Here is a 60,948-nt window from a genome sequence, read left to right on the forward strand (position 1 = left end):
TCTTTTCAGAATAAACCTGTGTGGAAGCGTACAGTTTCCCCTCTTTAGATGGGACAAAACTACTAAGTTACATTACATTACAGTCATTTAGCAGACGCTTTTATCCAAAGCGACTTACAATAAGCGTATTCAACATCGGTATTCAAGAGAACTACCAGTCACCAGAAGTCATAAGTATATCTCCTTTCCCAAACAAGCATCTAAGAGCATAAACCAGAGCCAAAGTACAGTGCAGAAACAACTGAAAGCAAGTGCAACAAACTAGTATGAATACAATAAGTGCTAAGTGGAAGGCTCAGGGTAGCACTTCTTGAAGAGGTGAGTTTTCAACCTGCACCGAAAGATGTGCAGCGACTCTGCTTCGTAAAATATGTTTGTTACTTAACTTTCCACGTGTTAGCGTTGGTTAAGTACATTACAAGCAACACGACTAAAGTAAAACAAGTCAACAATGACTTAAATTCAATTCAAACACCCAGTGTGACCTCCTTCCTAAGCAGACTTTAACAAAGTAAAAAAAAAATGTTTTACTTTGTTAAAGTCTGCTAAGGATAATATTAATCATACATATAATAAAAACTGCAGTACACTACTTGACTAACAACTGAACACAGCCTTCCTTAACTGTGACACAACACATGAAAAGACAGAAACAGAATGAAAATATATCATCATTTATTGAAATTGAAAAAGATTTGTTGTCTCAAAGTCTCTTAGTTCAGACACTACAAAATGATATACCATCTATCTTCAGCTCAAGATGGAGCATCATGCTGCGTCACTAGTGGCTAGTTAGGACATTCCAATGGAAAATGCAATCAAACTGAGTTTATTGCTGACGCTCACTCTCGTCACATTCAGTTAGGAAAACAGTGACACAGTATTCTTATTGAAACAAGCAGCCTCATTTTCATGACAAGACATGGCCAAAGGGGGCCACCTACAGGGGATATTTGGTGACCACAAAGGAACATGTGGCCACGGGCCATGGTTAATGTCAAACCCTGCAATGTGATTTTAAATGCCACTTATACGTAAGGGCCTGGAAGATCTGATTTCCCTCTCTATGGCACTCTCTGTTGTGATAAAAATGTATTCTGCTTTTGCTGATGATATTGTGCTACTAACTACTCATTGAGACTCAACTTTTCTGCCACTTAAATTCAATACGTGGCTATATGGCAAGGGACATCAGGGCCTTTGGAGATACTAAAACAACTCTGTGTTCAGTATAGCTTTGGTAGTATCGAAGACAATCATACCTATCACATATCAAAACATCTTCTTGGTATTTTGATTGTGCACTTAGCCAGATTAAATCCTGTCAGAGTTGCTACCTTGGCTTTGTGTTCTCTCATGCAGCCAAGTGCTTGGCCTTACATCCCTTTGTGCTGCCAAATTGCACGGCTGCATGTTTAGAAAAAGCACAAGAAAAAGGACAAACCAAAAGTGATGATGAAACCAAACCATCAAGATCAAATAGTCTGTAGGAGAGGAATTTGACTCATTTTCAAGCACTTCTTTCCCGATATAGTACAGGTTAGAGCTGCCACAATTAATTGTATGTGAACACAGTTGGTGCTACATAGATGTGAGTGTGATGATGACGAGACCAGATAACTGAGGGAAAGCGCTGTGGATTTGGCTATTGTCTCATGCTTAAACAGACAATGTGTAGGCGTGTTAAAGTAGCTGTTATTTGCCTCATGAACATGATACACACTCTGCAGAGAGCTCCACATTACTAGAACAGCACCACCTGGTAGAGAAGACCTCCACTCCCATATTTCTGCTGCGGAGTTGAGAACAGCATGACTTATCAAGAGCCCGATGAGCGTGTTTGGGAGAATGTCTAGGTAGGGCAGGTAGGACAGCTGCCAGGGAAAACCTGTGCTCAAACATCATTGCTCACGGCATAATCGCTGTTAATAGGTTGTTGACATACACAGTCGGCTGTGTGCAAACATCTCATTTGGCCAATTATCCCCTTCGCCGAGGTGGTGCAGTCTCGATGAGGATTGTTAGTGAGGATTCGGCAGAGACGGAGGGAGTTACTCTCTCCTGTGCGGTGTTAATGGAGCTACCAGATGTGTTTTAAAGGAAAAGGAGCAGGAGCACCATGAGCACTGGGTGGCCTACCACATGTCCAACCTGGGAGTGTGTGTGTGTGTGTGTGTGTGTGTGTGTGTGTGTGTGTGTGTGTGTGTGTGTGTGTGTGTGTGCGTGCGTTTCAGTGTGTATGAGCGTGTGTAAGCATACCTTTGTCCATGAGCATGTCTATGTGTGTGCAGGTGTACAGGCAGGCTCTAATGTTTATTGGACCACCCCAGGGCGCTACTTGCCGCAACCAACCCCCTTAGCCACCCCGCTATACTAACACCTACATACACTGGCAGAGCGGAGCGACAGCTTCCATCGCACTTGATTGATGATGCTTGGAAAAAACTGGTGACTCACTGCAAACATCGTCGTTATCAGCGTTTGCATTTCCATCTGTTTCCAGTACTGGTAATTGAATAAAAGTGGAATGATGTGAGTGCTGTGCACCAGAGAAGACAGAAGTCCACAGCAGGCCATAATGGATATGTGTATGAGATCTGAGTGCTTTCTTTGATTGTCTGATTGTGTGTGTGATTCCCCAGTAGTGATGGATAGCTGGGGAAAAGCCCACCCCCCACCCTATGGCCACAGGCCCCTCCTGCTCTAATCAATGACATGTTAAGCTGGCAGGCTTTTGAAGTGAGGGGTTCCAGAGGGGTGCTGAGGGGGTGAAGGGTAGTGGTGTGTGTCTGTGTGTGCGTGGGAGGGAGGGGTATGTGACAGAGGAGTTGAGGGGTATTGATGATGTGCGGCAGTGGGACACAAGGGAGAAAAAAAAGCGAGCGAGGGATGAAGGGAGTCCAGAGGCAGGCTTTAGGTGGGGGGAAGGTTGAAAAGGAGTAAAAGCCAGTCTGGAACTCATCACAACAACTGGAGTGACTGGACGGGTAGCTGATGGCTCACCCTGATGGGTCCCAACAGGTCACGCTCAAACCCGTCCCCAAACAGAAATCCCAGCATGTCTCTTTTTCTAGCTCTCCGAGCCAGTAAAGTATCTAGCATACACAAACAAGATATTGGAGGAAATCTTACTGGTTCGGTTATCGTGTGTTGGCAGTTCTTTTTCCTATATAGGAAGTGCTACATTCTTGTACGACACAGAAACTATAGCATTTGGTCTAGGTGGATAGGGTCAGGCCTATGATCCTCAGCATCATCCTTGGCCATTCTATACATTTTTGAGATATCTTGCTAACAACATCAGAGAAAAGACAGATGATATGGCAAATACTCATTGCCTTTCCTGGACTTGGGATTGGTCATGGATTTATCATAGTAGAAAATGAAATATTGCTTCCAGGAAGGTCTGGCGATGTCATTCTGTATAATGATTAGCCATGTAGCCGTATTTATGGAGAAATGGATCTTCGGAAGAATGGGCGTTTGTTTTTGGGATAACAGGCTGTTGGACAAATGGATTTGGATTAATGGCACATTTTTTGGACTATTGGGTTTTGGTATAATGGGCCGTATGACCTATTGCATGACACCGGTGGAGGTAGTGATCTGAGGAAACACAGGACTGTAAGAACATAGGACTAAGGAAGGGCTGAGGGAACGTAGACACGATCCTGTTTGGATAAAGGACGTACAAAGTGGGGCACTTTGTCATCAGAGATGTTGACATGCGGAGTACTGTCATAAACTTTTCATTGTTATGCAGATGATACCCAATTATATCAATCGATCAAGCCAGACGAAACTAGCTTGTTTGCTAAACCTCAAACATGCCTTCAGGATATAAAAACCTGGAAAATCTGCAACTTCCTGATGTAAACTCAGACAACACTGAAGTTATTCTACTAGGCCCAGAACACCTACAAAATCAATTATCTAATGATATAGTTTCTCTAGATGGCATTGTGCTGGCATCCAGCAGCACTGTAGAGAGTCTCTGAGTTACCTTTGATCAGGATTTGTCTTTTAACTCCCGAATAAAACAAATTTCAAGGACTGCCTTTTTTCACCTGCGTTACTTTGCAAAAATCAGGGACATCCTGTCTCAAAGCGATGCAGAAAAATTTGTTCATACATTTGTTACCTCTAGACTAAATTACTGCAATTACTCATTATCAGGCTGCTCTAATAAGTCTCTGAACTAAATCTCTCCAGTTGATTCAGAATGCTGCAGCTCGTGTACTAGCAAAAACTAAGAAAAGAGATCATATTACTCCTGTATTAGCTTCTCTACACTGACTGCCTGTAAAATCTAGAATTGAATATAAAATCCTTCTCACCTACAAAGCCCTAACTGGTCAAGCACCATCATATCTTAAAGAGATTATAGTACCATATTACCCCACTGGAGAGCTGCGCTCCCTAAATTCAGGGTTACTTGTGGTTCCTAGAGTCTCAAAAAGTAAGATGGGAGCCAGAGCCTTCAGTTATCAAGCTCCTCTTCTGTGGAACCATCTTCCAGTTTCAGTCCGGGGGGCAGCAACACTCACCACATTTAAGAGTAGGCTTAAGACTTTCCTCTTTAATAACGCTTATGGTTAGGGCTGGAACAGGTTTATAGTTAGGGCTGGCTCAGGTTTAGAGTTGGGGCTGGCTCAGGTTTATAGTTAGGGCTGGCTCAGGTTTATAGTTAGGGCTGGCTCAGGTTTGCCTTGGACCAGCCCTATATATGCTGCTATAGGCCTAGACTGCTGGGGGACTTCCTAGGATACACTGAGCTCCTCTCTCCTCTTCTCTATCTCCTTCTGTATGGATTGATGTCCCATTAATGCACATTACTGACTTTCTTCTTCCCCGGAGTCTCTTCTCTCCTCACAGGTTTCCATGGATCAGGGTTATACTTTCATCGTGGTCCTGCCTCCTGCCATGGTCCTGCTGACACCCACTGCTGATATCATTATTATTATTAGTCACATTACTATTACTGATACCATTACTGCTTTTATTATCAATATTATTCTACTATATCCACTGCTGCTGTTTTTATTAGGAGTCGTAATTTCTCCATCATTATTTTGTTAATCTCATTATATGAATAATTTACATCATATGCATTAAAGGGTTTTTCCTGTTCCGATGTGTGGGTCCTGGGACAGAGGATGTCGAATGTGTACAGATTGTAAAGCCATCTGAGGCAAATTTGTGATTTGTGATTTTGGGCGATATAAAATGAATTGAATTGGAATTGAATTGGAATTACCTCGACAATTTGCTGCGGAGATGAGATGAATTACAAACAAAAGAAATCCATTTTACTGGTGAAAATGTGCTCTTCTTCCCTCCCCATTTCTGCACCTCTCAGTACTCACTGAGGAACACGTTTTAGGATATTATGTGTGCTTTTTGTAACTCAGCAAAGCTTTAGTTTGTGAGTGTGAGTCTGTACATTTGTAACTTTGTGCATGTTATGTTGTGTTTGTCTATTTGCGGATCATACTGTATATGTGTTTTTTGTGCAAATGTTTATGACTATGGATGTGTGTGTTATATTGTGTATGTGTAAATGCCATGTGACTGTGCGCACCTCTATATGAATATGTACTTTTTGCACTTGTGTGTGCGAGTGTGTGTGTTTGTACGCGCGCTGCGGAGCCCTGAGAACTTGGCAGCATGTCAGCGGTGTGCTCCAGCAGTGAGGGGGAGCTGCTGTGTTTCTCTGCCCTGCGCTGGATCCCCTTTCAGCCTGACACAATCCCACAATCCCACAGCTCTGGGCGCTCAGCTGCAGCCTCCACAGCACCAGTGTGAACTCACCGCGCTCTCATACCTACCCAGATCACTGTTTCAACACACCAGGATCTGGTCGCTGTCAGCGTCTGCAGTGGTGCTCCAGCACACTAAGCTGCACTGTACTTTGGTGGAGAGAAGCCTACATATGTCTGTTTCTACAGAAACACCTTATCGAAAGATCCTGGCGAGTTATTTTATGTATGAAACATACTTATTTTAACCCAAACCATGATCTGTTCCTAAGCCTAACCAAGTAGTTTTGGTGCTAAAGTAAATTTAGTGAATAAGTAAACCCATGTTGGAAGTTTATTTTGAAAAGACACTATGCATGTGGCATTCATGGATAGAAAGGTAACTAGAGTGTTGAATCGTAGGGCCACCAACGGAGTGGCAGTATTTGGCGTGTTGAAAGTGAGAACGTGTAAATGCATTCAAATAGAATTAGTTTTGTTTGTCCAGGTTTTAAGATATCTGTTGTTTTCTGCTTCCCCGTAATATAATAAAGTCAGTATAGAGAATATAAGGTGCTTGAAGCACTGAAATAATTACATTAATAAAAATGTCCATGCATGCGTCTCTTAAAACCTCTTGCTACCGAGAGCCCCCTTCAAAGGGTGTTCGGGGGGGGGCGACAGAGTGTACACATGTAGTACAAATCCATTCTGAGAACGAATGAAATGATATTTTATGATATATCAAAAACCTACGTAACAGACAAATTCTGATAAAATGGACCATGTAAGCTATTTTAATCACTCAAAAACATATAAATACACAAAGTACTACAACATACTACAAGTACTACCACAACGGCTGAAAATGCTGCTTCCAAAATCAGAATTGACGTCAGCTGACCTCGGCTGACCTGTACAAAAACATCGATATCTCTGGCCTGCTTCACTTTATTAAAGCCAATTTTTTTTTTAAAAGGACTGCTGACAGTTTAGGCCTTCGTCTGCATCATTTCAAAACAATAGCATCAATAAAAGTGCTTTTTTCTTTTCAGGCAAACCTGAACATTTTCAATTTGAGCTGTGTGTTATATTCATTCAGCATTTCCCAGTGACATATACACTGATTTGTACACATATGAACAAACTATCACAAGTGTTAGTGTTATTATTCCATTGAAATTATTCAAATAGACCTTATAGTTAGAGAGATAAGCCCCTTTAAGTATGGGTCAAAATAGGCTTAGGGGTTAAAAGGTTAACAATTTGCTATAGATGATTTACAAACTTTACTGTGATCAGCTTTTATTGGAACTACATTTCAAGGGACCTTCTACAATTGGCCCGACAGACCGACCACTCAGCATGACCATCTTCAGCCCCACCAACTGCACAAAATATCACTGTGTCTGAGTTCCAAGATAATAAACATTATTCAACACTGAACTTCTGTGTGGAATTCCTGATCACCTGCTGCAACCAGAGAGATCTGTTGGAGGACTGCGTGCGTGTGCAAAGTATCCAATGCAGTATCCCTTGGAATCACATTCGTTTTAGATGAACATGATGTGTACAAATAACATCCAATGTTCAGTGCTTTGTGTGGGGAAGCAGAATGTAAGGTATGATTAGGGAAAGATGTTATATGATGTTATGGTTCATTTAAAAAGGCGAACATCAAAAGCAGTTCTGTGACATGAAAGTTGGACCTGCTACACGTCCATCCACCACCCTGACTTCGACACTGCCACAGCAATCTTTGTATTACATAGTTTTAGATGTGACACACAAACACACACAAAAGACAGCAAAGACATACGAACAGAAAAGGATGCATATCTTATCACTGTGAAAATTGGTGGTGAATGTGTCAAACAAACCCAGGAAACCGCTGTTGGTGTCCTATATGGAACCCAAAATAGATAGATAGATAGATAGATAGATAGATAGATAGATAGATAGATAGATAGATAGATAGATAGATAGATAGATAGATAGATAGATAGATACTTTATTCATCCCCAGGGGGAAACTTTTTCAATAGTTGTGACTTCATGGTTGTCACGCTTGTTACGAACAAAGGTCCACTAAGTGCGGTTGTTCTTTATCTACAAAGTCATTATAATTATTACGTTATGTTGTGGTGTTATTATTTCAACCCAAACCATAACCTTTTTCTCACCTTAACCAAGAATTTTGTTATCTGAACACAACATTAGGTTCACAACCACATCGCATGGTGCGTTTCTACAAGCATATGTAGCTTAGATGAAACATGTTCATGAAATGTATTTTTGGTTGAGAGAAGTCAACATTTAACAAATCCATTATTGGTAGAAAGGTACAATTCCCCAAAAAATTCTGGGACATTTTTGGTAAACTTCATCCTTTTTTGTTTCTAATCATATTTTAGTTGACTCTGGACATTTCAGTTTCGTCTTTGTTGTCAGTAAACTGGCTGACAAACACTTTAGTCCAGTTTTAGTCAATAATGAGCATTTAAGAATGAGTAAAATGCTTCCAGGTAAAATCCAGCTGAAGTTGTACAGCTAGCTTCAGGCTCCAGCACTGTTGTCTCTGCACTGTAGGTGTACCACTTTACCTTAAATAAGACCCAGGTATGCAGGAGGAGAAGTCGTGAATTAATGTGATTGTTAATGTGAAAAAAAAGTTAAAGAACAAATCAGCTTTATTGACACAACTTGTGATATATATATACATATATATATATATGTACATTTCTACATATATACATGTAGTATTGACACGAACTATGAATTTGCCATGATTTTGTTGAAATGTCGTTTCTAGCTCTCATTCTGCTGCTTATTGCTTGATTAGTTCATTGTGACACCATAAGGTGGGCCCAGTGAGCTCTCCCATCAGTTTCAGTGTGCATCATCAGCATCATCAGCAGCATCAGCAGCAGCAGCAGCAGCTCTCCCAGATGGACCTTCACAAGATTGGTATTGATTGATTCCTCTCAGAGTGGTGGTGATAGTATGACAAACAGCAGTCATTTCCCACTGACCCTGATCACTTTGGCCCTCTAGCAAAGCCTTTATCACAAGAGTGTCCGAGGTTTCCTGGAAGTGCTCTTCCGGCACTGGGGACCCGTCAGACCAATGAGCCAGCGGATCAAATGACACTGCGGCAATTGCCTAATGACTCTGTGTCGTGGCTCCAGGATGTGACGATGACAAATCTTGTTTGGTAACAGCAGGCTCATCCACAGAAATGGCTGGGCCCCTGAAAAAGTGCGGTACATGGGCTCTCTTAAAATCTGCTTTACTCATATCAACGAGAGGCTGCATACAGACCCTGACATGTAAAACAATTTGCCATTGCCACACCGTCGCACCTGACTCCCCAGTGCTCCCACTACAATCTTCCCTTCTTTAAAACAGTTCAGTCTCGAGCTCCATCTGTTTGTCTAAGAATAAGTAGACCTATAGAGCCTGTAGTGTATTATCTTTCAGTTTCACAGAAAGTTAAAATTGATGATCTGTAAGATTAAAAAAAAATTCAGTCATAAACTACCTGCACAAACCGCGTATCACTCGCACTTCAATCTTGCTTTGCGTGCGTAGCCGTGACCCAAATCTTATTTTCAAGATTCAGTCTTCTATTTCCTTCTGTTTGACAAGCTTCTGTTATTGTGTGTTGGGCCCTGAATGCAACCAAAACCACCCTCAATACTGAGTCTGAACCCATCCACATCCGCTTTAGGTGTCCAGTTTAGGATCTGTCAGGGCGTGTCAGTTTCCACTCATTACATGCATACTGTCTTTTCAGAATAAACTTTTATGTTCACAGGAAATGTACAGTTTCTGAATGTTACCTGTATACAGTCGAAAATAAAATTCTAATGTAGGTTTACTTAGTTTTTAGGTTTACTTGGTTAGGCTTTGATGTGGCTGAGGTTACAATAATGTTTGTTAAGTAAAATAACTACGCTTGTTACATAATTGAGGACGGAAAGTACAGAGGTTATATGTATCAAAACTATATGGTAAAACCTCAACATTCACTTGGTCTCATGTGGGACATGAACAGCAGTCTCCTGGGTGAAAGTTACATCCATTCAGCCTCCAGTCCCACCTACCCTACAGGATTAGCTCAGTCTTTAAACGACGTCACACGATCTGCCTCTGCTGCTGAACTGCATGTGTGTCAGTATGTGTGGTTTGTGTGTCTCATCCGATCTTTGGTGCCCTGTTTCTGCACTTCATTTCTCAGAGATCACCTGTTCATGAGTGTGGCATTTCCATCCTCTTATTGGATGTTATGGAAGTGTAAGATTGTGTAAGAAAGTGCTCTTTTCTTTGTTCAGAACGGTGGTTATTGTTTCACATAGGACCCTAAGTAATGATCATTTCCATGATGCATTTATTGTTGAGTATTTCAATGTGAGAAAAAAAAGAAAAATGATAACCACAGTTTCCAAGAAGCCAATATGAATGTCTTGTTTTGTCTGGCAAACAGTTCAAAATCCCAAACTGTTTCATTTATAGTGAAATAAAACGGAGCAAAATAGAAAATCGGGACATTCGAGAAGCTGGAACCTGTTAGTTTTTAACTTAATTTCTGCTTTATCAGTCACTTAAATGATCAATCGTTTAGTATATAGTATCTTGTATGAAGTGAACACTGTTCTGTCGATCAATTACTGCATTACTCAGTCCTTATAGCACTATAGTTTCATTTAAAGTCCTACCCACCCACTTCTATTATCGTCATTTCCTTTGTATTAGGAGATACAGTTGGAAGGTGGAAGTTGCAAGACTGACATTTAGTTACAATCAAATACTGAAAGCTGGAAAGATTTCTACAAATCAAACTGTCCTGTTTGAGCCTGTTCTGGTGTCCTTTGTGAACGTATTCAAACAGTCTACAAGTCACAGCAAATGAAGCACTTTGAAATATGTCAAACCATCAGAACCTATCAAAGCTCATTGAATATAATAGTGCTCAAGGAGCCACCCTGCTGCAGACGCAGACAGTGCCACATCAGCACTGTGTGTGTGTGTGTGTGTGTGTGTGTCTCTGCATGTGAGCGCATGTGTCTCTCATCTGTGTGTGTGTGTGTGTCTATGTGCTCTAAATGCTGACTGATGTAACTCAGGCTTTGTCAGCCCTTTGGCATAGGTGGAACAGGTGTGACTCTGCCACAGAGCGTGGCTCAGACAAGCCATATCACGGCACAATGAGGTCATTGTGCAACACACACATTCCTGCACAGGGCCCTCGGACTTTTACAGGCGGGGAGAAAGCCATCTGTGTGCGCGCAAATGTGTGTGTGTTGCTCCAGGTGAGGGGGGATTTGGATGAGATCTGCTGTATGAAAGAGATGTGTGCTCACCAGCTGCGTGTCCCTACACACTCTCAGAAACACCTCCAAGGCTCAGACACACACACACACACACACAAAGACACACAAAGACACACAGACGGGCCAAGTGACGATTCTCCTGTGTTGCAAAATCAGTGTCTTGTGAATGTGTTTGAGAGTGGGCGTCAGGTTAAGTGGGGCTGGCTGGGTTTTTTCCGACCGTGTCACTCTTGTCTCTGATACTGTCCCGGCTGCGTGGATCCCGGGGTCCATTAGCACAATGTGGATGTTACAACGGGGATGAAATCATCCGGTCTGACTCAGGCGGCTCATTCAGTGGCATCTGTGTTTGTTTGGTTTCCTGGCTGACACTTCAGCCTCTGTGTCCTAACGCTGAGACACAGCACATGTAATATTATTACACCCCCCCCCCTCTCTCTCGGCCTGTCTGCGTTTTCACTGCTTCCATCCTGGACAAGGGCTGCCATGTTTTGTGAGGTGGACCATGTTCAGTGTGTGTGTTTGTCGGAGTGATGTGTGGTGATATCCCCAGGGTTGGTTGTCTGGACTGGGTCCCTTCTAGCTGCTTTACAGTTTAACCAGCCTTGACTTGCTGTGTGGTGACATGTCTGTACTACACTGGCTGGATGACTGGGAGGATCTGCTCTCTGTGTGTGTGTGTGTGTGTGTGTGTGTTTGTGTGTATGGATCAGAGTGGGTGTAAGGCTGGAGGCTGACTGCTGGGCTATGCTTGAAAGACTTCTGGCATGTGCTGGTGCCTGCATTTTTCACCCTTGACTGGAAGCATATGCTGTAGCACAATCGAGACAGTGTTAGACGGGCTTGGCGTGAGGGACCCAGGCGGCTTCCTCCACATCTGGCAGTGCTTGGCCCTCCTTCCAGGTGAGTCACATCCCCCGGGACGGTGGCTCTGCTGCGGCCCTCGGCCCCTCAGTGCCCGGGCATCTGGAAGTGTCTGGATTCATCTTGCAGTCACATCTATCTCCACATGCTTTTCCAATTTCATCACCCAGCCACCTCCGCAGCCCCCACCCACTCACTGACCCCTGCTGTGCGCCAATTAGCCCCACCTCCACGCTCATGGTGACATGGTTTAGAAAGTTAGACGACCAAAATGGAAAACACCACTGATAAATTGTACAGACAAGAAGGCCACAGGGTCACTTTTGCATGGATTTTTCATTCATTTTATATTGGAAAAAATCAGGGATATTTCTGGTTTATTAAAACTTGGCTTTTTACCATTATATCACTAGAAATGTATTTGACATTGCAAGAAACACACACACATGATTGCAAACAAACAGTTTGCAGTTTAGTCCATTTTATTTGGTGGAGAAAACTAAGATGAAGAAGTTATTACTTCCTGTTGCAAATATCCATCATAGTTCACAGACTTCCTGGTGTGATTACTTTTGGTTTCGATAATCAGCCTTTAATATTTCTGAGAAATTGTTGATAAATATTCCCTGAGAACAGAAGATGGCGATTTTCACTTACATTTTTTGGTCCCAACATTCACATATTATCACCTTATAAAGTTGCTATCATGTTAGGAAACAGTTACGCATTACATCCAGCAGACACAGAGACATTAGCATTCATTCTGCAGTCGTGTTTGTGTCCCCCTTATGAGCATTCGCTCTCCTTTTCGCCCTGTTTTGGTCTCTACCAACTCCTGAGCGGAAGTATCTGTCTTAGTAGCTCCTAAATAACATCAATTTAATCGGCAAAGGTTGATATTGATTTATTTTGTCATTTGTTTTTTTGTTAAGTTAAACTTAACAAAGCTAAAGATAAGAGGGAAATAAGACAGAAGGGGTTTGCCAAAACTGCTTAAAAAAAGAGAACATTATTTCAATTGTCACATAGCTGAACTTTGACCTTTGCATTTAACCCATTTCAAGCATATTGAGGGGCTGCCAACTGCCAACCTTGTGGTCAAAAGACAATCTGCTCTACCTATAAGCTGTATAGTATGTGATGGAGAATGATACAGTTTGTTTGGAGGAACATTTTTTAGTAAAAAGGTTCTTAAAACCTACTTCTGACTGCCTGACTGCTCGTGTGTCTTGCCCCGTCTCACTCAATAACTTACTCAATAAGTACAATGTTATCATAACTAAAGAAAATGATTGTACAAAAACTCAAGCTGCAATATCTTTCGATTTCTAGAGCAGGGAGGATCTTGTGCAAGTATCATTTATAACTTTTCTTTAACAAGTCTTGCTACTTTTTAATTGCATTCAATGCAATATTACAGAGATAATCTGTAAGGTGTGCTGGAATGTTACCATTGTTCATGAACAATTTTTCTATAAAAGTAAATAACCCAGCCATGCATGAAGACGTGTGTGTGTGTGTGTGTGTGATGGTGTGTATGTGTGTGTGTGTGCATGCAAAGAGAAGGTAAGAAGAGGTGGAGGGGCTTTCCCCCCATGACCCTCAAACAGGAATGTCCCAAGCAGCATGGGTAATTATGTCCCTTAGCCTGATGGCTGTTGGGGAGGCCCAGCTGTGTGTGTGTGTGTGTGTGTGTGTGTGTGTGTGTGTGTGTGTGTGTGTGGATCTGGGGAGAGAGGGGGGCGCAGGGGTCGACTGATGGGACTTGCATGTGTCAGAGCGGATTGATCATGACACAAACAGATGTATGTTGGAGGAAAACATATCGGTGTCCGTGTGGAGCGGGTCTATCCTGATCATTAAAGAGATGAAAATAAACATCTTGCTCTGATTAACGGCGGCAGTCCCGATGGACTTGTCAGCTGCGCCGCTGCCACGCCACGCCGAGGCTGTACATATGGGCGTACAGATCTTGCTTTTACATAAATGTGTTCCTGTTTAGAAACTGGTGAGCCATGCTGCAGCTGTAATCTGCGAGCTTGTGTCAGCCTCGAGGTCAAGCAAGTGGGCCGCCCATTTTCTTTTTCTTCGCATGTCTAAATAGAGATCTAGAATGAATAATAAGAAAAACATGTTGGCTTTTATTTTTCCTAAAAGATTTCTTCTCTCATTGCTGCCATATTCTCCCTAAACAACATCTCTCTCTTCATCTATAGCACTCTCTCTTTCTGACACACACACACACACACACTCATAGCCCCTCTCTCTCAGAGGCTATTTAGAAAGGAATGCTGCCAGAGTCTCACATTTCACTAAAGAAGCAGAAAAAAGGGAGAGAGTGAGTGACATCGAAACTTAAGGGGAAAAAAGAAAGAAAAGATCAAGTGGGAGCTAATATGGTTCTGTGGTGATATCGCATGCATGTGTGTACATGTGTCATTTTAGCATTGCATTACAAATATTACTGTATGTGCTGCTGAATGCCATTAGACAAGCATCTGGAGGACTAATGAAGTCAACACACAGGGGTGAGACTTGATTGGCAGGGGATATGCCACATTGTGTGTGTGTGTGTGTGTGTGTGTGTGTGTGTGTGTGTGTGTGTGTGTGTGTGTGTGTGCGCGTGCGGGCGAGAAAGACAGCCTTTCTTCTTCATTGTCTCGGCCGTCTTGGAGGCGACCCGGTTTCTGGGCCCTGTGAGAGTGCGTCAGTGTCAAATAGAGAGACTGGCCGTGTAGTAAACAATCCAACACTCACTCCAGGGATTACCACGGTCTCTTTGTCTGCGCATGTGGAGAGCCTGAAACACATTTGCCCCAACTTGTAGTGGGAAAAACAAAGTCGAAATTGGCTGCGTTGAGTCCTGCGAACGCTCCCTGAAATGGGTCTTGTGTGCTGATAAGTTTATCTGAAGTCTTCAGTTCTGCAACGCCAGCCTTCCTAATGAGGCACCTCTCCTCTCTTATGTTGAAATGATAGCCTCAGAGAAGATTTTCTGTGCGCGCGCCATGTGAGCATCGATCAGCCCAGACTTGTAAAGCAGCTTTCACAATTTCCAATTTTCTCCTTTGCTGTATTCATTTCAAATTGCCTCACTGATGCCATCTTGGGTCAAGCTTGGTTGGAAAGAAAAGCAAGCACCTGTGAATCAAAGCAGTACACTTACTCAATCAAACATTCTGTACCTTGTTCATTGTTTGTCTATTCAACCACCATGGCTCTCACTGCTTATACAAACAAAAGGTAAAAAGAATATATCACTTTATATGCAACTGAATTTTTACTGGCAAGCTAGAAACCCAAGAGACTGTCCTCTGAAGATACTCCAAATAAATAGGGGTCATCATTTCATCTCTACTACTTGATCCATACAATATCAATTTACAGGCATCAGTTATAAACAAACATCTAAAAAGCCAACTACTAACTAACAGCAGGGCATGCAGTGGCTTCTGGAGACGGTACCAAGTCAACGGCATCAGTTAGCGTTCTCATTTCACCAGATATCGCTGCTCCACAATTCATAAATATACATTCTTTTGATAATGTTGAGTTCATTTTTTAACTGTTGAGCTAAAATTCTGGCCAGATCTTACACATTGCATCTTAAACAGACAAGTGACCACTAGTTTCCATTTTGAATAATATCTGTTGATGGATGGGTTAAAGAAATGGAGGTTATTTTGTTTCAAGAGACTGGTGTTTGTTTCTCATTTCCTGGCAACCTTCATTTTTGGTTTCTTTTAATAACCATGAGCTTTCCAGTAATCTCCCTGTTCACCCAGGCCGCTGTGGCTATAAGTCATGTAAACAAACCTACAACGTAGAGAAGCGGAATTGTAAAATAATATTTCTCGGGGCAAGCCTTGTACAGCTTGAGAGAGACACTTTTATCTGAATCCGACCAAAAGTATACAGACATTAGCCTCTAGGATTAGCTGTTGTAGCTAACTACATACAAATCTAATTCTGGGGCAACCAGCCGGCTAACCAAGCTACCTATCTTTAGCTAAAACAACCTGTTTAAGGCTAGGGAACACTGTAGTTGATTGTGGTTCGGGTTGAAACAATTAGGATACCTTTGTCGACGAAGTTGAAAGCAGACCTACTCGGTTAATTAAAGGAAAATATTTCAACCTCACAATTGGGACCATACTCAGCAACCAAAACCCAACCCAACCATCACCATAGCTTTGGCAGATTTGGTAAGAACTTACAAATGATGTCCTGCTGATAGAAACATACAAAAAAATAGTTTGGTGCTTCTGGCTTTATTTGCCATGGTTTTGATATATCTGTCTAGATGTCTTGATCCAACCTCAATACTATAAATGTGAATGCATTTTACTCACAGGAACTAAATAATACAGAAATCCAAAGACCTCACTGTCAACAGGTTTCATTGGAATTGTCTTCTTCAGAGATTCATTCACTGTGAAAACTGTTTTCATTCTGTGAGCTCTACAACAAAACTCCACACAACCCCATTGCATCAGGGTGGAGGTAAAAGTGGATATGTCAATGGCTAAACACATTACAAATTCAGTTTTTTGGTTCTTCTTACTCATTCTTAATTCCTAAACGTATACCCTTGTACAAATCAATCTTTTACCAGCCCCAAGAGGGCAACCAAAGCGAAAAATGCAGCTGTCGTCCCTCTGCGCTGGCTCTTACACAGGCCACCATAGCATGCTTGGGACCCTTTGGGTGCTGCCGGGCTCAGTGTCAAGACTCAGCTGATACAAGTCCCGACACAGCCCTGACACAGCCCTGACACAGCCATGCCACAACACAAGCCCTAAAGTGATCTGTCTCTCTGTCTCTGTGCACTGCTTCCTCGGAACACAGACTTCTAAAGCTTTAACCTGAATCATCGCCCCCCCCCCCCCCCCCCCCGGCAGCAAGGCATACAAGAGATGGATTATGGATAAGGGGAAATAAAATGTTCTTAAAGTGCAAATTCAGCAAACTCTCACTCCCATTTATTTGATCAAAAGTATCTTAAACCAACTCTAAAGTTATTGTATGATGTTTGATTTAAGAAAATATTGTGTGTTTAATCTAATTTATCCCACTCTGTCTATCCCTCCAAACCACAAACTGTTTTCAATGGCAGGCTCTCATATTCACAGGTTCCCTTTCGTTGTTGGCTCAAAGCTTCACATTGGCGGACATTTCATTTACATACTGGCAGCAGCTCTTTGTAAGACTAAGGCATACTTATGGCAAATGTGGAGACTAAAGACTATTCCAGACGGCTTAAATAAACATCCCACCAATGCTGTGGTGGCATATTACTTATAAACCGACACAATAACACTCCACGATGTACAGTCAGGGACTTGGATGCTTTTTCACAGTATTGGTCAAGAAATATGCCCAGGAGATCCTGTGGGTACAGCTGCATGTTGAAAATAATACTAAACCACACCTTGGTCTTTGCTGTTATCAGCTACTCAAGGAGTCGTGCTAAATTTGGAAAAAATAAGGGTGCTTTCACACCTGTAGTTGGGTTCATTTGGTTCGTACCCATGGAGAAGCATTTTTTTTGACTTTTTACAAATAAACATTAAGGAAATAACATGAATTATACAGACTGACATGTGACTCGATGATTGGAGAGTTTTGGTGTTTGGCGTCCTGAATCATCAGTGGATCATGGAGCGCACAAGGGAAAATCTAATTCCAGTACTGAGAGAGGTTAATGCAGCATTTGAATGCTTCTGATTTGTTCGTTGGTATCTTAAAGAGCTCACGAAGACATAACTGATTAAACACATCATTAGTAATATTAGAGTGCAAATCGACCAAACGTTATGAATAATGACTAACAGGTTGAGACAGGACTGTACAGAAGCTTGTTTATGCATTCCCAGACTGCTGCAAATGTTGGGGAGCCGATGGACACGCGCATGAAGCAACTTGTACTGCAATGTTTCCGTGCTTTTTACTGTGGGATCGTTGTCACACACTTTTTAATGGACTTAATGAACTGACAAAATATACAAGCTCAGCAGTTTCAACAACATTTTTATACAAATCAACACATGTACGTCAGCGTGGGTATTTTCAATGATTAATGGGTCAAAAGCTATGGTCTTATACAGATCAAGCCTGCTTGACAGCAAGACCCACCTTTTCCAGGGTCTCGGTTCAGTTATTTAGTCACCACCAGGGTTTGATTGACAGCTGTCACAGCAGCCCAAATAAACTAAGCAAACAGACTTGAGTTAGTCTTAACTAAACCAGACCGGTTAGGTGTGAAAGCCCCCTTAGAGTCATGCTAGCAGCTCTTTAAGGTCGTACATAGGCACAGCTGTGAATGGAGTTAAATGCTTATGTCAGCATATCAACATGCTCGCGATGACATTAACCTTTGTAATCTTTTACAGGTATAATGTTTAACATCTTCCTCTTCTTAGTTTATTATTTAGTTAGAAAGCTAACATTTACTTAGTAGCACTAAACTCAAAGTACAGCTGAGCTGATGGGAATGTCAGTAGTTTTGTAGGTATTTGGTCATGAACCAAAGCATTGGATACAGGAAGATATTGATCTGAAGATGTCCCTGGCTGAAAAGGTAGGATCACCACAAATATAGCTATTCATCCTAAAGGGAACATGAATGTGTATTTCATGTTAAACCCATCCAATAGTTGTTGAGATATTTTACTCTAAAATGAAACTAAAATGTCAGTCTCATGGTGGTGCTGGATGAACAACTAGGGGATCACCCTCTGGGAACAATGAATGTCTCTACAACATTTCATGATAGTCCATCCAATAGTTGTTGAGATATTCAACAACTGTTGGACTGATCAACTTTGTATTTAATATACATAATTTAACATTTAATATTTTGGGCTGCAGTTGTGTTTCCTTCAATTTGTATTGTAAAGCAAATGGTATATAATCTACTTTTTTAGGATAAGGGCAGTCTTTGAGATGTAGTAACCTTGGTCAGGCATCCAAAATAAGAGAATTGTTGATTGTTTATTGTTAATTAATGCCAACAAAGCCCAAAGTGTATGTAAACAAAGATATCGGCATAAACCAACTCTTGAATATGTAATTATTATTATTTTTGCTTGCTCTGCATCTTAAAAAACTGAATGTAATGGTACAAGGGAATGTGTTTCCTGGCTAGCGTCTGCTCAAGGCTAAAAGGGAGCGAAGTTCTCTGTTGTAAGTCAGAGCAAGAGGCAGCAGATCAAAGATAGAATAGGCAGGGTGAGGGGGATCAGATGTAGTGGTGTGTTTGTTTGGAGCAGAGTTTGAGGAAAAGTGGAAAGTCCAGCGGTGGTTAATTGGTGTGTTTAGGTCTGAGGTCATGAGGGTGGCAACAGGAACACACCGCTCAGCCCTGAGCGGCAGATGGATATACAGCCACCACAGAGATGCTGCCCAATCTAATCACAACTAAACACTAGTAAGACACGGACAGGCCCTGTTTTCTTCTTTTCCTCAGCTCTCCTCCCCCCTCCCCAAGCTCTCGCTGTGCCCAAAGCCCAGGGGAGGTCACAATGTGTCCCGCTCCCAGCAGCTAAGGCCTCCGGATGAACCTGTTGGTAAGCCCCCCCACCCCCACCTCTCAGCACCACCTCCTACTTCTGAAAATACCCCGGAGGCTTGCATGGCCGGAGGGGGTTCGAGATCAAGCGGGAGCAGAGATGATCATGAAATGAGGATTCGTTTTTTTGCTCTCAATCTTTCTTTCTTTTTTTTTTTAAACTTTAAGATTATCTTTATTAGGGCTGCCACGATATCCAATTTTCACTCCACGACTATTGTGATCAAAATAATTCACGATAACGGCAGTATCACTAACTAGGGTTGTCCTGCTGAAAAGGTTTGCCAAAATGTTTCATTTGTAACATAAAAATCGCATCTGCAGTCCGGTCTGCGGCCTCCACCTTTGTAAGCATAGATACAATGTTATTTGTGTTTCCTGTACTACAGAGTGTGGGAGGGCCATAGGCCATATTCACACAGGATAAGGATTGTGGGACTCAAGACAGTGACTCCTAACTGGGCTGTTTAGACAAAATAGATATTATATTGGGCATCTAGCAGCTTCCTAACAACAGAATTTTAATAAATACGCTGTGAATTCATTGTACACAAAAACATTGTTCTAGCAACTTTATTTTTCTCAGTAACTGTGAAGACAGAAGAGGGTTTATGCATGTGCTTCTGTGGAGGTATGATTCAGAAATAAACATTCACAATGTATTTTCTTTGTGTTTTTATGTGAAATCCATGTGAGAAAGACTTGATGCCAAAACTATTGCTGGAGGACCGTGAGCCTAAAACCTTGTGTCTAGGTTTTCTTGTTCCAGCCTTGTTTTTCAGCCTTCTACACCAGCCTGGTTACTCCTGCTTTACTTGCCTTTTAAGTGCAAAAGGTGAGTGTTGTGCGCACGTTCCAGGCTAGGTGGCCAATCACAACCAAGTTAGTTAAACTTACATCATAAGATACAGTCGCTACTGAAGTGGCTGTAAAATGGTAGATTAATTGTTTTGATCATCACAAGCCAACCCAATCAGAATTTGATGAATTTGGTCCGATCACTTTTGGAAATTCTAGAAGAGCCGCACAATTTCTTTGTTTTATCCCCATTCAAATCAGCATAGGGCAAACCATTTTGCAAAAGTAGTGGACATCATTGAGATGGCAAACAAGAATAATGGACAAGAAAACGTAATGGAGGAGCCGAAGACATTTGAGAAAAAATAGAAAGTAGGCAAAATCCTCAAGTCTCGTGCATTAACGCTATTTTTCGAAGGAGCAGGCTTTAGCGTAAGATTGGCCTTAAATTGTTCATCATTATCTCTTGTCTGTATGTTTATGAAGCAAATTCATAAAGCCTTGGGATATGCCCAAACTTTTTACTCAGGTTAAAATGTCGTCAATTCGTACGGATGCGTCTTCCCGTTAACTTGTGCCACTCGTTGCATCTAATCACGTCTTTGCAATGCCACCGCTAAAACTCACATGATTTATAACCAACTATCTGGAATTTGATGAAATAACTAGTTGCCCAACCCACGCTCTTATCATCTGTAATAGGCTGTGGACCCATCACAAGACCCATCACAAGATAAGCTTGCATATATAATGAATTGGTGGATAAGTTCTGCAAAAAGTATATAATAAAACAGCATCATATCAGAGGTAATAGATGACCCACCTTCCATGAAGGTCTTGTCTTTGTCTGCATGTGGCTAAAGTCACTCTACCTCTGTCCACTCTGTTGACACCCAAGCCCCAGTTTGATGCAACAACACTAGGGGAAAGCTTATGAAAGGTGCTGCTCTGTGTTTAAATTATTCTCTTTGTGAGTTGCTTTGTGACAGGCTCACTAGCCTGCTCCCTGCTGAAGTGTGTGTGAGAGTGTGTGTGTCTGCTAATTTAGTTTTCACTAAGATCACATGGCTGTCAGAAGTAGGGACCAAAATGAACATAACGTTTCGCCATCAAAACCCCGATATCCTCTTTGAAAGGCAGCGCCACTTGTCGATGCTGATCTGCCCCAGTGGTAAGGGCTGGATGAGCCATATGTAGTTTTGATAGCACCACTAACCATGACAAACAAAGGGGACAGCAAACATACTTCATATATGTCGAATGAGTCCAAGCTGAGGTCTTCTTCAATACTACATGGGCATCCACTGTAATTTGTCACGGTCATTCTATATTATGTCTCAGGGTTTCATAAAATGTTATGACAAAAAGCTAATATGTGACAGCTTTTTCTATCTTGGACCTTACATGTTATAAAAGTGGACCTATTCACCATGACCTCACCCATTGGTTTGTGGTTTGGTTTTAAACCTAGAAATCAACATTCTATTTCATGTCATAGCTATGATATGAAATAGGATGTTGATTTTAACAAAATGAGACAAACGGAAAAAAAAGATAACAGCCGACTCCTTAAAGCGTCTATTCGTACAACTGAACGCTGAACAATGCTGTGGCAGTGCCTTTTCACTCAAAGCTCAAAGCTACGCACTTAATTATGCATAACTATTATACTATGCATAATAATACAATAAAAATCACTCCCCATACAGTTGTCATGAACGGGAGTATTAGCTCTAGAGACCCAAACACTTTTTTGTAAATGGTAAATGGGCTTGTACTTGGATAGTTGTTTTCTAGTCTTCTGACCACTCATGTCATTCACCCATACACTGATGGCAGGAGCTCCCATACAAGGTGCCACCTGCCCATCTGGACTATTTAACATTCATACAACATTCACACACCGTAGGCACAGCTACGGGAGTAACTTGGTGTTAAGTGTCATGCCCAAGGACACATGGACATGGATTAGTGGAGCCGGGGATAGAACCGCCGATCCTCTGATTGAAGGATGACCCTGCTCTCCCACTGAGCCACATTCACCCACAACCAGGTACTAACCATGTTAACTTTGTCTGTAAAGTTGGGCATTTTAACATGGGGGTCTATTGGGATTGGCTCACTTTTGGAGTCTCACTTTTAGAGCCTCAAATGGCCATTCAAGGAACTGCATTGTTTTTGAGCCTCTGCATTTTTCAGACCCGGAGGTTGACGCTTGGTCAGCACTGGTTAATGACTTACATTTTATTTGTGAGTCCAGTATAGAGAAGAAACTACTGAACACTTAAGATTTGTTTGCAGGAAAAAAAAAACTAAATGTTTTCTGAATCAAAACTAATAAAGATAGATTTTTGTGCGCGATGGTTTTTGAAACTTTTCCTTTTGTGGTTAAAGTGATAAGGTGATATAGTTGATATAAAATCACGAAATCCACTAAATCTTGCTTCGTTTTTTTTTTAAATGGAGCATAAATGCCTTCATTCCTCTCCTGCCTGGATATGGGGAAGGACAAGGCAGCAGATGTCCTGATACGAGTCATTGTGCCCATGAGTTGCTATGAGCTTTCTCAGGAAGTATTTTGCTAATGCGGATGGGAATATGAGTGTGTTTGTCTGGGTGCGTAACAAAGCTGGAAGGGAGTTCACAGGTCAAGCAGGGTTGAAGCTTGTAGTCTCAGCATTCACACACTCCCATGGTCTCAGTCTGACTTACATTGTATCTGGTTAGCTTCTGTCGTCTATCTGCACAACCAGCTGATGTTGAAAGGAAAGAGCATTACCACGGGACTGAATAGTCTGTACCTGTAAAACTGCTCAAAGGCTGGTGATGTGAGAGAGGTCAGAGGTCAGGGTCAGGCTAAGCTACACAGCCTTGAGCTGATTGTGTTTTTACTCTGGGACACTTAAGTAAGGAAGCAACCCACATACTCAGCTCTGCTGCTCATCCCACAAATGCATGTTCCTTACAAATGTGGCACCATTTAAAAGGGAAATAAACAGGCTTTCCAACGGTATAAGATGTATTGCCAAGAAGCATTGTTACAACAAAGAAATAATCTACCAAAAACAAATTTCCGTACTTTTTGTGCTATGTTTATTTCTCTGAGGCACATTTCCTCCAACATTTCATAAACCACAACAGCCAAAGAGAAAACACAACGACGTTGTGGGGCACTCGGTTCACACCAATGGATTCTTTTTTAACCAGTTACACAATGCTGTTTTCAATCTAAAACACTTTTAATATTTCTACCTTTCTGATGATATCTTCTGGGTATGGTTTTTCAGTGATATTGTGAAAGTGAAGTGCTTGAATATATTTAGCAAACACAACACACAAGAGTGTGTTGCGCTGCACATCGATATTTCTCCCCAAAGTGTAAAATCAGCCAAAACATCAATTGCATGGAGCATTTTTTCTCCATAGCTAATACATATTTTTGAAAACAGGCCTCTTGCTGCTATGTTGGCTCCCATTGTTGTTGTAAACAGGTACTCACCTGTGGTCTTTTTTTATAGTGCTTCCATCCAGATTGATGAGTTGACAATCAAGAAATTAGACATTTGGCCAGGTGGCCATTGGATTGGCATTTTAAAATGGTAGTGTTTTGAAATGTTAAACAAGTGACTTTATGTCAGATTCATGTGTCTAATGTAGTGAACTGTGTGCAGTGTGTTTCAAAAAAGTTCCATGTTGAATTTCAGAATAGGTGCAAAGCACTGTTTAGAATTTTAGAGGCTGCACGAACAAGGTCTGTGGATTATCTTGAGTCATGATTTCTGGAAAGAGACACAGCTGTTGTTTTTTATGGCTCTTCCACAAATCAAGTACCATCTAGTCTCATTATATTCTAGAGAAGGCAAATATCTCTACAGCAGACATTTCCAATACTTGGCAACTCACACCAAAACAATCTTGCTTGATAAATAGAGCTACAGGAAGAGGAAACATTTGTCTTTTTGATCTTTGGGTGAACTGTCCCTTTAACGTGTCCCTATAACTGCCTCTATGTCCACACTTCAAGCGATGTGGGCGGGGCTAATGCTGTAAAAGTATAAATAAATGTGTTCAGATAGCTTACAAAGACCCGACTTGATACAAACATTAATGCTTATACTGTAGCAGAGATGGTGGACACCTGGGACGAGTCCAGCACAGCTTCCAGTTGTGCCTCATCATCGTCCCCCTCAGGCCCCCCCCTCACATGCCCGCCATTCCTTACACATGAAATATTGTCATTACACATTCCTGAGTTACAACTGACTTCCTACTACTACTAGAAGCTTAGTCTTACAGTTGCAGTTGAAACCCACTTCCTTTCTTTTTTTTTCATCTGAGGTGATTTAACTCTTAACGCATTTTCTTTGGGCCAGTCTGATATCTGTGAAGGGCCACTGTCAAACCTGATAATAATGGTCTGTGATGAAAATAATATCCAAAAAATAGTATTAAGGAGAATGCTGGACTGAGAGGGAGAGCCACAGGTTGGGTCTTGCAGAGTGGCCTTGAGACCTTGTATTGCACTATCCTTTTATCCGTGGCTCCTGGGCCGCTGAATGTGTCTCTGTGTCCCCCCGTCCCCCTGCTGAGAGATTCCAGAGGCTCCTCTCTTGGCCTCTCAGGGCTCCTGGGTCACTCGTTTGTCATCACGACCTTCGACCCCAGTAGGCCAGTGTGCCTGGGAGGAATGTGGGAGATGTTTACCTTTGCTGAGACTGATGGCGTCCAGGTGGCTCTTTCTCTCTCTCTTTTTTTTTCTTTCTTTCAATTTTGTGTTTTTTCTACCCTGAGCCAGGCATCTTGAGAGCCCCACCACTCTGCTGCATCAAGCTAGCCTGGTGAATAATGCAGAGGTAGAGCGTGGGTATAGCCCATCATGCTGTTGGTGTGCTCGTACTATTACAGTTAGTACCAGTGTCTACCAACACACGTGTACTCCCTGGATCTGTTTGTGGACAAACTCTTTACATGTGTGTCTAAAGGCATCTGGATTGTTTTCACTGGGAAAAAAGAGAGAGAGAGAGAGAGAGAGAGAGAGAGAGAGAGAGATATTGATTGGCCCTCTGTCTGGGTTTGGTCAGAGAACACACTCATCCAAAGCTCCACTTCCCAGAGTTTGTCTGTCCATCAGACAGTGAGTCGAGTGGCGTGGCTAGACAGAGAGGGCATTCAGTAATAAGTAATGGACCCCCATTTCCAGCTCCCTCCTCCCTCCACTTCAACATGGTGCCATCTATCACTCTCGCACCGGACCTTCCCAGTGGCTCCTTGCTGGGTCCTCATCTACTGGAAACTCTTGGAAAGTTTCCTGCCCTCCCCTGCCCCCAGCCCCCTCAGCCCCTCTAAAGAGCCCATTACAATAGTGTTGTAATGCAAACAGTGAGTCCAAAGAGAGTGAGGGCCAGGTGTCGGGTGCGGAGGGGATGAGCGTCTAATGCAGCCATTACGAGTGGCGGGGATGGTGGGTGGATTATCATAAAAGCATCTCCCCTCCCTCTAATGTGGACATGTCTGATCAATACCAGACTCCTGGGAGGGGATGGAGGGATGGAAGGATGAAGGATGAGAGGAAAGGGAGGTGCTATATTAATCTATCTACCCAGTGAGCGCTGTGTCGCCGCACCATGGGATGACAGCGACGAGCAGAGAGGGGACAAAATGAGAGGGGAGTTGGAAATTACTTCTTTTTCCTGTTATCTGAAGTGATATCTGACTCATGTGACAACTCACATTTTAATATTTCACCAACATGACCGCTCAACTGCCAACCAAAGCATGCTCTTGTGAAACATCCACAAGTGCACTGTATAAGGTGACAAATGCTAAATAGCGCCTAGTTTTAATTGTATATATGTCTTGTTTGTACACACAAACAGTTCCCATGTTCCCCTCTTTGATAAATCCAGTTTTCATTCCCAAACTCAACTTACTGAACTCCGTCTATCTTGCGTCTACATATCAGGTAAATCAGCTTCTGTTTGTGGGCAGTGGAGGATTACGTTTTAGCAATGATGGGCCGTCAGGGCCTGCAAAGCCTTCTCTGCTGGCCTAAACAGAATCACAAAGTTATAGCTATTTAATAATTTAATAATGTTTCATAAATACACTACATGTATTATAATTATTTTTCCCATTAGCTTATTTTGTCATTGCACAGCTACTGTCTCCCTCAGTTGCTTTGCTTCCAGTGCAGCTTGTTTTAAGTAGAGCTTTTATCCAATCAGATTTCACCTCTGTGTCTCTAGGTAAGAAGAGAGGCCCGAGGCCCTCAAAGTAGACTTTGCAGATTAAAGTAAATGGAGACGATATTGTTGATTGTCATAGTGTTCAACCAATCAGATCTTTAGTTTGACATGTAGGGCGTATTCTTTGACGTGCCAGAGCTTTCTTGGTGGCCTACAAGTACGTCAGCATTAACGTGCAGCGTGATTGGTCAGTGGGCTAGCGTGACTGTTGTGAAGCTGAAGCTAGCTAGCAGCTAGCTAGTCGTAGTAACAGTTCAAGTTGAAAGATATGTAAGAAGCTATGACATTGACATGATATTTTTAGCGGAAAAATGTGCTGCGGTCATTTTCGGAGATCTGAGAGCCGCTACAGGTTGCCTTGAAACTGGCCGGCCGTGGCTTGTGCATACTTCAGTGAACCCATGGTGTGAACAGTCTGCTGGTAAAGTTATACCTATTATCATTTAATACGCAGTATGCGGTTCATACTGACTGAGTGTGTAGTATGCAGTACGCCTATTTACGCAATTTAGAACAGGTGCAGACAGCCGGGCCTGGTTAGAGCTATTTTGATGTTATTTACAACGTTATTGAGTATAAAGGAGTATGGCATAAACATACACAATTTGAGTTGCAATGGCAGAGTGGCGCTTTTAATTTTTTTTCCTATTGGTTGGATAAAACAAGCAATTGTGGAATTAATTTAAATTGTATTCAACAGATTATTAAATAGTGGAAAAGAGAACTGCATTTTGTATCACTTCTTCGTTGGTTCCCACATTAAGTATTCATCTTCATTAACATGAGTGTTTATGATCTCCAAAGCCTCATGAGCACCATTTGAAATTAAGTATTACCTGTTATTACTCTCCACTGTAGGAGATACATTTCTTGAGAGGAATGCTGCTTATCTCATCAATTTATAGCACCATTAATGTGCTGTGTGTGTGTGTGTGTGTGTGTGTGTGTGTAGAGGAGCAGAGCTAGAGCTGCTGAGCTGTTTTTGTTCCTGCTAATGCCTTTACCTGCAGGTGTGTCCAACACGTGTCCTTAGGAGGGATGCCTTCACACCATTTCAGTGGCAGTTGAACAGGCAGCTGGTTCCCATCAGTTTCCCTCATATGGGCCGGACGTCTTTCCAGAACCCCCCCTCCCCCCTCGACAGCTCTGCTCTAGACTCAACTGAGATGAGACATGTAGTAAAACGTCCTCATCACAGAGGACCCTACATGTGATTCTCACCACCGGGTGGAAAGTAACATTTAATGGTGACTCATATGTTTAATGGCCGCATAGAAAGCACATTTGACAGATAGATGGCAGTGGCAGTTGAAGTGGGAATGCTTTATGGTCTGTGGTTTCCAACACTGTCAGTAGTTGTACAACATTAGATTAGAAGTATTTCCTATTGAGTTTCCCACAGATGATCAATCCCAGACCGTGTTAAAAGGAGGCCTGTCTGCACCGCTGTGCTCATTCTCATTACTGTAACTGTGTTGTGTTTATCTCAACCTGGTGTCACAGAAATACATGAAATGACCCCAACCTCTTAAGAGCTCATTACGTGGTTGCGGCACGTAATGTGTAAAAAGTATGCGTCGGCACCACGGACACACAGTCAAAGGAAAGTCAATTAGGATCCTTTTTCGTGGTGGACACAAGTTAAAGGCATCCATGTGTCTATAGATGTAACGGTCAGAGCTAGTGACGTAGTATAAACGGAAAGAAAGACTACTTGGGGCGGGCAGGAGAGGAGGTGGATGGGTTAAATAACACAGAACTTTCAACCATGAGATGGGAGTTTGAGACTGGAGTTTGTGTCCCAAAGTGTTGCTGAGTTATCGTGAAGTTACGTACGTGCTGCCTAACGTAGTGGTTTTGGTGCCTATAGGTCTTGGTCCTTCTAAATATTTCTGCGTTTTATAGAGGACTGAGCAGCTACAAACTGCGATCCAGCTAGTTGGCTTACTCACGATTTAGGTTTCACACCTGCTTGCCCCCTACCTTGGATGAACCTTGGATGAACCTTGGATGAACCTTGGATGTATAGAGAGCCGTAATTAAAATAAAATGCTGAAGAATATCCAGGATCTGTGTTCCAGAAGTAAGGAACACAAATCCACATTACAGTGCCATTTGTAATGACACACAGTACTAGAAAATCCAGCCTTGGGGCATGACCTCATCAGTATGTTGTGTGGTTCACTCCACAATTCTACTTCATTTTAAATAATAATCCAATATCGTTCATTTCATATGTCTACTCTTGAACAAATACCATCCCCACTAAGCCCAAGACCATCTCAGGTGAAAGATTAGCAGCTAGTTGAGACATGGATGTGTGTAATAATAGCAGGAGAGCAAGAGACAAACAGTTCACATTTATAAAAGCTTTTACAGTTTCTGTTCCTCTGGTGTACATGGAGCTGTATGTAATGCACCCCGTGTCTTTGACATAAGTAGAAGAAGAACGAGGTATGGTATGATAGCAACCATGGCTGAACTGGTGCTGGAAAAAAGGGGGACAACAAGAATGTTTTCATCCCCCCCACTTTCAGGTGTTGTGGTAGTCTAATAAAGGAGTAAGATTTAAGCCAGGTTTTAGGGCTTATAGAATGTTGGCTGTCTAAGTCTATGGCGTCCAACGTGTTTGACCTTTATCCAATCATTATCAACAATTGTATGATTCAAAGTGATCTGACAGACTCAATTTGGGTGAAACCTGCGTCAACATCGCAGTCGACAAGTGGTAGTAAAAGTACAGCATACGTTTCAGTTTGTCTTTGCCGCTCCTCCAGACCGCAGTATAGCCTCCTTTAAGCCTCTTTTAAGTCCAACGATGGTGTTTTCCTCAACCTAACCAAGTGGTGAAGAGTGAACCACACAACATACTGCTGAATGATGCCCCAAGGCTGGATTTATAGTACTGTGTGTCATTATAAATGTCAGTATAATGTGGGTTTGGATTTCGTACTTCAGGAACACAGATCCTAGAATTTCTTCTACTCTTGTTAATCACTGCTCTCTATACATCCATAATTCTGACAAGGTAGCAAGGAGGCAGGCATGAAGCCTTAATTGTGTAAGCCAACTAGCTGGATAGCATATTTTAGAACCGACGCGATCTCACAGAAATACGTGAACTTCTTACTGGCACATCAAGTGATAGTGGCACATAATGTCTGTATGAATTGAACTGTAGTAAAAATATTTGTGCATATGTTTGTATGTGCGTGCATGTGTACAGTTTACGGCGGCTGGATCCTTGTGAGATCAGGTGAGAATCAAGAGATGGCACGAAAATCCATCTGGTCAGAGAATGCATTCGTATCAGAAGCACAGTGTAACTGACCAATCAGCCGCCTGCGAGGAGCTGCTACGGGCGTGGTTTAGGTGTGTGTGACCAACTGCCCACCTCCAGTGGTGAGAAATGAAGCCAACTTGGAAGTGCCACAAACTGCAGTTCTTTGAATGGCCAATTGAGGCTCAATCCTTTGAGACCCCATGTTAAAATGTTAAAACTGTACTGGGGATGAATATATTAAACTCACTGCCGATCCACCTCTTTGCCTAATTTTAGAGTAGCCTTCACCATCTAAGCTGCCATGTAGAGCCGGCCCTTTTTCATTTTCCAATGACCTCTTCTCAAATGGTTCTCTGTCACAAGCCATGTTGTGCGTCAGGTTAGTGTACAGTACCCTCCCACCCCCACCCCTGAAATTAGGGCTCCCCCGAAAGCCACAGTGTAATTCAAACACTGGCGAGCAAAGATAGAGACAAACAAGGATCTTGCATTTCAAGTGTAACCAGTCATTTCTTTAAAGCTGATATCCACCAACCTTGCTCTGCATTTCTTTGTGTACCATTTGCCACATGTGCACTGAGCTCGGTACCATCAGAATCGCTCCCATTTACTTCTATGTCCTAAACACCTTACCCAGCAACTAAAGAGAGAAGAATATATTCATAGTAAGCACTAATATCCCATGCTCTTCTTTTAACATGTGAAGTGCACTCAGTGGCCAGCTCTGCTTTCACTAATGCTGTTTTATATAAAACCAAATTTGTATGAAAGCCCTGCACCTCCCACACACAAGCAGTCCTGACCTCCTCTCATGCTGCATGGTGAGAGCGCTCTCCTCACTTTTTCTTGTTCCATCGTTTCCATCTCCTTCACACATAATCATGCACATACTGTTGCATGGCTGCATCGCACACATGGGCAGCGGAAAAAACAAATGAATCCTATAATGTTGTAATACACAATTGTGATTTCCAGGCTGCCAAAAGCCCTGTCACATGTCAAGATCTTTCACCAGCTTAGATTCCTCTCCTCACAATTTAAAGCAGTCTTTCTGCTCTCTGTGTGATTTCCAGTGACCCAGTGAGAGTGTCTGTAATGAATAATGGCGTGGAATGACAGGCAAACCTGGGGCCATTTGGCGTGGTGGCTGGAGCCTGGTACGGACAGTTTGCAGGGCGCAGGGAGGTAATAGCTCCTCGTTTGGCCTTTTTTAAGGTCAACTAAAGTGAGGAAAGGCAGGCCGACACTTAGACAACACGTGGCATGTACACAGACACGCACACACACACACACAGAAAACACAGCTTCTCTTGTAGTGTGGCTGCGTTTGTGCAGGTTCTGCATGATAAGATAGTCAGCGACGAGAGAGTTAACAGTACACTTTAAAACAAAGCCAACCAAAGCTACAAGGGATTATTTTTATATCAATAAGAAGTACTTGTATGTAAATACAAGCAGTAGCATATGGTCTTCATAGAGTAACTAGTGGCAGGTTTTTTTGCAATAGCTTTGATTGTAATTATTAATTTCACAGGTTGGTATTTAAATTCATGTGTCATCAATAAACCTTCTGGCCAAATAGAAACATGACTTACGTCAGTCTGGGTGTTTAACGAGTCACTGATTTTTGTATTAAAAAGGAGATATTAAATAAACAATTTGACTTTTAAATGATTTGTTGATTGAGGAAGAATTAATGAGCAATGCTTTTTGTTATTTTGATAAATGTTGAAAATGTCTGTGGTTCCAGATCCACCAATGAAAGGGTTGGCTGCTTGTCCTTGCTTAAAAGTATCGACAGTATAACATATTTCTTTATTTCTGGACAAAACAACACATTTGAAGATGTCATCTCTGGCTCAGAGTTGTTGTGCTGATGGCAATGTTTCACTTATCTGACATATCTTTAATAAATTCATCAATCAACCAATAATTGTTAATTATGAACAACAATGAAATCAAAATGAAAAAAACTCCCATAATTGTACTCAACTCATGCTCACTCCCAACTCGTAAATACCGAGGCTTGGTCAGTGGCCCTGCACTTCAAACTATGTCGCTCTAGGTGTTTCTGCTCATTGCATGTGTCGACTCTTTTCAACATAAACGTACATGTTCACAGAAAACATACAGTTTCTACTTGTTGCATGCATACAGTGTCTTTTCAAAATAAACTTACAAAGTAGGTTTATGTAGTTTTTAGGTTTACTTGGTTATGTTTAAAATAATATTGTTGTTTGGGATAAGAGCAGTACAATTGTTTATAAAAAAAATAAAATTAAAAAAGCATGGTTGTCATGTAATTTACGTTGTTATGTACATAAATGATGTACAAAAGTTAGTTCAAATTAGTGAATGTTGACTTGGTTTCACAACAGCTGTCTCCTGGGAGAAAGTCCTGTGTTTGTTTGACGCATCCGAAACAGACTTTCTCATTCTTTATACTACGCCAGTTGCTCTGACCATAGAATAATGATGCGGATGGGTTTTCATTGGAGTTAGTTAAAAGCCTGGTGCTTGCCATTTAGACGCTAAATGGTGCCTTGGTGCGTCGGTATCAGATGCAGAGGGCCACTCATCAAGCATTGATATTTGAACAGCGGGGGCTGAGGGCGTTTTATTCACATTAAAGTTGTAACAGCATTTCAATCATGAAATGAAAGCCATGAAATAAATTCAGGTATCTCCTTAAATCGTTACATGTAGGTGACACATCTGATACATAAAGGCCCAATCAGCCAAATGTATCATTGAACCAACAATGGCAGAGTGTAAGTGTCCGCACGAGCAGTATTTTGCTTGGCTTCATCAAATAAAGGAAGTGTAAAATAGTTTGTAATGCTCTCCCAGAGCTGCTCATCTGCTGAAGTACTCAAGCCCGTTTTGCTCTTCCCTGCAGGAAGGCTAATGACAGACATGTAAGTAGGCAGCGTGACCTGTTCTGCACATGGAGTTTATTTGCTGTGGTTTTAGCTGCAGCTTCTACGCTCAACCCCTGGGGTGCAAATACGTCTGCCGTGCTCCAGCCAAGGGAGCAGCAATCTGACAAGCAGTGCAGACCTAATCCAGGCCAGGTCTGGGGCTGTATTTGGTATGCATCCCTTAGGTATGGAATAAATACAAGGCCGGTAAGCAGATCTGCTTGCCTGGACGACCGCAGGGGAGTGGAGGGCTTTCCAGCCTTGCGTTACATGCCTTGACGGGTTGTCTCTCATCCATATATGTAACCTCATAACATTTTGGGCTTTTCACAAATAAGAAGAGCTTTGATCTCCTGTGGAAAGTAATGCAGTTTTAATGTTCAACTTCAAGGGCCATTAGTTGCATTTTTGTCAGTTAGCGAAGCTGCTTGGCGAATTTCTGAATGTCAAGGCAGGGTATGTTGCTAGCCCAGAGGTAAGAGAAGCGGGTTTGTGATTGGAGGGTTGTCAGGCTGAGATCCTCACTGGGAGAATGTGGGTGGGTAAAGTGGATGAGTAATACTCCTCCCACTTCAGTTGAGTTACCTTTTAGCAAGGCACTGAACCCCGTTTCAGTGGGTAAAAGTAGTACATTTGATTCTACAAGAAGCTTCTAAATCATGTGTATGTGATGCAGTGAATTGCTGAAGTGCTCCTTTGCAAAGTAAAAGCAACTGTTCGTATGATATCTTACAAAATGTGTTTTGTTATTTATTATTTTTCGTGCAAGTGACTGTCCAGCAATAGCGGTCAGAGCGCGTGCACAAGCCCCTGCAGAGCAGGAGAAGATCATGTTGGGCTAAATTAAGTACGTTTGTTACGTAACTTACGGAGGCGGCGCTAGCTAAGTACACGAGTTACGTAACAATGGTGACTCATTGTTGAATTATCGCATCACACGGGGCACGAACAGTGTTCTCGTGGGTATGAGTATGGGTATCCACGTCATTTTCAACAAACATGTACAAAGACCGCTAAATCACACAGAGGGCGGTAAGGGAGGTAGATGGGTCCAACAAACAGCGATCTTTTAGCCAAGAGACCACTGTTCAGGTCAATGTTGATGTTTTTCTCACGTAACTTGTGTACTTCAGTGACGGCACTTCCATAGTTTTAAACCGAACCAAGTAGTTTTGTTTCCTAAACCTAACTAAGTATTTCACAATCTTTTCCTACACTTAACTGAGTTTCCTGTGAAGACAGAAGTTTATTTTGAAAAGACCGTATATGCATGTAAAAAGCGGAAATTGACACGTGTTGCAGGCTTTCGTAGAGGAAAACGCACAAACTATTAGGAGTATCTTTTCACAGAATACCAAACGAATCGTTCTATAAGGATACTTTGCCTGACTTCCTCTGCTGCAGCCCTGCACGTCCTGAAATAAGAACAGCCTGCCCATTGATACTCTCTGGGTTGATTAAGGTTTAAAAAACAAGAAGGAAAGTCTGTTTTGCACTTCTGTATCTCTACTGAACCTTTAAAGTGTGTCTCTACCTGGCATCCCCCCACTCCCAACCTCCCTTCCTCTCTAAAGCTGCCACAGGTGGAGCACACCAGGTGTACCTGTTTCAACTTGCTGTGTAATTTGTGGATTAGCAGATGCCTCTAATGGCTAAAATCATCAGAGCTTTCACTCTACCACAGAGGGGGAAGAGGGAGGAAGAAATGGAAAGAAAAGAGACAGAAAAGTAAAGGACAAGAGTTGAGAACCATGACGATAACGCTTTTTTGATTCAACTTGAACTCATCTATCGTAAATAACAATCACCATACACATATCATTTGTAAAAAAACATTGAGTGGCAGTCCTTTTTCACTGTCAACATTTCAGTCGTGTCAACACTCTGATAGCTCTTCTGTAATGTGTTTGTGTCATTTCACACCCAACAGTTTTGAACTTGTTCATCCACGTCAACATTCGACTTGTGGTTATGAATGGTAAACTTAGATGTCGAACTGAAATCATTAGTTAATGGATTGACAGAATTATTGGGGATTAATAATAATCAATGAATTGTTAGTCAAATTATTTTTTGCTGCAAAGGTGCCGAACACCCTACAAAGGTAAATGAGCTCTAAACGTCCCTCCAAACACACTTCTCATTTGTTACTGCAGCTTCTACCTTGTACCACAATACGTATTTAGCTTTTACACAAGGGATGGACATTTGTACTTTTTTAGTTAGTGCCAATCAGTACCTGAGCATACCGATATTTGCAGTATATATATTTTTTTAAATCTTAATTTAGGAAAATACAGGATAACCACCGCGCCACCTGGTTTAATCTTAACTAAGGTGCTGGAAGTACCAAAGAGTTCAAACTGATATCCGAAGAAGAGATAGAAAGAGACTTTTAGATCTTGGCAGAGTACACGTTATTAACCTTAATTTAGGAAATAGTTCCCTTCAAAATCTAAAGAAGCTGAAGTTCTCAAATGTTGATGTCCAAAAACGTACCTGTAATAAATGAGTCTAAAATTGACAAGGCTTTGATTTAAATCTCAAACTATCGAATGAGAGAAGTGAACACGCCGCCTTTCCATACTTTAAACTTCGATACTCTGGACACATTTAAGTCAGAACCAAAACGCGCTGAGCTTTGATACCCAGCCGTACAGCGGGTACACGTATTCCTAAAGATTACACCGATTAGTTTTTTGTCATGTGTGAAGTCCCCCTCCTCCCGAGAAACACTCGACACAGACACTGACACATTCCTGACGGCACAAGGCATAACTTGTTATGGAGGCTGTTCACAGAGCAGTGTTAAGGTGAATCCAGACACACACACTGGGCTGTGTGCACCAAGAGGGGCAACGTTGATTTAGGGCATTACTCAGACAGAGAGAGAGAGAGAGAGGGGGATAGAGGGAGAGTCTCCCCTGACTGCATTAGGAGAGCCTCCAGCCTTTGTGATTCCTTTTGATCAAATCTCTGTGAAAGATGAGTGTCATGCCCTCTTCCAGCCAGCTGTGAGGGGACTGCCCTGTGACTCTGAGGGGGTAGACGTGTACGTGTGTGTGTGTGTGTGTGTGTGTGTCTGCGCGCATGAAAGACCGTGCACACCTCCATGTGTGCACGCGAGCATGTGTGTGCAGGCTAGGGAGGGAGCAGGCAGCTCCTGAGGTGAGAATGCCGAGTGGGAGGATCTCATTCCAATCCCCTGTGCCCAGTTTCAACACACACACACACACACACACACACACTGAACATCTTGAGTAGTTTAGAGCCAGTCCACGGCAACATTAGAGGAGAGAAAGCAGAGGAGGCGCGTGTGTGTGTGTGTGTGTGTGCATCTGTGCAAGGAGAGTAAAAGCACAGTGACTACTACTTCTTTTTTTTTCGTTGAGTGTTGGTGGCTCAGTGTGTGTGTGTGTGTGTGTGTGTGTGTGTGTGTGTGTGTGTGTGTGTGTGTGAAGACGGAGAAGACTGAGTACATGTGTGTCTGTGCTGTTGAAGGAGATGCTGCTGGGTGTGATGGCTCTTTTGCGTTAGTATCCGTGCGGACAGGAGAGTTGGAGGCAGTTGTTTTGTGGGACTCGCGGGGAATGGCAAACTCCACGGTATCCTTGGAAACATCCGACTAAATGACAATGGCCGAGGTAAGGGAGCTGCTTTTCTCTGTCTGCTCACTCACACGGATATGTTTAACCACGACAAACTGGAAGGAGTTTAGGTGGATCAGAGTGACAGGCGGAAGGAGTGCAGACTTTTAGGAGAAATGTTAATGTTTGGTGTTTAGGATTACATCCATTCTCTCTTCTTTGACAAGAAACAGATGTAGAGTCTACTTCTGCTGCGTTTCCAGATTTATCTTGTATTTCTTTGTATCTTTAGGATGTGTTGTTATAAGTTGTCACATGGTGATCTATGGAGCTGGGTAGCGTTAGACATTTTGGGATATTAGTGCCAAAGCCTCAGTATTATACCAAAGCAATACTTTTTCCCTAAATACTTTGCTTTTGAGAAATATCTTTTTTCCTCAGAGATGAATTCTACCAAAAACTTCTCTAAATAAAATGCAATAGAATTTACATTTTTTTAATTTAAGTTAGGAACTATGTGATCAAGGAATAAGTGAACATGATGACAGGATTAATGTTGCCCACTTTTGGTAACTGTCAATTTTTGAAACTGACACATTTTTTTTAAAGTTTTCATGACTCACCTGAAAAGCTGACATTTTCCTCAATTCTTTGCTCACAATTGAGTCTAAATGAGAGCGTTTTGTTGACCTGTTCAGCGAGGACCAAGATTGTCCTCACATGCCTTCCAAGAATCCAGAAACAACTCCCAAAAAACAATAACAGAGTCAACGTCAGGCTTCCCTCTCTGTGGTGAATGGTTCTATATTTCTCTCTTTTGTCCTCTTTTCTTAAATCAGGTTCAGTATTCTTATTTTTATTCAGGACTTTTAATATCATTTAGTTATTCAGTTTCATTTTATTGTAATGTGTCCAGTTATAGTCTATCCTGAATACCACTTCCACCCTGTCCTGAAGACAGAGACGCAGCCTTCAGTCCTCACCTGGGCCTGTCCTCCATCCACCGTCTGTAGTTCTGGACACAGAGCAGCCCGGCCTCCTGTAGCCTGCTAGCTACTGGCCATTTAAGAGCAGCCTAATGTTTCATCGCAGCCATAATGTAACAATTAGCTGAGCTGTGTGTTTGGTGGTGGTGTCGGCAGCAGCAACACACTCTCCATGTGTGTGTGTGTGTGTGTCCTAAACAGTTGGAGGAGAAACAATTGTGCTTTATTTTGAGTGTTAGAGAGACGAGCACAACATCCAGACAGACTGGAGGCTTCAACAACAATATGAGATGAGCACACAATTAATGGATGAAGCAAATGTAGAGCAGATTCTGTGTGATCATCTGAATAAAAATAAATTGAAAAAGACCATTTTGATTAATTACTTACTTATTTATTACTTAATTGTGTTATCACATTTTTTTTTATTAATACAAAACTGAGAGACGGTAACTTTTTATACCATTTATCATTTTATCTATTTTGATTCTCACAATAACCAGAATGTTAACTGAATAAAGAAGGTATGTCAAATAGATAAATGGACACTAGTGTTGAACATAAAATATTTTAAAATGAACCTTAAATATTGCAAAGCAGAGTGAATTCAGTTTGGTATTAAATCAGCCCATATCTAACAAATATGATTTAAAAAATAAATAACAATAATAATAATGATACTAATAATATTATAACAGATAAATACAATCATTAAAAATGCCTTTATTTAATTATGATCAAGCACTGCCGTCATTTTAGTTGTGAGGTGTTTCTTTCTTCCTTGCACATTTCATGCTCCTCTAACAGGTTGCCTTTTTATTGTGTGAGAGGCCATTACTCCAACAATCCACCAAAGTGATTTGGATTTATTTTGTGTGTGTGTGTGTGTGTGTGTGTGTGTGTGTGTGTGTGTGTGTGTGTGTGTGTGTGTGTGTGTGTGTGTGTGTGTGTGCATGTGAGACAGAAATGTGAGTGGAGTGGCCCTCTGCGGCTTTAACAAACTAATGTCCTATGTCTTTACTTCTCTTGTCTTCCTCTTTCTGTCGTTTGTTTCCTTCTGTCTACCTCCGACTCTTTCTGTGGGCGTCTCTCTGTTCTCCTTTAGTGCTGCAGGGCCCGGGGCACACACACACACACACACACACACACAGAGAGAAAACGACGCACAGGGCCCCTGCTCGTTGCACGTCGCTGTGTGTGTGTGATGGTGTGTGTGCGTGTGTGTGTGTGTGATTATGTGTGTGTGTTAGCAGTGGTGACTGTAGCCTGCCAGCCTCGTCAGCTTCATTAGGTTCATGATGGTCCATCCGTGAGAGGATGAGGGGGGGTCAGAGTGTTTGTATCTGATCCAGCCTTTTACCCCCTTCAGCGTCTCCTCGAGCTGTGAACCGCCCCTCCTGGCCCAAATTGCCCCCCCTTAACACCCCCAAACTCCACACACACACCCACAGCAGCCACCCCTTGCGTCTGCTCTGCGCTGCCACCAAAAGGCTTGTGAGGATTTGTCAGCCAGATGTGACAAGATTGTCAAGAGGCAGGCGGGGAGAGAGAGGGGAGATCTGATATTAATCAGAGCGTAGCTGGGAGCCAAACTCTCTCAGACTCAGTGTACTAACATGTTCCCCTCATTTACTCCCTCTCTGAGCCAAACACTCCCTTTCTAACGGGGAGACACACACACCAGGAAGCCAACCAAACTCTCCCCCCCCCCCCCCCCCACCCTCCACAAGCTCATTGTCTTTTACGATTTTTTGCTTTTGCTAGCCCTTTTGTCATGGATATTCAGGTAAAGATTTGCTACCTTTTTCATCTGCATTAGTGTTGGAACATGTAGTGTGTGTGTGCTGTCTTGTGAGTGACTGCCGGATGAGTATGAAATGAGTTGTTCACGCTGTCTTTGGGCTGTATGGACTCTTAATAGGCTCAAACACAGCCTGTCACTACTTGCACTCACAGGCTTCTTGCTGGGTTTGTCTTCTCCTTTTCAAGTTCAACGCAGTGTGTTACAGGAACATTTTATTTTTTGTGTATTTTAAAATATACTACTGACATGAAGTAAATGTAGTGCAGGCTGGATGGCTTTGCAGCTGAGGGTTTGTGTGTAATAAGTATAATATAATGTTGTTTTTTTTTTTGATCTGGGACTGTGTGTTGAAAGTGCTTCCTCTTTCTTAGCGGAGTGACATTAAATCAGGAGCCGGGGCCGGATCACGTCGCCCGCTGAGCAGCTCATGTATCGTAACCTCGCTTTAACTAACACTTGTCATCAATTAACATTTTACTACCTCGCTGTCACATACACAACTCGGGCAAGACGTGATTTATTCATGACACACCACACACACACACGCACACACACACACACACACACACACACACACACACACACACACACACACAAAGCCTGTGGGACCAGGTGTAGTTTTGGTGCTGAGCTGGTTTTATTGGTGGAAGTCGGCGTTATTAGCAGGATATCTGAGTGTTACCAGGAACACCGTCCTCCCACTAAATTCCAGAGTGTTTTCTGTGTGTTCTGGCTGGGATGAGATATTTATTTCCTCTGTGTGTGTGTGTGTGTGTGTGTGTGTGTGTGTGTGTGCTCAGCTTTTCTTGACTGCTGTGCAGCAGTTTGTTTGCTTTTCAGTGGTCATTTAATGTTGCCCTTTAATTTCATGTGCTAAATTGTTCAGTTGTTTTTTAGTTACATTCCAAAATCAATGTCACTTTGGCTCTCAGTTTTCAGTGTGAACTGCTATCATGTGTTATTTCCTTTATAAATGCAAAGTTGAAGAGATAAAAAGTTACTTTATTAAATATTGCCTGCAAATTTAAAATTGAAATTGTTTTCAGAGTGAATCAATCATTTGAAAAGCCAGAAAATAGAGCAAGTTCCCACACAAGTTCCTGCTTCTTTTAGTTTGAACAATTCAAAATCTGAAGGAATGAACAGAATATAATAAGCAAATTCTCACTTTTCTTTTTTCCCCGTTGCTTCTGTTAGAGTTATACAACTCGGTTGATCAACTGACCGGAGTAACTTTCTAACAAAGCAACCTTTATAGTAGGTTTGTAAATTGTAACTAATTGCTTTATTCATGGTCAATAAATCATAAACTAATGTTTTATCAGCTGCCAAGTTGGGAGGGGAATAGACACCACCCAAAAGATGTTGTAACCTCGAAATCCTAAATTTTTGTAAATGTAACTAAAAATCCATTAGTTACAATCTCTGAACCCTTCATATACGGTGCCTAAGAGAAAGTCATCTCCACTAATGTTATGAATGCATACATTTGGGAAAGTGACTGTGGAAGTTTTCAATAAAACGTGTTTAATTCGTATAAAAAGTGAACCAGAAATGCGCCACATTTATATTTCCCATCAAGGAAACTCTCACTTCCTTTATTCCCCTTGTGCCATCATTTTCTTGTAAAGTGATTAATGGCTGCTAGTAAAATGTGATCTGCTCTGCTCTCACTTGGCCGCCGTCAGTCTCCCTCTTCCTCGGAGCCGCTGATCACCCGGTTGTTTTTCACTCTTTGGCACCAGCACCGCTTGTTTCCCCATCGAGTGTCAGTTCGTGCCGGGCGGCTGCTAATTGATTAGTTTTCCAGCGCATTAAGCCAACAAGTCCCCGTCCGTCCCGGGACCATCTCTGTCCAAGCAGCTGTTTGCTTCTGCTGAGTCTCTAAAGCACCGTGGCCCTTCAGGACATATATAGGATTTTATTTGAAGAGCGTTCCTTTTTTTCTCTTTTGTGTGTGTGTGAAGAATGTCATGGCTGTAGCGGTAGAATGAAGATGATGTTCCACTTCGACGAGACATAACATAGCTCTTCCTGTCTTAGAATGTACACTGTAGTTTTTTCTATATTATATCCATACAATCTATTTCTAAAGGTCACCACATGGATCAGGGGTCAGCAACCTTTTTGACATGTCATTTTGAAGTGTCATTTTAAAATTGTATCAATCATATCAACATTAAGGTTATGGAATTTTATTCCATCCATACAGGCAACGTGCAACGCAACATTTTGAAAAAAACTTTTTCTCGCATAGTCAGGACAATGTGATTATATATGAGAAGGCTGTCATCCATGAAAAACATCCGCATCTGAGTTGAGATCAATAACCCTACCAACCTTCAACCAGTCTTTTTCGAACCAACCAATCAGAGGCCGAGTAGGATGGGTCTTAGAGGAACGCGGGTGAGGAAAAAGTAAATCAATCAAACTGCTGTAAATAACAGGCCGAACTACTGCCAATGGCTGTGAAAGAAGTCATTTGACATGCGGACGAGAGGGCACTTCAACACAAAACAATCATGCACAGTTGTGGATAAAATGACATTTCTTATTTAAAATTAACACTTGAATTGGTGAAGGCACCCGCACATGAAAAGGTAGTACAAAATGTAAACCGTACATAAGATTTCATTCAACTTATTGCTGTATTTCCCTGAGATGAACCATAACACAGACAATGAAGAAGATTTTGGGCAGATCATCGTGAGAATAAATATGAAACTAAATAAATAAATCTCACCTTCTAAATGAAATCTGTTTTGAATTGAAATCAAACACTATTACTCATCTTGTTTCCAATGTATTTAGTAAATGCTAATGTTAAGCTACCGCGTGCCATTGGTCGCCCATTGTTAGGAAATAGTGACCTGGGAAATTTCATGAAATCCAGGAATTGAAATATTAATTCTAATGAATTCTAATGTGTCAGTCAAATTAAATCCTGTACAAACATCGTAGGCGTGTCGAGGTGTTTTTATGTATAAATACACACATGGACACACACACTCAGGATCCGATCCGCATGGTGTGCACACTGCATTTTAATATCGTCTCGGCTTTCTTCATCTCTTTTCTTAACCTCGCCTTCTCTTTCTTTAACCTCCCGTCATGACCTCCATCTCTCTGTCCTACACAGCCTGACCTCTGAGTGTACAGTACGCCTTTAACTTTAACAAGACAGACGCTGAGGGGCCGGCGTCCACAATCAAGACATACACAAGGAGAATGAATATGCTTTCACTTGAAAAAAAGAAGGTTTGCATAAGTAGTGAAAACCTTTTTTGCTCAAAAAATTCATACACACAGAGAAACAACATATATATGAATATATTTACATATATATATATATGTAAAACCAGTTGCTCATTCAAGCGCATCTCACAGTCGTCATTAGCAAATGGGGTAATTAAGTTAAGTTAAGAGGCTTTTTTCTTGGATCACTATTTCTAAGGTCAAGAATGAACACAAACAGTGAAGCTCTGAGTTAATAAAAACAGGAATACACTCATCTGGATGCCTTCGATTATTACTGGTAGTTCACAGGAATACACCTTACAAGTATGTGAGGAGCGTTCAGGCTTAATTCAAGCTGCACTAACTCTCTTGGAGTATGCATTGTGCTCCCACTGGAGAAGTGACTATATTTGTTAAAGTAAAAAGATTCAACAACACGTACTATGTAATGCAATGCTAATTAGAGGGATGTGTGATACATTGGAGGTGTGTGTAGAGGTGGCGGGGTCGATGTGTGGCTACACTGTTAAACAGCACTGATATAAAGAATAAGCGACACCGCGTTAGCTTGGGCTTCAGTGACCCAGCAGCATCATTTTGTGCAATTAGTCCTCTTGTCATCGACTTCAGTGATGCGTGCGAACAGCCGTGGCTTTGTTGTGACAACAGAAAAGAGAAAGAGATGGTGGGGAGGCTTCTTCTTCTTCTTCTTCTTCTTCTTCTTCTTCTTCTTCTTCTTCTTCTTCTTCTTCTTCTTCTTCTTCTCAGGAACTCATAAAATGAATGGCTAATTAAGATAAACGACCTGGAGCACACTGTGCATTGGAATGTGTGTGTGTGTGTGTGTGTGTGTTACAGGCTGGTGAGCAATCAGGGGGCACCTGATTGAGATGTATATTAGGGGGAGCAGCAGGAGGAGCTGTGTGTGCACCCACAGTGGGGTGGGATTAGCCTAATTGGGCCATGTTGGTTCTTGGTGCTCCGTAATGATGGGATTATGTCGCTGAGAGATGAGCAAAAGGGCTTTTTTTCTTACACCTCATCACTGTCCGGAGCAGGCTGAGCTAGCCAGCCGGAGATGAAACTGACAGAGAGGGCGATAGAGAGAAAAGCAAACGGATGTCACGGGACTGAAGGCTGGAGCTGCCACACTGCGTTTCAAGGCCACGTAGCTGCTGCCGCCTTCATCTCGGGTCAGTTTATCCGTCCTAATGATGAGAGGTTATTGTAAGGTGAAATAATGCGATCCCAGATCTCAAGGACGAGCCCGGCCTCGAGCACGGAGCCAAGCGGCTGACTAAATGAGGAGGAGGAGGTCCCATACCCACCCACCCACACTTCTCTCCCCTCCGCGCTCGTGGAGAGGGAGTGAGCTCCAGCGAGGAGCTAAGCATGCCGCTCATGTATACTAAAACCCCACTGGTCATACATTATAGATGCAGAGGGAGAGAGGTGGCGTAGCACAGCCACTCTGAGGTTTTCAGTATGTAGCACTAACAACACCGGCTTTGATCATAAATCTGATGATGCTATCCACTCAGTTCCTGGTGCGTAAAGGATTTTATTTTGTTCAAGGCAGAGAGAGAAGCAGAGACATTTTTAGTGTATCAGTGCAATGGAGTCCTCTCCGCTGCCAAGTCAGCAGCTACCCAGAAAACTTCACTCATTACTGCCATTCACTCCTCACTTAGAGTCTCAGTGTGTCTGTCCACTTGTTCTGTTCTCTGCATGTTTATTCTGAAAAGCCATTAGCAGATGAGCTAATGGACAGAGTCCTTTGACCTGTGCGTGTGTGTGTGTGTGTGTGTGTGTGTGTGTGTGTGTGTGTGTGTGTGTGTGTGTGTGTGTGTGTCTGCCTTAGGCATTGATTGATTGTGCAGGTTTTGGTGGTCCAGGTGTGTCCGAGACCTTTCGTTAGGCCTACTGTAGATAGGAGCTGCCCTGCACCACTACAGACACATATACACACACACACGCACCTACACAAAGACACACACACATACCTGTGCTAATGCTGCCATCACAGGGGAAACCAGGCAATGAGTGATTCACAAAAGGAGACCAAAATTACTTGAGGCAACAAAGCTCTTTCTTTCAGTTTCTCCAGGCAACATTTTTCATAGAGCTGTGTAGGATAAGCAGAGCTGCAGCCGTGCACACACTCCGGCTCTTTCTCGCCTGCACAGTCACAGAATTAGCAGATGACAGGGCACACTTTCTATTATTGCTATTATGCTGCATTCCTGGGATACGTACAAATGTGGCCACTTGGAAATATTATTTCTTTGGAATGATAAAACACTTTTTTTTAAAGGTATAACATCAGAAATGTCATGTCTTTAATGTTAAGAATTTAGAAATAGAACTTTTTGAATACATTTGCAGCTCCACTCGCACCTCAGATTCTACTCAAGGTTTACAACAATATATCTGGCTGAAATTTTAAAAAAATCATTCATATCATCTTATTTTAATTCTGTGAAATGCTGTAGCCAAAAAAGAAATGTGTGTCTTTGGTTTGAATAATTCAGAAAACAGAAGCATCGAACAAGAAAACAAAGTTAGCGGGCTGTGTGATCAAGTTCTGACAGAGGTCAGCAAATCCAAATTCAAGATGGAGGGTGGCACTCTGTTGTAAAAACAGGAATAATTTTTTTGTGTGTGCTCATTAAAAGAAGAGAAAAAAAAGAGTTTTTCTTTGTGTTGACAGGCTATCTGCTGCACTTTGGTGAACTGTAACTGTGACAGCTTCAAGCCTGGGAAGCTGAAGAGGAGGCAGTGTGAAAACTGCAAGCATGGCTGGGTAGCACACGGTAAGAGCTCACTGTTTCTATTGGTAATGCAAAGACATTCACTTGAGGCTATTTACATTAATATTATGTGTGTTTCAGATAAAATACATATTTTTTTAATGCACCACTGATATTTGAAGAGGTTTAGTTTCATTGGTTCCACAGTGTTTCTGAGATTTTTGCCTTCTAAAAAACGTCAACATATCTTGAGAAAAGAATGTAGTTCCCAGTAATCAGGATAACATACTGTCAACAGTTTACCTAGAGGTTGTTTTGTCAGTAGAACCATCAAATGAAAACTGTCCACAAGTTTTCCTTGGATGATCCAGAGTGACTGGAAATCTTTACGGAAAAGGGTGTTTGGAGAGGTGTGATACAGTTTTCTGTTTTACGTCTCATGTCTTGCCTGAACTCAAGTTGTTCCACTCATCTGATGTCGGTGCTAGTCTGCAAAATTAACTTGATTAGCATGAAAATCAAGCAGCATTTCCGTCGTTATCCATTGACGTAGAATGTGCCTGTTAAGATGGTTATATGTACTCATGTGATCCTGCGACTGTCACACAGCTTTGGTGTATTTTATTTGATCCTACTCTATATCTATTGCTTATACACTATTCTAAATCACATTTAACTTGTCAGCTTGTCACCTAACAAAAGCAGTCTTGTTGTCAATGACAGAAAGGGAATTAGATCTTTCTATATACACACACAAACCACTTCTTTTCACGTCTATATTGATATATATAGTTTGGTTTTGTCCCATTACAATTTTTAAATAGTTTTGTTTTCAGCATTTCTGAAATACATTACATTAATAAATTGTATATATCCTTGTTTAAGCCTTCAACTTTTTCAAAACCTGTTGTTTGTCTTTGCTCAGTCCAGGTACCAGTGCAGTTTCATCAAATCTAATCCAGTAAAATCTGATGTGTGTATTCTAGCTCTGAGCAAACTGAAGGTCCACCACATGTACCAGAGCAGCCAGGTGGAGATTGTGCACTCCAACGTGGTGTTCGATATCTGCAGCCTGATGCTGTATGGCACCCAGGCCATTCCCATCCGCCTTAAGATCCTCCTGGACCGCCTCTTCTCTGTACTCAAGCAAGAGGAGGTCATACAGATCCTCAATGCACTTGACTGGACACTGCAGGACTACATACGTGGATACGTCCTCCAGGTAAGCAGTGGGGGGAAGACTTTTGTGTGTGTGTGTGTGTGTGTGTGTCAAAATTTTGGGAAATACGCTTATTTACTTTCTTTCTGAGAGTGAGATAAAAGTGATATAACTTGCATTCTTTCTAATGGCCATCAGGAGGCAACTCTTGCTTGTAAAAAGAAAACTTCTTGTATAGAAGTCTATGAGAAAATGACTCTACTTCTCTCTTGATTCATTCACTCAGTAAACATTGTAAACATGAGTTTATGGTCTCAATCTCTAGTTTCAAGTCTCCTTCAATACAGCATGATGTTCATTTAGTTGATAATTACGCTGAAGCAGGGTATGCTTTAGAGCAGGGGTGGGCAATTCATTTTTACCGGGGGCCGCATGAGCAACCCGAGCACTGCTGGAGGGCCACATCGACAATATTTCAATTAAATTTTGCTCAATATTATTTTTGATATACCGTAAGATAAATAATAATAATTTCATTTAACCTAACTTGACTTTATACAAAAGCAGATTGCTTTTGATGGTTTTATTTAAACTCTTAATCCTTAAATATTTATATTAGGCTATGTGAAATTGAAATAAGAAAACAAAAACAATCATTGAATCACTGCAATTTATTTTTATTTTTTTATTAATTTATTAATATTAATATTATATTAATATTAATTTATTTTTAATATTATTTTATCTCTGGGGGTGTGAAGTTTGGTAAAAAGTCCTTGTTGGGTTTGCAGTTTTAGCATCAACGCATCAGCCTCCCTTGCGTGCTCTTCATCAGACAGATTCCGGTATTTATCCTCGTGCTTCGTCGTGTAGTGGCGATTCAAATTATAATCTTTAAACACAGCAACCTGTGTACCACAAACTAAGCACACGGCTTCACCTTTAATTTCTGTAAAGAAATACTTGGCAGTCCATGTCTTGTTGAAAACACGGCATTCGTCATCAACTTTTCTTTTTTTAGCGTGAGCGGACATCTCGGGGGTAACCGGGCATCACTTGTCGCTGTGCACCTTCACTCACAGGTTACGCACGGACATACGTCCATAAATAACACTTTTCAAAATAAAAGCAGCACAGTTGTATTGCACGCACGACATAGATGTTTTTTAAAATGTATTTTGTAATTTGTGATTGCCGCTGTTCAGCTTCACTCACAATCACGCACGCGCATACGTCCACACGGAAGTAATACAAATAACGCTTTTCAAAACAAAAGCAGCACCGTTGTATTGCACACTCGACATAGATATTTTTAAAATTTATTTTGTAATTTATGATTGGCCCAGGGACGCACAAAGGGCCGGATGTGGCCCGCGGGCCGTAAGATGCCCAGGTCTGCTTTAGAGCGTACCTTGTGACTGTGTTTTCCGGTCTAGGAGTTGTCCATGTTTTTGTTTTAGAACTATGATAGAAGTGCACAAAGAAGTGCTGGGAGCCAGAGAGACGGAAAATCACAAATTGTTCTTTTAACATTCCTGTTTATTGTGTGTGGTTTTAATATACACCATGTGCAATAACTTTAGGGGTGTTGGTCGGCCTGTTTTTTAATTTTGGACAGTCGGACAGGCTAGCGGTTCCCCCCTGCCTCCAGTCGTAATGTTCTCCTAGTTTAGCACATTGTGACTCCAGCTCTGTTCTTAAAATACAGCCATAAGATTGATATCAATCTTTTCATCTGAAACTCGGAAGGGAGGCCAACTATTTATCAACTATTCCTTTAAATATTAAAACAATTCTGACATAGAATGTTGCGTAATTATTTTCAGGGTGGAAAAGCCTCTAAAACAGCCTTGAGGCAAACATGCAACCCTAAAACTCAAAGTATAAGTAAGCAAGAGTCTATGAAGAGAGAGGGAATTTCTGAGGAAGACGTGGGTGGAGGAGGGGTCAGGGAAGCATGGCTGAAGACAGGAGAGAGTAGGGATGTGATGTAGCGACCACTGCCATAAACTCCCTTGGTACCCTGCTGATGCGGCCTGCTAGTTGCTGTGGTACGACCAGCTCGGGGAGGTCTCCAAACTGTGCCGGGTAGATTTGTAAATATTATGTCTTTTGCTTCAGATTTCCTCTCAAGCCGAAGCCAAGCTGGCCAAGGCCTGGGCTGCAGGCACTATGTCAGTGCAAGCTCTCACTTCGATTAGTACATCATCAAGTATTCAAGTTGGGCTGCGTTTAATTCATGTTAGCTCATCTAATGGCGAACGTAGAGTCAGAATCCTCGACAGGCGCCCAATGAATGCTCTGTGATGAAATATTAATCACGGTTACTGCACGAAGCCGCTCTTCACTTTCAAAGACACCCAAACTCACATGTGATTACTGCTGGGCTATGGGAAAGAGGACCCACTTGATCAATGTGAGCCGCCCTCAGATCACCCCACCCTTACTTGTGTGTCTACATTTGTGTGTGTGTGTGTGTGTGTGTGTTTGCATTTTTTTTGCATGCCTTTGGGAGTATGTGTATGAGTGTACGTGTTTGCTAATATCCCTGAATGCACGTTCTCACCCGGATGTGTGTGTGTTCTCGTTCTGCTTGAAGTAAATCCACATGATTTAAATGAAGAGAAATGACCTGCAAGATGAAACACTGGGTGTCTGTAATGAGGGTTCTCAGGGTTCTGCACTGCCCGCTTGTATTAACACTCAATCTGATTCCTTTATTTAGCTGCCTTGCCAGTCTGCTTTATAGGGTGTGTCATCTAACCCACTCTGTGAATATGCATGAGCAACCCAACAGACACTTATAATGCTAATGATGAAATTGCTCTCTCTCTCCTTTGTCTTTTTTTCACTTCCCCTCTCCTTCTCAATCTATATCATATCCTTGCCCTGTCCCCTTCCCTGTACCATGTTGCTATTCCCTTTCTTCCTGCCCTGTTTGCAGGATGTAGCCGGGAAGGTGCTGGACCGGTGGGCCATCATGACGTTTGAGGAGGAGATTGCCACACTGCAGCAGTTCTTGCGTTTTGGCGAGACCAAGTCCATAGTGGAGCTGATGGCTCTGCAGGACAAGGAGGGCCAGGCGGTGTTGGTTCCCAGCACCCGCACCAACTCTGATATCCGCACTTTCATTGAGCGCAACACCCCACGCACTGCTGCCAACCTCTCTACATCCAAAGTCGATAAGCTGAGCAGCAATAGCATGCACCACTTTGAAAACTTTGTTAACAGCATGGCCTTCATGCTGCCCTTTCAGCTGTTAGGCTCTGTTCCTGCACCGTTTCTGGGTTCACCGGCAGGGGCAACGCAGCACCAGCAACACCAGCAGCACCAGCAGCCATGCCGTGGGTCAATAGAGCAGCAGAGTCAGAGGCGAGATGATCAAAGTCGCGATGGTCTAGGGAGGGACAACCCCCTCCCTCTTTCACACCCCCATGAGAGCAGCCTGCTAGGTTCCAGCTCTGTCTCATTCACTGCTGATCTAGACCGAAGTGCAGACAGGCCAATGGACAGCCTCTCCACCACCACAAAGATTGAGGCAGAGGACTTCTCCACCAGTGACAACTATTCAGATGGACCGTCAACTCCGTGCACACCCTCCATGAGCTCAGATATAACACAGATGTCCCCTGAGGGCAAGCTGCGCTCCCTGGACAGGAATGGGAGCGGCGGTGGAGGGGTCTCAGCAGGTGGCGGGGGAGGATGCTCTCTTAAGAAAGGTCGAGTGTATTGTAACGCCTGTGAGAAGACATTTTACGACAAAGGCACACTGAAAATCCACTACAATGCAGTGCATCTGAAGATTAAGCACAAGTGTACCATTGATGGCTGCAACATGGTTTTCAGCTCGCTCCGCAGTCGCAATCGCCATAGTGCCAACCCAAACCCACGGCTACACATGCCTATGAACCGTAACAACCGGGACAAAGACATTCGGGGCAGCTCGTCTGGTGATGAGGGCTCTCCAGGAGAGAAGAGGCCTGAATATGGAACCCCCATCCCCATCTGCTCTACAGAAAGCCATAAGTCAGTGCCCAGCTACATGGTGAGCCATGTGGACACCGGCTCTAAACTCCACAGCAGCTCATTCCCCAGCATGGGCCAGAGTGGCATCCTCTTCCCTAACCTAAAAACAGTACAGCCAGTCTTGCCTTTCTACCGCAGCCTGGTAACCCCAGCAGAGCTTGCCAACACCCCAGGAACACTACCCTCCCTTCCTCTGTTATCCTCCTCTGTACCTATCAAACCAATCACGGCCCCTGAACCCTGCATGACAGACCCCATACCAAAGAAAAAGTCTCGGAAGTCAAGCATGCCAATAAAGATAGAGAAGGAAGTGGCAGAGCGAGATGAGCAGATGGATAAGGGAAGCAGCTCTGAGGACGAGGCTCCTTTTCAGGGCAGGGACAAGGAAGAGTGTGACGGAATCCGAGCAGAAGGGCATATGTGCGCAGGAAAATTTGGGGAGGAGAGAGAGTCGAGAGGAGCTTACATTAGCAAAGAGAAGGAAAGGGAGGGCGCCAAGCATCTGTTGGACCACACTTTAGATAGAGAAATGACAATGAGGGAGGACAAAGATGATGGGCCAAGGCAAGCTGAAACAGGGATCATCACCTCCGCATCTTCCCCGTTTGAAGACAGACTGATGGAGAATCACTGTGACAACAACTTACTTTGTCGGGAACCCAATGGCGATGAAGAAAGGGAGGAAAGGGAGCATGCAAAGTCTCAGCATGCAGCTGACAAGATTTCAGAGCTCAGATGGGATGATGGTGAGCACAAACTGACTAATGGGGGCGCTCTCCAGTTCATAGACCGTGAGAGAGAGGGATCGGTCGGCTGTGTAGAAGACGTCGGTTACTTGGGCTTGTCTCACCTTGACCCCAATGCTGACCAGCCACACCACTGTGAGATCTGCAGTAAGACCTTTAAGAACCCCTACAGTGTCAAAATGCACTACCAAAATGTCCACCTGAAGGAGATGCACATGTGCACAGTGGACGGCTGCAATGCTGCCTTCCCCTCCCGCAGGAGCCGAGACAGGTGAGAAGCACTCATATTTTGTTATTGTTCGAGTGCAGGTTATCAGGATTGCTGACAAATTCATGCCTGACCATTTTACTGTTTCCGAGGGGGCAAGAGTTAACATCCCAACTCTAATTTGTTGCTGTTTAGCTCATTCAGTTGTCCTCATGGGTGCCCCTAGCAGACACCCTGTATATGAGTAATATAGCATAAGATCAGTGGTTCTCTAACATGTGCCGCTGAAATATGCAAATGTTCTGGTAGAGAGGACATACTAAAATCAGCTGCTCTAGTTTGTTTAGAATGGAGACGGCAGACTCTTGGGCCCTGAAGCTCAAGTCCTACTCAATCATGCAGCTGCAATATCGGTGCAGCGGAAAACATGGCACCTGTCGACATAGGATATGGGCAAACTCTGAGCAGATGTCTGCATGCAAACAAAATGTATTTAGACTGTACATACAGTGAGTATGTGCAGTTCTCACATATATGAATACCTCTGTATACATGCAGACACTAATGTGCAAGTCACAAAAGGATTGTGCGGCTTTTGCGGCTGCTAAACTTGCACAAATAAGACAAAAAGAAACTGTCATTTTAAAGCATCCCAAAGGGTGAAATGTACCCATAACTGGGCTGCCAAGCAAGTCGTGTCTCTGCGCTATATTTGCAGATATTTGGTGCAAAATTGGCCTCTTTCTATACAAATGAGCCTCATTGCAAAAACAGTCCAATTCACCAAGATCAACGCTAATACCCACACGCAGTTACAGTTAAATTATTAGCAATTTCAGAGAGTTGGTGGTGGCACATTTATTCTTTTACAGTCTGAAGGTGTGCATTTAAAAACACCAAAAGCATCTGACCAATTGGGATATTAATGTCCAAATAAGGTTTCTCTTTGTCACGTTTAAATTCCTTGCCTGAAGTTTTTGGAAATGCCTCTACCCCTCAGCGGTCAAGCCCTGTAGCTGTCTGATCATTTATTCTTTGTTTTTCTCTCTGCTATTGTTCTGCCTACTCTTTTCTTTTTGCATTGGCCAAATGTATATTTTGCCACATGGATAATACAATCAGGGAAAAATGCGCTCCATTGTAAAACTTTATGGGCGTGTTTGCGCTGTATTATTATTAGTGCAATATCTTTTGTGAATCGGATTGTGAGACAGGACAGAGCGGTTGCAAGTGATGCATACAAAGGGATTTACATTGTTTAAAGGGAAGTCCATATTTAATGACTGTGACACTTCTGACTTGTTTATGTATTATTTTCTTACACTTCCTCTGTGAACAATATATATATTGTATATATATATGGGGGGTCAGAATTCAGTTGACAGAAATGGGAAAAAACTGCTGACCTAATCATCATTAGGATGTCTGAAAGGAGAAATTCTTTCATTTTTCTATTGCTTTGGCATTTTAGGGAGGACAGGGCCTCAGTCAGAGTCAGCTGAAAATCACAAAAAGAGTCTCTTTTTATGGTATTTTGAGTGATTAAAGGCATTTACCATGTGGTGCATACTCAATTTAATTGTTTGTTTTTTTAATCTACAGACACAGTGCAAATTTGAACCTGCACCACAAGCTGCTGACCAAAGACTCATTCAGCCCAGCCAACACCCTATACTTGCCCTCATCCCACTGTAGAGACAGAGACCCGGTTGCACTGGACTACTACCAAGACCAGCGGGACAGAGATCTACCCCATCGAGACCCAACCAGCCAGACTTCCGTCATCTTTCGAGGACACAATCGCATGGGCCTGGTCTTCCCAATGAGCAAAGTGTCTACTGCACCAAACAGTTCTGAGGCATCTCCTTCAGCAGACATGGAGGGATTAGGAGGAGGAGGAGAAGGTGGTGGAAGTGGTGAGGATGGGGCAGTCCTCGACCTGAGCACCTCCTCCTCTGCCCCACCTCGTGGCAGTGGCAGTGTTCGATCTTCCTGGGACTCAGATGGTGCCGGTAGTGAGGAAGGGGTTGAAGAGGATGAGGAGGTGCTCCACATGGGGAACAGTGATGAAAGCTGCGATGGGATCGGCATGGGGAGGCCTGGGGGCGAGGAGATGGTACTCGCGGGAGAGAGAACCCTGGGCTGCATTGGGGGAGTACAAGGCGGGCTTCAGGGAGGTGGGGGTGGGTCTCCGATAACCTGCCATATCTGCCAAAAGGTCTACAGCAACAAGGGCACATTCAGAGCACATTACAAAACTGTCCATCTGCGACTGCTTCACAAGTGTAAAGTCCCTGGCTGCGATACATCCTTCTCTTCTGTGCGAAGCAGAAACAGGCACAGCCAAAACCCAAACCTTCATAGGAACCTAGCTGTTAGCTCAGGTTCCACGATGGACCAGGAGTAGGGATTTGCGCTCATATGCCAACATGACTGATTTCCCTGGTTCTAATTGTCTTTTTGTTGTTGTCAATGTTTTTGGGCACCTAAAGAAGGCTCACCAATTAGCACTTTTCAAATTCCATACTCCATATATCCTATTGTGATATTTTGGGGAAAAGGGGAGAAAAAAAAAGTACAATAAGGAGTTAATTTGCTGTGGCAAATACAACTTGCTTTTGTAACTAATGGCTTTTTCTGCAAGGGAAAATTATCTTTGTGTTTCCACATCAACATATAAAGAGTAACCGGAACATAGAATTGTCATCAGTAAATTCATCTTCAACATTACGAAATGCGACTTTAATGAGTCTCAATGATTCCTTTGCATTGGTTTGCCTCACAGCCCACTTTAGAACTTAAAAGGATTTGTTTGTATGAACTGAATTTGTCCACGTGTTGTCCAAGTGAGTGTTGAGCCATGAAACTGTATCATAAGAGTTCTTTTTTTCTCGTGTTTTTGTTGTCAGATGTTCACATCTTCCACGTGAAGCTGTGTGTATTGATCAAAAGCAGTAGTGAAGTAACCTCTACATGTGTCCTTTCGTTCATTAGGACAATGATTTTTGAAAAATAGTCTTTGTTAAAAAGCTATAGTGTTGTGAGCTTTACCAATAAGTTATTGTATGGTGTAATATATGATCTGTCTTTACTGTTCTGGTTGTTGCATACTGCTAATGTTGACCAAAGATTTTTTCAGTCCACAGGTGTGTCTAGAAACCCCCTCATAATGTGTGAGGGGTATGCAGTATTAAATGGGGCTTCTCACCCAGTCTTCTTTCATCTTCTTTGTGATTAACAGCAGTATTCGTGAGTAGGCTCTGTTATAAAATATTAAAATAAAATTCACCAAAATAAAACAAAAAAATAACAGCTTTTGATTGATCATGGTATAATGAAATATCTTGATTTTGATGGTGTTTTTGTAAAGACATCTGCTCATGGGACTAGACTTGATTAAGGCATTGCTCTTGTATTGTTTGTGTGGTTGCTTGCAGTATCCTGACTGACTGGACAATAAGCAGGAAGATATGCTGTGTCTGGAGGTTAGAAGCATGTACTGTGAATGAGTCAAACACTGATAAATAGTAATGATAGTAAAAAAATTATAATAATGGCCCCACATGTGAGCACACCTAAAAAAGAACTGGTAAACAAAATGTTTATTGAACTGTATATTCTGTGAATAGAGTAATTTGTTATCTGAAAGAAACCAAAAAATATACTGTATAAAAAAAGGCTAATTTCACCTCTAACATTACATTTTTTTCTTTTCAATTTTTTTTTTTTAAATGAATGAACAAGTACAGTGGACCTCATGCAAGAACCACTTGTCCTTAAGAGGCTTGAACCAGTGATTTAGGAGAACTTGCCACATTCACCAATTTTCTTGTATCTTGAATTTTCTTTTGGGTAAAAACACAATTTTTGAGTGAAATGGGCAGGGGTCATGTGCAATTACTTTGCTCTTATCGGTGCTTCCATTCAAGCTTTTAACAAATGGATTGAAGCAATTTTAAATTTGAAAATCCTCTATAATGCACTTCATAATGATGTTGACACTATTCTGTTCCTGTTTCCTGCACTTCAAATTATAGGCCAATATAATTCTAATATCACTAATCATTAATGAAACGCAATTTCCATTAATGCGGGCTCATTTAGGCACAAGTAGCATTAATCATGTTTACACTGGTCATTTACACAGTTATCTGAAGCTGACATGGCACACTGGTACGAAAACAAGTAAGAGACAGTTAAGATAAGAATACAAAAATGTTCTTGCATGAGGTCCGTTATGTTGTACATGTCTGATTATTTCACCACGGTGTATTGTTCTGGTTTTGCTCTGCATTTTGCATATTTTTTTTCATTCTGTATTTAAATGCAATGCAGCAGATTTAAGATCCCATTTGTTTGTTTTTTGGATTTGTAAAAAAAAAAAACGGAGTAAAGCCGACATATGTTGATAGGTGTTCATATTTCCTTTGATTTATTGTTACAATATTCATTCCAATTAAATAAAAAGCCATATGTTTGCACATGTTTGAAACGTGTTTTTATAAACCAATGCAAAAAAAAGAGAAGAGGATTGTCGCCTCGTTCATCTCCACAGCAATATCATCTGATCCAGGCTGACTCCCTCGAGTCCTTGTAATACTCAGTGTTAGGCGGAGCAACACTCATGAGCCTCTAACAGACACATAAAGCAACGCGCTGCTGGGAAGATAACATCCGGGCTTCGCTGCAGAAATATTCCTCTTAACACATCATCCAAAAACAGACACCAAACAAAAACGAAAAACATTTTTCTCAAATGACGAGTTCACCAAAATTACAACAGGTGTAATTTAACTCTTTTCAGTATAGCCATCAGACAGTTTGGGTTTGAATTTAAAAAAAATGAGTTTCTAAGATTTCTGCCATGGAGGTGTATGGAGTAGTTGTGTTCCTCACTACCCAAATGAGTCTACATGTGTCTGTAAACAGTTTCACACCTTATTCTGGAAACAGTGTCCACAGGCTTCTCTTGGGGCGAATATTCATTGAAATGACTGACTACTGTGAAAATAGTCCCGATATCAAAACTGGATACAGGGCAAGAGTTGACAGGGGTAAGGGGCAATTTGGGTTAGCTGACCCTTTAAAGTAATGAGAACATGTGCCTGATGAGTTGGTGTGATTTCAAATCAGCTTGTTTGGAGAAAGCTCATTCATGGGTGATTGTCTTGGTTTTAATGGAGCAACCTGCCTTATTTTGCCTACTTTAAAGCACAACACAACAGGAAAAATTCCCAAATTCAAAACAATATTTCACCAGTTTCAAGAAAAGTTAGGATTCAGTGGGGTGGCTGAGTCTAAACGGCTCATTAAGCAGGACCTGTGTTTAGAGCTTATCTTGCAATCACTCCGTGTTGACAGGCCGAGGAGGGGTGTGGTCCACCGAATAGCTGTGTTCAGGTAAACCCCCGCTTGACCCCTTCAATGCTACACTGCCCAGATTGGAAAACAAAACAAAACCGCTGGGGACACAGACATGTAGACACACAGGCACAGCAACAGCAATGTGTAAAAAGTGTTTTGATTATATTTAGATTTTTGTGATCCTTTCTTTTGGCTTGATAACAGGAACGAGCCACTGTGATGGTAGTCACATTCAGCAGTTATTTAAATTTGCATTGCTCCAAAATGGAATACACTACACTCCTGACAAAAAAAGCTCTCATAATTATTGAAGAGGTGAATTAATCGCAGTAGTACTGCTATGCAAAGTTAAAGGGCATGAATGGAAATGGACCGGGGACAGTGGAAGTATCGTTGGGCCCACATTGAAAAAGCGAGGAGGGCAAATCTGTTACGCAACATGCCAAAGTATTGCACTATTACAGAGGGCTGAAAGCCTTGCATAACTCAACAATTCAACCCACCCATCACATTTACTGTACATTAGTAAGCCTGCAGAGCTGTTCCTCATCACTTTGGAGCTGAAAAACCCAGTTCTGACAAGTGGCCCCCATCCTTTTCTCTGGCACGTTGCAGAAATCTAGTACCACTCAGAGAGGGCACAATGGGTTATTTCAGTCCCTCCTGTGTGCTGTATGTAGGCGACAATATTCAGCAGAGAACCTGGTTGATCTGTAGAGGTGGAGCACTTGCTCAGCTTCCTCCACAGTATCCGTATCTGGAACAACTTGCATCTTTAGGGCTATTTTTAAGAAGCAGTGGACCACTTTCAGAAACCGTTCAGTGGTAAAAGTGGTAGAATTGAAACTGAGGCTGAACCATCAGCACACACCAACACTTCTCACTCTGTCACTGTGTATGTTGGTAGCTAGCTTACAGCTAACATCTATACAGTACTTACTGTTTGGTGTGACTGAACACAAACTGCTAAAAACATCCAGCAGTTAAAGGCGCATGAATAACGAGGGCTGCACTATTAACGATTTTGGCTTCCCACAATCAAATGACAGATGTTTAAAGTGTGTGTGCTCTAGTCTGAGCCAACTCCGCTGCATATCAAATCAAGCACTTCCTAAACTAACAGCCATCCACCACGGGGCGGTCGAGATGTTTTGGCTTCACTTTTGTGTTGCTGTCATTCCGAGCAATGTACTGTAATATAGAGCAATATACTGTATATTTTACGTGCAAACTGAAAAGGCACTGAATTCTTGTGAAGAAGAAAGTTATTTTAAGTCTTATTTTAATGCAAAGATTTGTTAATTAGCAGGAATGTAGCACAGCGTGTAAGTGGAAGCAGTGCTCTTTATCGTTTATTTAAATGGGAAAGTGCAATAAAAACATTTTGTTCCTAAAATCAAAGAAAGACACTTAATCGCGTTGTATGTTGTACCAGTATTTCTATCATTTATTGATTAATTGGTGAGATCTTTGAACACTGCAACGTCACTAAAAAGAAGTCGAGGGGCAGAAACATGAGCAGTCAGATGAGTAAACAGGTTGGAAACCAATGTTAGCCAATGGTATTTGGCAAACCCGGAAGCCATTGAGATTTTATTAATGGATTTTGGATTATTGCAGAAAATGAGCTCTGAAATGAACACCACGTTTACTATCTCTGAAGCATAAATGCAATCACCAGAGGTACAAAGCTAACGTTAGGCTACTCCCCTACACCACAGTCACATCAGCACAAGTACAACTCAGCTGTAAAGGTGGACTAGTCAGTGTGAAAGCGTTTTGTAGACTCATTTAGACACTTTTTGTTTTTTTAAAAGCTTCAAAATTCACAAGTGGGATATTTACTGACATTTTATGTCGGAGAGCAAAATGTTAAAATCTCTTGTGTTTATCACAGACTTTATTTCATCTAACCAAAAACCGAGACGAGGGAATCGGAAGTGCTAAAATGCTAACTCATTACCGTGTTTTAGGACTCATTCCTAGAGCATTCTATAAGGCTATAAAAGTCTTTGTACCGGGAAGTTTGTCATAACAACAAAGCATTTCCGCTGACTTACAGATGTCTCTTTTCAAACTTTATTTTTGGGCCCCATCAAGGGACAGATTTGGCAGTTGTAATTCCACTATTTTTCCAATATGTCTAATTGGCTTCAAAAGCCCTCTCTCTCCCTGTGGGCTTTTACAGAGCAACAAACTGCCACAACTGCTCTATCTACGGGGAGGATTAGGGTTTATTTGAGTTCCGTGTTTACAGTCAGAATTCTGTCTTTATTCACTCAAATACATGTTTCACATGTGGCCCTAGTCCTCATCTGCACTCAGATATGTTGTCTTGTTTTGTGTGTCCTTAGCTTCCTTTTGTTTTCTTCTTGAAAAAAAACATAAGTATTTTTTATTGAGCCTAAAAATATATATTTTTACTTTCATTTTCCTTTAGCAGACACACATTTAGAGACTAGCTGGTAAACATAGTGGAGTGCTCTTGATTCTCTGTTGCCTGACTCTGACTTCTTTGATGATACTGACTTGAATTGATAAGAAATTCCAACAAGCTGATATTTATTGGAAATCAGATATTCTTTACAGAAATCAGCAGCCTGCTGTTACCTGACAACAGTGAGACTGATTCAAACAGTAAACAGCGAGCTGGAGAAGGCTAAACGGCTCTGTAAAGCCGAGAGGAACTGCAGTCTGTGAGGGTTCGTCTCTATAAGCGACGGATTTCACAACACACACAGTCGATTCATCCAGTGAAAATAGAAAAAACAAGATTAGTGCAGCTTTAGTAATAAAACTATGTAGCCATGTTCCCAAATCTCAGCTACAGTGCTGTATACAATGTTATCATGACTGATAGAAACAATGGTTACAACTACTAAAAGATTTACAGTAATGAACTGTAATTATCTTTCAAGTGTGTGTGACACTGTTCAGTGAGGCGTAAACCATGAATCTACCCGGAAAATGTACAAGTATGTCAAAAGATTCTCATGCTTCTCATGAGAAAACATCAGCTGAAAGTTAGATTTGCTATGAGCCAGCACCTGGGAGGCAATGGATACGTGCACGCTACTGTGAGAATCCCAAACAGTGAAACTGAGCCCTCTGAAAAACACTGCTTCTGATCCCCCACATGTTCCAGAGAGAGGGGTCTTTCTGGGGCACTGACACCGGATCCCACCTCTCGGTCCAGCGAGGGGGGGGGGGGGGGTTCGTCGCAGAACTAGAGGATACAGCAGAGAAGGGGGGAGAGAATGGATTGTCCACGGGTGCTTGGGAAGCTGAGGAATATGAGGGGGTATTACCGCCTGGCACAGCGGCCAGATGGACAGCAGATGACTTTTGTTCTTGCAAATACTCAGCAGGCCGAGGGAGGAAAAGGAGGAAGAGGAGTAAAAGCGGTGAAAGCAGAAGGAAAGAGGCACAGGGGACAGAGGAGTCAGGCTGAAGTGACGTGGAACATGTAACATCAAAGGCATTGTGTGCCAGCCATGATTTAAAAAATCCTAGTTGTTTCATCCACCATTATTTAAACTATGAAGTGCATTTGAGGAAAAGAAAACTTTCATAGATCAAATTTCATCAATAGAAGTTCCACTAACTGGCGATCCCTGGTATCCTATAATCAGTTTAATATTCTACAGCCTTAATTCTACTGTTTATAGAAATCAGAAACCCAATCATAGTCCAGCTTCTCCACAGCAGGCCGGCCAGCACAAGAGCGGAAACTGCTGCTCAGCTGCCCCCTGCTGATGGGTCCAACAGTCCTCTACAGGCCTGTAGTGCCCTCTGGTGGTGGAGACAACCAGTCACAGGCAGCAGTCGCTGCACAACTCTAACTATCTATCTATATCTAATATATAGTCACCATTGTCCTCCTTGTTGTTGTTGCTGTGTACGGTGGCCCTGAGAGCTCAATGCACTGCAATGTTGCAAACACATGCAACTAGACAAGACAAAGCAGATTGTGAAAACATCTTCACCAATTTTCACCAATGTAAAATATATAGAAGGAAAAAGGTGAGGAAGTACAGCAAAATACAGAATGCAATGTACAACAGATACATTTTGAGTAAGATGACATTAAGATCTTAAAGTCATGCGAGACATGGCTTACCTCGTGGGGGCGCTGGGGGTGTTCTGACTCTAACAGTGCATGTTATGGATCAGGCGGGGGCCTTTAGTTACATATACAATATACAGTCTGGTCTTTGTCCTGCAGTGCCTCTCTCTGCTGAGGAAATTCAAGTTTCAGTCACTGAGTCTGTCTTCATTTTTAATGTTACATTCTGGTTGAACATATCAACAACCAGTTCAATAGCATCAT

General features: G+C 42.2%; 1 protein-coding gene across 1 annotated transcript; it reads left to right on the top strand.

The window, feature by feature from the left end:
* The first annotated feature begins 36,052 nt into the window (after positions 1–36,052).
* On the top strand, positions 36,053–55,735 carry bnc1 (basonuclin zinc finger protein 1). Its single transcript, XM_079158968.1, has 5 exons — positions 36,053–36,395; positions 45,076–45,178; positions 46,102–46,337; positions 49,219–51,317; positions 52,857–55,735. Exons 1-5 carry the CDS (start codon positions 36,381–36,383, stop codon positions 53,659–53,661), a joined length of 3,258 nt encoding a protein of 1,085 aa, XP_079015094.1. The 5' UTR covers positions 36,053–36,380; the 3' UTR covers positions 53,662–55,735.
* Positions 55,736–60,948: the final 5,213 nt, after the last annotated feature.

The sequence above is a fragment of the Pholis gunnellus genome (assembly GCF_910591455.1).
Source record: "Pholis gunnellus genome assembly, chromosome: 1".
NCBI lineage: Eukaryota > Metazoa > Chordata > Actinopteri > Perciformes > Pholidae > Pholis > Pholis gunnellus.

Bases quoted from the DNA above. Each gene is read 5' to 3' on its own strand.
- bnc1 (XM_079158968.1), top strand. The intron at 45,179-46,101 runs GTAAGAGCTCAC...TGTGTATTCTAG, and splicing joins GCATGGCTGGGTAGCACACG to CTCTGAGCAAACTGAAGGTC. The intron at 51,318-52,856 runs GTGAGAAGCACT...TTTAATCTACAG, and splicing joins TCCCGCAGGAGCCGAGACAG to ACACAGTGCAAATTTGAACC.